Source organism: Topomyia yanbarensis, chromosome 3, assembly GCF_030247195.1.
Source record: "Topomyia yanbarensis strain Yona2022 chromosome 3, ASM3024719v1, whole genome shotgun sequence".
NCBI lineage: Eukaryota > Metazoa > Arthropoda > Insecta > Diptera > Culicidae > Topomyia > Topomyia yanbarensis.
Genome location: NC_080672.1, coordinates 23,447,778 through 23,519,866, shown reverse-complemented (window position 1 = coordinate 23,519,866; position 72,089 = coordinate 23,447,778). Strand labels below are relative to the sequence as shown.

Sequence of the window (72,089 nt, the reverse complement as noted above, 5' to 3'; positions counted from 1 at the left end):
TCAGAATGACGGTCCGCGTGACCATCTAACCACACGCGCGAATGTGTGAATGGCCAAATGGTTATTTACGCAGTCACATATACGCGAGCACATGCAACAAACACGTTAACATACGAACGCTCAAACCTTTCGCGATCATCCACGCACCCGCGATTGCGCAAACTTTATAACACCCCTGTAACGTTTTAGTTGCGAAGTTACAAACACTGTCTCAAAGCTCATATCCACTAGACAACACGTTCCATGGCGAAAAGACCGGGAACTCTAGCGATATGGAAGAACCTACTTTCCTCTAGCATCTGAACCGTACACCGAAAATTAGGTATCGGATTCACAGTCCGTGCGCGATCATCCAAGAACACACGCGAATATGCGAAAGCACACACAGTCATAAAATAGAATTTATACACCCGAAGCTAGATACAGGTTAGTACAGGCGACATACAAACACACGCGATCGAATACGTTAAAGTACAAACGCCCGAGACCTTCGCGATCGCGAAGCCCCTTCGCGATCGCGAAGCCCCTTCGCCTGCACAAATCTGAACCGTACAATGAATATCACATTCAGAATCACGCTTTAGTGCGTGACACTTCCCGTCTCATCTGCAATTGTAGTGAGTGATTCTGACGGGGAGCCCTTCCGAGACCCTACAGCTGTAGTGGGGCAACTCCCTAAAAAATATTTTTTCAAGTTAAAAATCAAAAATTCGGAATTTTGCTTCTAGTAAGGAATGTAATAAATTTTCATCTAGCAGTAATGTACTAATAAAAACTGTATCTTTGACAAGACAGTTTATCAAAATATAGGCAATCGAAACAAATTCTAAAATTAGTCCTTCTTTAGTTTCTAAAAAATCTAAAAAAATCTCATCAAGTTCATTGCCAGCAGTTAAAAAAGAACTTAGAATTTTTTCTTTGTTTTTCAAGATGCTTCAATTTGGAATATTTTGTAAGAAATGCTATCCCAATTGCATCATACCCAAGATATTGAAATTTTATTTGAATTTTCTAATAATTTTTTATCGAAATAATATTTGTTTGAATCATCGGTCCTGATCAAAAGCGGGCCCCATTCTCGGCGGCTCTGCGTCGACTTTGGGGCAAACCCCGCACTAACTGGCTGATGCACGTGCGACTGGCGTTTAAAGAGACTGAAGACCAATGGTTTTTTTTTTGATCTAATGATTTATTTGAAACGGCTCAATGCGTTAGCACAACTGAGCCGTGGGTCTTTTAATTTTTTTTTACAATAAGTAAAAATAAGTCTCCCAGATCTTGTTGACGCAGTTTGCTACTGCGTGTTGAGATCCTTTTCCTTGGTGGTGAAGTCGCTTGGGGGTCATTCAGTCTGCCTTCTCTCGTGTTGTCGTTCCCGTCCATGTCATCATCGGTACTGCTTTCTTGCTGTTCACGATCAGAGGTTCTTATTTGTTTCTTGTTCTTACGGGTAGCTGTTGTAAATCCGTCTTCATCGGTATTTTCTTTTTTGTTGGCGATGCTAGTTGTTGGTTTGGGAGCGGTTGTTGTGGTCGATGTACCTGCAATATTGGTTAATTGGATCGTTGTTTTTGGTTTATCTGAAGGTGTCGGTGGCTGCTTGTTAGAGTTGGCTGTAGTAGATGAGTTTTGACTAGATGCTTCGGCGCATGTTTTTCCGTAGTGGGCTGTATGGTTACAGAATTGGCGTATTGGGGTCTGCCTGGGATATGTGATAAGTGTTGTTTGCTTATAGGTCACCCCATCCTTCGGTGATTTGCATTCGATAGTCATGTAAGAAGGTATTGGTTTAGTCACTCGCATCCTCACAATACGAACGCCGTTGGAAATACCGGTGAAAAGTGTCTCCAGGTGTCATTTGTAATAGATTCTTCTTCTCCATATTGCGACATGATTCGTTTGTTGTAATCTTCCCTATTGCGTGGGGCCAAATCATGGATACGCACGTCCACCATGTCGTTTTCCATATGCACGAGGATCTTGATTCTGGTGTTATTAAATTCGACCTCGTTTTGCATGTTGTTCTTTGCAATGAAGTTTTCGGTCTGTGCTAAGCTTCTAAACGTGATCAAAACACAGTTTTTTTTACGTAATGTAGCTGAATGTACATAACTTCAGCGAGATTAAGCTCCATTTTCACTTTAACTAATTGTTCCACTTCCTGAACTGTAGGTCTAACACGAGTTTTATTAAAATCGATCGAAATCGTGTTATCCAGTAGCATTGGCACTTTTGTTTCATTTGGCAAACTCATTTCACTCCGCAGCCGGGGGCAACGATACAATTTGTTTAAGGACTGATATAGAACAAAAGCTGGCTTGATTCACTGGTGCCTATAGCCTGCTATAGCGTAGCGATTTTTTTTTGCCTCTGCTTTGTGCGAGGTCAGAAGATAGACTGTAGACCCAGGGTTGTCTGGCCACGATGATAATGATGATGACTGGTATAAAGCATCGTCTCTGTTAATACCGTAGCAATGATTTGTCATTTTCGTAAAGGTTAAAGGGAATTTACCTTAAACGATGTCCACCTGTTTCCAATACAATCTTTCGGAAGATAGTAAAAATTAATGAATTTTAATTAATAGCCTACAATGTATTCTACTTCACTTCAGGTTTGTCTCTGACATTACTCGCCCATCGTTTTTAGAAACTGTAGCAAAACACTTTAACCAACCAATTCCAAAATAAGAACTGGTTCTTTGCGTTCGGATTTTGATTGAAATGCCCTTCAACATTTCTTACGAAACGTACAAATTATGTTTTCTCAAATTTTGTCATTCAGTATGATGGCATTCGAGCAATCGGTATGACCAAATGGTTTTCAACCAATTAAACGTACTAAGTTATATTTTTTTTAAATATAGCCCAGCTGACCATCGCAATTTGTCCAGGTGTTTGTTCTCGGAGCTAAATAAACATTGGATATGAAAAAGTTAACAAAGTTGTATATTTCACAAGAACAAAAAACACACATAATTCGCTCGGCCAAAGATCATTGCTTTGCGGACCATAAAAGCATAAAAACACATTTACGTTACGATACTTTCTTACGGCCTCCACAAGCCTCGTGCAACGCAGCAGAGAGATATAGTATAACAATTAAGCTTCAACTGTTCCTCTATTTGTATACCATAAATCAGATCCGAATTATCTCGTGCTCCTGTATCCCGGGAGAACAGCAAAAAAGTAACGACGAGAACTACGGCTATCTTATCATCATCATATTTTCATTAGTTATCTCAGACAGGCGGATGGATGCGTGAACGAGTGTATGTGCTGCTTTTGTGTACTCATCGATTTACTGTCAATCCCTTCTTTTGGGTGCTGGCTTTCGTCGGGGAGTTTCTTATCACTGGCCGTCTAGATTGGGGATATGTTTGCATAAATTTTGCTGCGATAAGCCCAGCCCTAAGTTTATAAAGCGCCCCAAGTCGCGAGGCAAACGATCACTAGCTTGATTGGCGCGTACCCAGCAGGATGGTGCTGCTTTGGATTGTCATTAGAATAGGTCTTGCGAGCAATTTGTTACTGTATACAGTCGACAAATAATTATTATTATGTTACAATTTCAGATTTCAATTACAAAATGCGTAAGGAGTTTGAACAATCGCTGGACGTCTGTCGATTGGAGCTGAATAGCCTTCGACACTACAAACGACCCAAAAGGATAGACGATGATGTTGAGGAGTATATTGACATAACTGGGGACTACCCATCAGAACCGGAGTCAATCGACCGGTTTCAGCCGAAAAATCTTTCCTACCTCAAGCAACCGCCTTCGAAGATATACTATGATTCCATAGAAAAGGAATCCAGCGATGGAGGATTTTTCGATCGGGATGATTTGGATGACGAGGACGAAAAAAATGATCTGGTCATCGATTGCAAACTCAACGGCGATGTTGGTGAGAAGAAGACTGACAACGGAATCTCTCATGACAGCAAGGGCAGGCTTTCAACCCTGACCGAATCAGACATCGTATTAAATTTTACCTTGGTTGATACGGAGCTGGTTTACAATGCACCGACAATCGTACAAAAACTGCCCTATGCTAGTGAAACTAACATAAAGCCGCCGGTGACATTTGAGATAGTACCAACGAGCATACCGAGCAACACGCAGGACATTAGATTACATCCAGTTCAGCGAAGGAAGAATTCTTTGCCATATAGCACTGTCAATCGTGCAGGTCAAACACGGGTACCAACGGTAGATCATCACTCGCTCACAAATGTGCCATCAACCGAACCCATCGGAAGTAGACTTAGGTAAGTTATGTGCCAGAAATTACCTAATCATACCATAACCAGAAGTCGAATCCACTCGGTTTAAGACTTTGTGTTGTGAGTTTTTCAAGATACAAACATTGGTCGATCCGTTCCATGTGAGTTGTGGTATATTTGTGTTTTGTGAGTGTTCTGAAACTATCAAAAGATGCTGAAGAAATATTTCAGAGGTGTCATATCGCTTACTGGTACTATGCTTCCAATTATCTGAAAAGTAAAGTGTATTTAAAGCCAATTAATCATTTATGCTAAAGCTAGAGAATAGTTTGCTTCCCGATACTACATCCCATTTCATTATAATTTTTCGTAAAAGAAAAATCCAGACTATTTTCTCCAAGTAGGAATTTCAGAATACAACCCTAATTATACTACTTTCCTTTATTGTTCCAGGCCATCTGCATTCTCACCTCCAGTGAAATCTCAACTCCAACCGCAAACTCAAACCGTTCCCTTGAAGCCTACCATCGGACCTACACATCCAGCATATTACAAGAGTCTAAAGTACACCTCACTCAAAGCACCACAGCAACGCAAATCTGTAACGATGCCCCAACAACACTCATCATTCCCATCGATCGGGCATTATGCAAAGCTTCCGAGCGACTGGAGAAAACCGAGACAGAACGGTCGAGTTCGAGACGCTTTGGAAAATAACAAATCAAGTGGAACATCAAGCTGCCTCCCGCCACAGTTCGGCTTCGGTTCGTCTATGTTAAGCAATCTGTACGATGCCAGCCAACCTTTGGACTTTTCGAAAGATTCCCCACTGAGTCAGTATGAAGCAATGCTGAAACGATCCCCGCAGGATCAGCATCTGTACGGTTACTCCATTCTACGTTCATTGCCTATTCCAGAACCGCCGAAGCCACCGTCTTCGGCACTTCGACCCAAACTGGTTTCGATAAGGCACCATCCGACCATCTCCAAAATTCACCGTCCTCACCGGTTGCGTGATATTCTAAAAACCAAACCGAACATCCCAATAAAGCCACCACCGAGCCAGATGGTTAGCGAATCGTTTCGAGTGCATGTTCGACAGGAAATCAACGCATTCTTCAACCGGCGCCAGAATGAAATATGTTCCGCCCTTAGACTGTTCACCACCGAGAGTATAGACATATCTGAACTGTTTCGACGATTAGATCACTTTCAAATCCGTGTCAGTCGGGATTATATGGGTATCGCTTGGACCATGATACAAAGGTACGGCTACCGGTTTCAGTCGGAAGTGCCTCCTGTTAAGCTGGACTATAGATGGCCGGAACGTCCTCAAGAGATTGTTGAATATTTCATGAAGGTGCGAGGCACCCTACGGCCTCATGCGTCAGAGGAAACCTTAAACATCTATCGGATGGTTGTTGGGGGACTTTTGGAGCAGTTTCGCGACTCGATCGAATATTTTCTGTCCAGAAATCTGCAAAGATAGTAGTGATACAATGTAGGTTGTAAATCGCAGTATCTAGGGTGCCATAATAGTGCAGTAGATGAAATCCAACTGTGTTCGATGAAAAACCGAACGGTGCTCGAATTCAGAATTTGTGTGCCTCATTATTAGGAGGTAGCATTCTATGTTATAAGCTATACAAAGATTTAGTTTGTTTCTCATCTAATAGCTTTTACCAGTGCAATGCTAGATGTGATATAGTGCGTAAGTATAAGTTCTTTTACATGTGAATGTATTAGCAGTCAAGCAAATGAGTTTAATTTAAACTTTTCGAATACTTTTCTAAATTTTCTACAAAATATATTTTTGGTAACTTTGGTTTGGTCTTTCGGTTGTTAAAAGAAATAATGTCCTTTTTAAGGTATATAATCTAGTTGATGTAAAAGCTATGGATTTCGGACCTTCGATTAGCACAACTCGTGTTTGCTTTTGAACAAGAGTTAGCTTTTAAGCTGTAAATATTTTTAATTTATTAGGTGTTAGTTCAATTTCCAATAATTCGATTTACATCTTACATGTCTAGTCCAAAGTCCAACGAGATTAGCTAGAGTTTACAATTTTTATAAGTTTAATAATTTTTGTATAACGTCCTAGCTGTAAGAAATTTTAACCTGTTGTGTTCGTGTGCAAGTAGGTATAATTCATCTGTATAACACTTATCGTATTTAAACTTGTGTGTATTAGCACTCCTGATAAACGATGGTTCATTTTCTACTGCGCGTCGCTCGGGTAACCATTTCGCGACCCGATACTGGTTGGTCATCGTTCGAAACATCCCCCGATCCGTATGGCGTGAAGTCCACTTCCGCTGTACCGCCAACGTCCAGAACCGCTAGCCTCGCTACCGACGTATCCAGTACTTCACCAATGGCCGTTGCGACTTATGCACTAGGCAGTCGGCCGTCACGACCCGGGAACACTCGTAGAAATCGTCCATTCCGAATTCGACTTTCCACCACCACTACTAGATCGCCAACTTGAATTGGTTTGCTGTCAACAAACCAATTAATGCGTTTGGTGATCGTCGGGAGGTATTCCTTATTCCAGTGGCTCCAGAATTGATTCAGCAACTGCTGACACGAGGCCTAATTGCAGTGAGCCACATACTTACCGTCGACTAGCTCCCTAACCGGTTGGTTCACTTCACTGGTGCTTAAAATCAACAGTTCGGTGTGAGAGCTTCTTGTGCCTCCATTGGCGAGTACGTCAGAGGCTTCGAGTTGACAATAGATTCCGCCTCGATGAGCAACGTGTTTAGGGTCTCGTCGTCTGGCCTACGCACGACGGACGGTGATGCCAGCGCGCTTCTAACCGACCGGATAATGCGCTCCCAAGATCCTCCCACATGCGGCGTAGAGGTAGGATTGAAACACCACTGAGTATCTGCGTTAGTGAACGTACCAGCCAGATTGTTGTTTATTCTGCGAAGTTCTTCTTTGAGATCGCGACTAGCAACAAGATTTGTGGGGGGGGGGGGGCTCCTCTCCGTGCGATGAACCATCCAACCACCACTTTACAAGACTCCGTAGTGAGGCTGTACGCCACTCCGACATGCACTGCACGTATGGTCAAGCAGGTGAAAAGCGCTACCCAGCGCTTTACTTCACCGCGACCTTGCATAATCAGTATAGGCCCGAAATAGTCTACGCCGACATAGGTAAAAGAGCGAACGTGTAGTTTTATTCTAGCTCGAGGAAGTGGGACCAATCTGGGAATAGCTGGGGAAGCTTTGTAAACTTTACACCACCTAGCTTGTTTGAAGGTAACTCTCATCTCCGACCAATCAACGATAAGCTTCGTAACGCAATGTTGTTTTGGAAGGATGATAGGAAACTTAAAGCCAAAACACACTTGTTGAGCGTTCGCGATTCTGCTGTCCATCCGCAAGATGCCTTGGTCGTCCAAAAATAGCGAAAATTTTATGATTTTGCTGGTCTTTTCGATTCTCGACTGCTAGATCTCGATTTCTGGCGAGAATAACAATTTCATCTCCAGAGGCCTCGTGTTGAATAAATTTCCAAATTGTTGACTCGGCTCTCTTCAACTCGTTCCGGTTCAACCAGTCTCTCTTAGAAGGAGCTTTACTTTTAGTTCTGCAGCGAAGAATATCCACAAACCTGTGCACGTACGCCGTAGCTCGCAAAAGGCGCTCCCATTTCGAAAATCTTCCAAACTGCACAAGCTATTGCACGACAATATGGTAATGAAGATGAATTGGACGTAGTTCTTCAGCAGTAAAGGGCGAACACGAAATTATTGCGACACATTCAAAACGGCATAACTTTTTTTACCATTGGGTAAAAATCAACCAAATTTTGCACACTTTCTCATTGATGTGTATTGTTTACATGCTGTCAAACTCGAAGTCGTGTTTTTCGATTCAACGAAAATGGAGGTGAACCAACGCGAGTCAAGAGAACAAACTCTTTCCAAACACCTGGAATTTCCTGACCTGTCGCACCGGCAGTTGGGGAAAATGTTGAACATCCACCATTCAACCGTCTCCAGAGTGTTGAAGCGGTTCCAGGAGCGGTTGACGTTGGACCACGGCAAAGGAGCTGGAAGAAAACCGGGACCGGCGAACAAAAAGACGGAGGGAAAGGTGAAGCGGATGATTAAAGCAAATCCCAACGTCTCAAGCCGTGATTTGGCTAAAAAGATCGGCATGTCGCAGAGCTACGTCCAGAATGCAAAGAAGAGATCTGGACTACATACATACAAGGTACAGAACTTCCCAAACCGCGATGAGCGGCAACAATCGACGGCTAAAACTCGGGCACGGAAGTTCTACGAGAAGATGCTGACAAAATATAGCTGCTGTGTGATGGATGACGAAACGTATATAAAAGCCGATTTTAAGCAAATTCCGGGGTTGAAGTTTTTCACCAGCAAGAGCAAGTTCTATGTGGACGACAAAATTAAGAAGAAGAAAATGTCGAAGTTCGCCTCCAAATATCTCATTTGGCAGGCCATCTGCTCTTGCGGACTGAGGAGTGAGCCTTTCGTGACAAAGGACACAGTAAATGGCGAGATCTACAAATCTGTGTGCCTCGAGAAGCGCCTTTTGCCGTTCTTGCTGCAGCACGACGAAGCTCCGCTATTTTGGTCAGATTTGGCATCATGCCACTATTCTAAAAGTGTCCTGGAGTGGTATGAGGCCAATTCTGTCCATTTTGTTCCAAAAGACATGAATCCGCCAAACCGTCCGGAGCTGCGCCCGGTGGAGCAGTACTGGGTAATGATGAAGCGGGAGCTTCGGAAGAGCAAGATGACAGTCAAAGACGAGAAGGACATGTTAAGAAAATGGAAAAAAACTGAGAAACTGGTACCGGATGACACCGTAAAGACTTTGATGGAGGGCATCAAGCGAAAATGCGTTCAATTTTACACTCAAGGCTCCATCGATTAACTTTTCTTTTGATTTTTGAAGTAAATATATGTATAAAACTACCCTAAAATTTTGGTTTGATTTTAAACATTATAAGAAAATTGGCATGACATTTTCGGTGTCGCAATAATTTCGTGTTCGCCCTTTATCCACTGTTTTCACTTTCTGCTGAGGCCAAATATCGGTGTGTTGACGCAGGAGTGTTGGAGCTTAAAACCAGCGACTGTCGCAGATAATATTTGGTCCCTTACCCCACTTCGTTGCCTCGTCTGTCACGTTCAAACGGGATGGGATCCCAACGACATTCATCAACTTGGCTCAGATCAAGAAATTCCGTCACTCTGAAGGCAACGAACTGGCGATATTTTTTTGGGATCCGACCGCAACCAGGAAAGGCAGGTACTAGAGTCGCTCCAGAGTACTTTACGAGTTATCGTCAGTGTATGCTTATCGATAACAGACTTAGACAACCTCGCACCGAGAACAGCCGCTGATAGTTCCAGTCTGCGAATAGATAAGAGCTTTGATGGAGCCACTTTCGTTTTTGCCGATACCAAGGAACAGCGAACTCTCGAACCTTCGACAATGCGAAAATATGCTACTGCTGCAAAGGCTTCCTCGCTGACGTCGGCGAATATGTGCAATTCCAAAGAACGATAGTCATCGGGTCTGTAACCAGGGAAGTACAACGCGGAATTTTCACTTTCTCGAGCTCCTGAAATAATTGAACCCACCGCCTCCATTAGCCAAGCATTTCGTCGAATATTTTTTCATCCCAGCTCAGCCCAGACCGCCATATGTATTGTACGAGTACCTTCCCATGGAAGACGAAAACAACTACTAAGCTAATAGGGTCAAAGATACTCATGACAAACCGTAGGACTTCCCTTTTCGTCGCGATAACTTCATTCAGAAAAATTGCTTGTATGTCTTGTATGGAACACGCCTTGAAAGATGAAAACATCCGCTTCTGGGTTCCAAATCATTCCAAGAACTCGTTCGTACCCTGCCGATTTGTCCACCATCAATTTCAAAGGACGATTGCATGCTCCTCCCCAACCCGTGTTAGAACGCTGTGTGAGTTTGACAGCCAATTACGGATATTGAAACCCGCCTTCGAATGCACCAGCTTAAAGTTCGATGCCAACAGTACTGCTTCCTCCTCAGTATGGACAAGAAATCGTCCACGCAGTGGTGTTTAATGATTGCAGCAGCTGCCTGTGGGTACTGCTGCGCGAATTCCTCTGCATTCCATTTTTTTCGAACTGCGCTGCTGATGGAGCCGAAAGTCGTCGCGTCCATTATGAACACTTCGATAGGCATGGAAGGATCGTCTCTCCATAGAAATAACAGAGCTGATCGATCTTCCGGGCGAATGAGAAGCTGATGGAACATCTCACATATATCGGCGCTTATAGCCACTCCAAACTGGCGAAATGGACATAGCACTGATGGAAGTGGTGAACGTAGGTCTGGACCAGCAAGTAGAGCTGAGTAGAACAAATGCCCTTGGACCTTCGCTGCTGCATCCCACACTAATCGTACCTTGTTCGGTTTCCGTGGGTTCGTGACTACGTTAAGGGGTAGATACCGGGTTCGTTTAGGATCGAAACTGGCCAACTCCTGCAGAGCCGCCTGGTGCGCGTATCCCTTTACTTGATATTCTTTCAACTGGTGTCTGACGTTGCCGTACAACTCGGGCTTCAATGCTAGACTACGTTCGAGGAAGCGGAATCTTTTCTCTGCCATTGGTTTGCTGTTCGGAAAATCCATACAATATCATATTTCCATAGCAAACCCGTTTGGAACTTTCCTGGAGTGGTCCGGAGAGTAGTGCTTTCAAGAATTTCCCGTGCACGTTTATCATCATCGCTTTCAATCACGGTTGATGGCTGTCCCACACTTTCCACTGCGAAAAATTGTTTGACCAAGTCATGAAGTTCTTGGTCGGGTGAATGAGCGCTTCTGTGGAACAGATGGTGAACTGATGGCTCGATTCTAGCGGGCCTAGTTCCGTGAACTGCCTAACCAAGCCTAGTTTTGGCCTGGCTCCTTCTTTGATTTTAAACGGTGCCATCACGAACGAGTTGTCCAAACCTATCAAAATTGTGGGAGCAACGCCTGAGTAACTGTGGATTGGTAAACCTCCAAGATGCGAAAACTGTTCGCACAGTTCACCGTAGTTCAGCGATTGATCAGGAAGATTCGGACTCTTTACTGTGTGCAGCTTTTTCAGAATAAGCCACTTTGCTTTCTCTGTTCCTGCAATTTCCAAATCAATCAACTGGGATTCTTTTTCCACCCGCTCAATACCACTTGTCCACTGTAGGCAAAATGGGTGTACGTCACCAGTCACTCTAAGTTATTCAGCAATCGTCGATTCCACCAGCGTCTTGGCTGAGTCATCATCGAGAAAGGCATACGTTTGGATTGTTTTGCCATTCCCGTGTAAAGACACTGGGATAATCCGGAATAAAGTCGTCTGCTGGAGCTGCCGATGAATCGTAACTGTACTTGTTTTCCTTGGAGTTTCGGTTCATTGGCGTATTTCAGGTTTTTCAGGATGTTTTTGGTTTGTGGTGTCTGTCCTCACATCCGTTCTCCCCACAGAGTGTCGCTTTACAGGGGAATCTTCTGTGAAAAAATAAGCAGCGACGACAAAGACATGGCAATCCTTTATCTTTTGTGTTTTTTTTGGGTTTATTATCCTTGCGTTCGACTCTGTTGAAGTTTTCCACCCTGCAGTGTGGGCGTTAACGTACATTTTCTCCTTTGGCCTTTGCTTTTCCTGCTTGTTGCCACGGTGTCCGTCGGTTTCGTTCGTGAACGTCACCTCACTAGCTGCTGTCACAATTTGATCCATACACTGCGACTATTTACTATACCCGCACCCACATTTTTGCTGTATTTCGAAAGCCAGTATACAAAGAAGATATGAACGGCCCTATTCTGCGCGGCGTGTGACGTGAGACGACTAATCTCACCTCACTCTACGTGACTTTTCTCACCCAATTCTGAAGAGTCACTTCGGGTGACGTGAGACGCCCATTTAACCGCAATGGAGAATCTCACCTCACCCGACTAGACTCTCAGAATCCGGTGAGAAAAGTCACATAAAGTGAGGTGAGTTTAGTCGTCTCACCTCATACGCCGCGCAGAATAAGGCCGGAAAGCTTTTTTTTCAATAGGTCCAATCTGCAAAAGAGAGCCTCTCTTTGTTTACTTTCTCTTCCGCGAATTACTCGGCCACCTTTCTGATTTCCCGTCATCTGTATGCGTAATAAGCTAGTAAAAACCTTGGTCTTTCGAAACATACTGATAAATGTTTAAAAAGTTTTATAGTTTCGTGGTAATAATCGAAAGAGAAAGCGAAAAAAGGGCTCTCATTTGCAGATTGGAGCTAATGAAAAAAGTCTTCATATGTGTAGTTAGGCACATTGACAAGAATACAAGGATGCATGACTCGCTCGCTCATTAATATGGAAAATCCCTTTTGGCATACTTCCCACCAAATTCTTTAATATTTCCATTTCAAAATTCTCCCATGCTTCGGAAACCGCCAGTTTTAGCTCAGCAATATTGTTGTTTTGCTTTTTGTCGGCGTAGATCCGTCGTACGATGATGCCTCAGATATTATCCACTGGATTTAAATCCGGGCTACGAGCTGGCCACCCCAACAGTTTTATGGCTGTTGAACCAGGATTTTGTAACCGAACTAATGTGAATGCTTGCATTATCTTGCTGAAATATAAATTTCTTGTGACGATGCTTTGCTTTAAACGGGACTAAGCAGCTATTCAACACCTCTACATAATCTGACGAGTTCATCTTGCAAGACGCAAACGCCAAATTAACTTTTCCTGTAGCACAAAATCCAAGCCATACCATTTAAAGATCCTCCTGCCAAGTTACGAGTCGAAAAGTACTGTGGTTCCTTCCGTAGATCTCGCCATCTCGCCTGTGAAATCATCGGGACCATCCAAATTAAATTTCTTTTCATCGTCAAAAATCGCCTGTAGATGAAAAACAAATATTAAAATAATTGTTTGTTGGAAATGAAACTTTTGCTTTCATCTGTCTAAAAATAGAAAGAATGAATAGTTTTACCATGTCCCAATGACGTGCCATGTTCATTTTAGCGAATTCCAAATGTTTCTGTTTGTGCATGGGAGTTTGATTCGGTGCCTTGTTAATCTTGGATCTGAATATATTGGGACTAGTGCGCAAAACCTTGGTGGAAGTTGAAGCCAATTTTATGATGCTTCGCTTATCTCTCGTCGACAGCTTTGATTTTTCCGGATTTCGTTTAGTCGTAGCGTATTTCTCTGGTTCCTCTAAATAATTTCGTACCACTTTATCCGATCTACCCAACCTACGCCCGATTTCACGCATTTACTTCGCTAGATGTACAAAATTGAGGTGCGGCTATAGAAAGTGGTCAGTGTGTATAACAGCCTAACGTGGTGACGTTTGTATAGCGACCAGTTGAGCTTGATGGTGGCTGGTAGCTTGTTTACATACACCTGTAGCAGCAGGGTATTCGCCAAAGGAACTTGGAGACCTGCGGCTTGGAAGAGGCTAAAAAAATTTTTGCAAGCCAATCCGAAGCTGATCACCGAACCGAACCGCTTCCAATAGGTTTCCTTTGAGGCAGCGCTGCAACCACATAAAATTTTCCCCCTGCGAATAACTGCACATGTTGGTTGTAGTCTGGTAGCAGCTCATAAACAATGGCCACTCGACTGGATCTCCGGAGAAAGCCGGCAGCTCTCCGGGAACGACTTGTAGTGAGTTGGCATTGGAGACAAACAGGATGACACTGTATGCACGGAGAGAAATATTGATGGGGCTTGACTGCCCATAACAGCATAAGAGTCCCATGTTGAAAAACAGCAAGCCGAGAAAAACGCTGTTCAAGATTGTCCCATCCATTGAGCCAAATGAATGGGACAACCATGTTTTGGTATTTTTTTGATATTTTCTGAACAAACCCGGTAATCTTATTTGTGCAGTGTGATTCAGTGGTGATACAGAATACAATCCAACGGATAACTGATTTTCGACAAAAATCCACATGGGACTCTTATGCGTTTATGGGCAGTTGAGGTGTACTCATATGCGCCGGTACAAATGGCAAAATCTGGTAAGGTAACCCTATTCCTGTGGAATGCGGGGTCGTTTTATTGATTACATCAAATGATCGCGTGGATGGCGGCGAGTCGAACAAAGACAGACTTGTGATAATTATTTGAGCGGTGGTAGTAACGATGGTGTTGGAACATGCTTGACTTACCGAGTTCGTGACCTTCACATTGTTGTTAATTGCCGGAAACTCATAGGCAGAATTGCACACTGACATTCGCTGATTTCGTTGGGCCGGGCGTAGCTGGCTGGGATTGCCCAACCTGTTGGATTGCGTAGGTTGCTTTCGCCAACAACTGTTGCTGCAGAGTGTCCACTCGTTGCTGAATATCAAACAACTGCTTCGTTATGCGGTCCGGCGTACGAGTCAGTGAAATGGAGAAATTAATCACTGTCGGTATGGCGTGATAATCCGGCGAAATAGTGCTAAGACCGCCTCCTGGTCCACTGCCAACGGTTGCACTAGTTGTCACCGCATCACTTTGCAAGCCATAACAATTAGTATGGGATGTTGAACACGAAGTATACACACAACGATGGTTCTTCTGGTAGTCTAAGCCCGATGTAGATTTGAGCAACTCCGACCGCTGTTGATCGACCCGATCCGTTTGATTGGGCCTTGATTGTTCATCAAGCACAGCGATTTCGGTTGAGGTTATCACCGGTAGCACTGGAACTGTCCTGGGAATGGTGCTGGTTCGGGAGTGAGTACCCACGGGAATCTAATATGATTCGGCGCTCACACTCGAGTTTAATTAAGTAATGAAGTTGCTGAAAATACCGAATGCATAACATTGATGGTTATCAAATTATATATCATGTTGTGAGGAAGACCTATCAAAATTAGTTATTTATGATAATTTTTCCTACATTTCCTAACATGTGTTATATCTTCTACAAAGATATTTGTGGTGTTATTGGGCGCATTTTGGGACTGCAGCCCAGTAACCGAACACCCAGTTAAAAAGTGTCCTGTTATCGTCGGACCAAATTTTTGAGTACTTGTTATAAAAAAATTAAGAGTCAAACATTTTAAATAATCATTTTAAAAAGTATCGAAATGTAACAAACAATTTGAACTTAACATCCTCGACGATTTACGAGCTTGTAACTCTTCTCGCTACACGATCCAAAAATTGTTTTACCTATACAGTCAGGTTTTTATACGCGGTATTTTTGCGTGGCATTTTTTACGCGATTTTTACGCGAATTTTGAAATTTACGCGGTTTTTGAAATTCACACGGTTTTCATTTACGCGGATTTTTTAGTGTACGCGGTATCCATTAACGAGGTTCCCATTAACGCAGATTCTTAAATTTACACGGTCTCCATTTACGCCGATTTTGAAATTTACGCGGTTTTCATTTACGCGGCCTGTATCCCCCGCGTAAAAAAACCTGAGTGTATATGTTCTTTCAGTCACCAGTTCACCATTCAAAATGTTGCCCAATACAAGGTCTGACTTGTTCCAATATCAGACTTACTGGGTACACCCTAAGCCTAGAGATTTCTCTATTTTTTTCAAGCCTAAACATGTCTTCTACAGGTTTTATTTTAAATATTTATTCATCCTCAATCGGTTGTGTTAAAACTCTACGTACACGTATTTCTGAATATAAATTTGCCCTCGAATCTTATGGAACAATCAGCAAATATATCCAGTTGATCTAACTTGAACAACTAAGACTTACTCTGAGCTAGGTTAGATTAGTATTGTTTCATCTTGCTTACAATAATGCTATTAGAGATGATTGAACTTTCCGATCATCTTATTTCTACTAGTATATACAATAAAACCACATTATTTCTGGTTACCCAAATCGATACAGTAATGCTTGCTAATTTGTTCATTTGAAATGTTCTTTCCCAATCGGTTTGATTCTGTTCTGTTAAACGGTTCGCCAACGAACGGTAATATTGACATCTTGGCCCTAAGTTGCGACATTTTCACTCAAAATGCCTTCATGAATTACACATTTTCGAAAAAAAAACAAAATTTTAAACGGTGCATAAACACTGATTACACAATCGAACTTTATGGTATTGATCTACTACTGTTTGTGGGGTTAGGTATACGCTTCATCTATGCACTTAACATTCTGTGCTTTGCAACGCAGTTATCTTCAAATAAATTGATTCTATTCAGGATTTAACACAAAGTAGTGTCATTATAAAGTTTCAACTTTGTACTAAAAAGATTTCGTAAATAAAGAATCGCTATAGGAAATACGTTATCATTTCTAACATCGTAAATATTAAAATAGATTTAGCATTTATTTGAACACTGCAGATTTTTTCTCCAGTGAAAAATATAATCCACAGCAAATGTTTTTTTTTCAAATTCGTAGTGTCGAACGAGCTAGCATGTTTTTCATAGTGGCCATAGTGTAAAGGCTGTGACCCATAGTGATGCATTCGAATCAGATTAGTCAGATTGGTTTTCTGCCACCTACATATATTACGATGATCGATCATTTATTGGGGAACAATAAAAAAAAACTAGCATTTCATAAAAATTACGCAAATTTGATTTTTGAAATGCACAAAAAATCACAATCTATAAAGATACAACTATTATGAAAACTAAAATTTGGCATCTCAAAAAAGAAGCGAGGGCAAACTTAACGCACATAAATTTGATTTGCATGTTCGAAACAATAGCTTGAAATGAAGTATCTTAGTTTTAGTCTAATCTCTTTACATCGAGATTTAATTTCTGTAATTATACTATCTAGTAGTTTTGTTTTGTTGTTGCTATTTTTGTAATTTCTAGTAAAACGTAGAAAATAAACAATACACGAAAAAGCGTAGTCAAAACAAAGTTTCTGTCTCGACTCTGAAAATATTACGCCTTCGGTGCCCCCTATTAATCGATCTGTTTGCATCAACTGACACTAAACTTTACATGGACATCTTTCGTTTGCTTTTGATCCCAACGACGGGAGCAACGGGTTCATTACAAGGCGTAATCAGATCGTTCTGTCCCATAGGAACCGCCATAGTGGGTGGCATCCCACTGCTACTAAGATAGGTTGGAAGCGCATACATCGAGACATTTGCGAGCGGTAGAGGATCTAGTTTTTTGAACATTTTGATCTTCTGTTTCTCCGCCAGCACCGGAGACATCTGTTGATGCTTCGGCGTCGTTGGCAGGCTAATATAGTTAGACTGGCTGTTTTCGTTCGGAGACACTATGCTGGGACCACGAATTGAGCACTCTCTCAACATCATCAAGTGATCTAACTTGTCCACGGTAGCATTTAGTTCATGTTCCCAAACATCTTGCTCTTGTTGCTGGCCGTCACCTCCCTCAACCGGGCGTACGGCCAATGTTTTGACCTTCTGCCGCAGTAGCTCCAAGTTAAGATCCGCATCATTCATGTAATCATCGCTAGGATCCTTTTCGCTAACTGCGGAGCTCGTAGCTAGCGATGTACTTTCCACCGAATGGATCTCACATTTATCCAGCTCAGTCGATATGTCGGGCATATTACTGCTGTAATTGATGTAATTGCTACTACTGGCACAGGATGAACTCAATTTGATCGACAAGGTTGACGGGGGCAAATTGGACAGCTCAGCACCTACGCCCGGTTCTCGGGGTCCAGATGGTGCTGCCATGCTGAGATCGCCACGCTGTTTGTGAATCTCCTCGCTGATCTGCTCCAGGTTACGAAGAGCAGTTCCATAAGCGGTTTTAGCCGCACATATTTGATCCTCCAGCTGTTGGATGCGACCTTTTTGAGCCTCTAACTGCTCCTGGCACAGTTGTTTCTCATCAAAATATGGCCGTGATTTTTGGATGCTGCGCCGATTGCGCTCTTCTAATTGTTGTACCTAAAACAAAGAAGAATTTTGTTTAATACATTCACATAATGACGTGCCACTTCTACCGCTCAAAGCTTAAAAGCTAATATCAATTGAAGAGACCTACATTAGAGCCCACATTACGTATTCCAGCTGACCTACAAATTAGCCTCTAATTGCAAACCGGACGTAACATCGCGAGGGGCACTCGACGATTAGCATTGTTGATGCGGGTCTTCTCCCCTGCCGGGCGGTATGTCGGCGACTGCGATGATGCGTTTTCGCATTCACTGTGCCTAATTATATACTTATAGAGGAAGATGGGGTAAAACGCACATCCCGGGGCAAAATACACCGCTTGCGTAAATCGAAAATCACTGAAAAATTCTAGAAAAAGTAAACACCAGCCTGAAGTACGCCATAGTAAATATAAAGTTGTCAAAATTTGGTAACTGTGTATCCACTATATATGAAAAATCTACTTAATAATTCACATTTTTCTTCTTGGATCTTGCTGATCGTAATCGACAGCAGAAAAATCGTTCTGAAAACCTAATAATTGCCTAAAGCTATTTAACAGTTATGTGTCAAACAAAAAAAACACCTTAAACAGGCCAACGAGGGTACCCGGGTACCCACAAATTGAAATGCTCATAACTATGGCTTCCTTTAACCGATTTGGACATTTTTAGATATTTTGGATTCAGGAACTCGTCCGCTTTTTGATTTTGTACAATAGAACCGGAACAATGGGTCTGGTTTTTGGTAATCCGGATTTTCCGGAGTAATGTTTCAGTACTAGGATATGATTTGTAAATTTTAATAATGTCCTAGCAATATGAGTATCAAAACTTTTCAAATTGTCTCGGAAGTCTGTTTTTTTATTGTTACCGGACCCTATGACAATTTGAAAAATGGAATTGGAATGGAATGGCCACTCACGGCCCCACGGGAACCTGCTCCGGAATATCCGTTCCGGGGTCAAATCACCAAATGGTTCCAAAACCACGAGATACAGCCTACTGATGCAATTCCAAGAATTTTGATACCCATATTGCTAGTATTCCATTGAAGTTCGCAAATAGTACCCAGCACTGGAACCTGCTTCCGGAAACTCGGATTCCCGGGAACCGAATGAAGTAAACCGATTCATTTTTACCAAGTCTAAAAGTGGATGAGTTCTTGAATCCAAAACGGCCAAAAGTATCGAAATCGGTTGGATATTACCTTAGTTACGGGCATTTTAGTTTTGTGGGTACCCACGTCGGCCTGGAGCCCCTCCTCACTCCCACCCTTACTATATCAACAATATTATTAACCCAAAAGCTTAACTTAGTGAAGTTCTAAGATGTCACAAAGTTTCAATTTCCAGCTATGGATAAAACATAGGAATTTAATTAATTGAAACTTAAAAAGGTACCCGGGTACCGCGTCGGACACACAACGGTTAATGGCACACTTTTGTGAAATCCCGACAGAAAACAAAGCTAGCTACAACTCACCGAGCATTCTGCCCCGTTATTGCGGAGCGTTCTGCATCATTTGTGTAGTGCCCCGTTGTTGTGGACCATTTTCCCCCCGCACAGGTGAGTTTTTCTCCGCTTATTTTTCAAAGAGTATTTTTTACTGATTTTGAAAAATTGAATATTTTTCATGTTTTCTAATATTTTGCAAAGCATTATGATTGTGATTGCAGATGAAAATGTTGGTTAAGCGATATCATTAACTAAATTCTCCCAACTAATGTTCTACAGCTAAGTTATGATCATATTTCCTTAGGGGGTACGTTTTACTTCATCTTCCCCTACCCCTCCACCGCAGCATCATCGGTGATGATGATGATGATGAGCTTCGAAGCAAAACAATACCAACAAACAGTTCTTTCGATTTCTATGATGTTTTCGCTGAGCGCTACAATACCCATTACCGTGGTAACGAGCATGCCAATACGGTGGACCATTGTGAATTGAGTTATACGTTTGGGTAGGTGAGCCAAGTGGAATGTATCAAAGTGAAGTTTAAAAGAGATTTGAGCTTTTTGCAGCGGACTTGTGCAATGATCTAACGATCCACAATTCAATCGCCGATGAAATGAAAACTCTGTGTAGCCAATTTGTAACCCAGTTTTCACTGGAATTTCGTTTCGTCTATGATGCTTTTGAGTGATTCCAATTAAGTTGTTTTGCATATTGATGGATTGCACATTTATGATATTCTTTTGTTACACTTATTTCATAACAATTCATTGATATGAGCACTTATCGGTGCATACCCACTAATTTTCTCTAAGAAACTTAAGATCCCGTTTGCCGTACCTAATTTACTTGATCGATTATTACAGCTAGGATAAGCAGTACTGTTCAAGGACATTTTCACTAGTTCAAAAATAATATATATGGCGAAATCTGCCATTTATTGATGGCCACAAATCGAAACGTTGGCCATTATGCACAAACGGTTTTTACCAAATTCCCTTTTAGAGAGAAAAAAAAAATAAAGTGCGCTTGCTAAGCTAAACCAAAGTTATGATTCCAATATAAGTTCTCAGTGTCAAAATTTCTGTTCTATCGTGACGACAACCGTTTGCCGTTAGAATAAAACAAATAATTCATTTTTCTGGTCTTTGACGTAAGTGACAATACCTTATTTAAGGTGGTACCTCTGTCTCCCGTCATAACTCTGTTAACTGGCAAGCGACCACAAATCGACACCCTCCATCAGCTCTGTCACCCACCGAAGTGCGATGAGTAATGAGCTAATATTAAACACTAGACGATAATGAAAACCCGGGCCTTGGTATCTAGTGGGGAAGTTAAATAGATCAAATGTGTTGGGTGGCAGCTGCGATTATGTGTGATCTCGCTTTAGACGCAGCGTCGCCAATCCGATAATCATGTGTTCTTTCTGGGACGTCATCATTGCCCAGAGTTTTGTGCAGAGGACCGGAGTCCCAAGGGTTGTAGGTTCGAATTCTGCCTTTGAGGTGATTCGTTTTTCGATCTGTTTTCCCCGTTAGATACCACCAAAAAAGTCTTAAATAAAGCATTGGCAATTAAGTCAAAAGAATTGTTTGTGTACAACGACTGTTATAGAACCAATCCGGTCAGGACAGGTCGGGAGTGTTGCAACAAATGCAGAAATCGCCCAATACAACTGCAATACTGGCTACCAAGACAACACAGTACACACCTATACATTTGTTGATTCCGGGTCTCTCATCCCGAGCAAATTCTCATGGGTTCAAAACACCATATAACCACGTAGAAATACCATGAATACGGTCCGTGCCAAATTTTACTACCATCAGAACACCATAAAATGGGCTCGAAAACCCATGAATAAACCCGAATATGATTTTTATATGGAATCTTCCGGACCATGCTGATGGTGTTTTCATGGGTTGAACCCATTTCAAACACTATCAAAACACCATGCAGGCATGGGGATGAATTTGGACCATGAGCATAGGGGAGTTATGGGCTTTTCGTTTGCTCGAGATAACGTTGTTCGAAGAGAATTTGGCAGCCGAGTTGAACATGGAGTGACATACCCCTTGTGCATTACCCGTTGAATCATATGACAGCGTTCGTCCCTGTGTGATCATCAGCATGAGCAAAATTCGGCTAGTTCACATCTAGGACAGCGGTGATTGCTGCGAAGACGCGGTTCGGCTGGACAATCTTTGACGTTTCACTTTTGCTGTTGCACTCAAAAGCCCGACAAGGACATGCATACTGCATGGAGAGCTACTTCGCCCTTGACAGCCTGGGTATCACAGAACCTTCGAAAAAACTATTGTCCGCTAGTGACGAACGTGCACTGAAGATTCTACGGTCAAATAAGATAGTAAGCTATGGGCGATACACTACCAGTCTTTTGTGGATAAACGACGATATACGATTACAATAAGGCCATGGCTATCAGACGTTATCACTGACACGTGAACCTACTTTAGGTGAGACGTGAAAAAGGAAGAACGCTGCTTCCGTTTAGAAGGGCTGCATTCTAAGGCTAAAGGCTTCAGACCGGTGGAAACCTTTGCCGTCTGTGTTGTATAGGATTCGGGAACGTACAGTGAAGTTGAGGAAATGTTTCACCAGGTGAGGTCGAGGTGAACGAGGATGATCAACAAAGTCAAGGTTTTTTTTTCTTTCCACAATAAAGAAGCGGCCGAACCAAATGAATATGTTTTGAAGGTTCGGCGCATCTCGTTTGCGAAGTACCCAAACAAGAAGAATGCAGAACATGTTACTTTAAGGGGCTATCATGAAACGCTGCCTATAACCCCCACGGAAATTCATGTCGTGTAGCGACGCCACTGGAAATGTACCCTGACATACTAAAAATTATCGTAGAAAGGCCCATCCCAAGGACGATCCAACGCATCCTGAGGATACTTCGTCGTAAAGAAGCTCTGAGAATTACACTCAACAGGATTATCTTCTCCAACATTCAGGGAGAGTGATTACGGTTTGCCAAAGAACCCGCTCGGATTCCAGAAAGGGAAATCTACAGTGGACATTATTCGATCAACGACCGAGAAGCAGAAGACAAAGAAAAATCGATAATTTTCCGTAATAACGATAGACATCAAGAACGCGTGTCGCGTAATAGCGCGAGCTGGGAAACCATTGCATTGAATTCGGCCTGACCGTGACAATTCTTACGCAACATCCCACCTCTGCTGGTCAACACGTTCATCTCTCCAATTCGGTTTCACTGCAAGAGCTCGTCGAAAAACTTCCAGCAAATATAAAGATACAGTAGGCCCAACACCCATTCCTCTCCCACCCTGCAGATATTAAGTGATTGCATGACAGCTGTGGTAGCGTCTGTCAGCAAGGTAGCGTTATATTTGGGGAATCACGGTATGTCGAAGAAAAACAAGTTGAGAGAAACAGGATTTCTACATGTCCACACCGAAAAGATAGCACCCATGAGCGAAGTAAAAAAACAGATAAGATTTCTCTAAAACGTGTTTGGTATGCAGGAAAGCAGATCATCGAAAAAGTAAAAAAAGTGTGTAAAGTTTGCGCACTGTTGCATCGATTATTGCTGAAAAATCGTTTATTCTTTGAAGCTGTGTCGAATTTGTCTTTTGAGCGAGTAAAGACGCTATATAAAATACCCTTGTCCCATCCCAGGAGCTTAGGAGTGACATTAACTCTCTTAGTCAAGTCACTCCCAACAATTTACCAAACCCCCCTCAATGTGAAGCAGTCGGTACGGTTGTCCATGTTTCTTCCTTATTCAAAGTTCAAAATGATTCGCTGATTAAATTCTTCATTAGATGAATAGTTTGATTGCCGTATAATTTTGAATCAACTTCATTTTGTACGCTGCACAGTTGGCCTAGCCGCTTTAATGATTGCGTCACGTACCATATGTGCCACAAACTTTAATACTGACAAGAACAATTGTAGTCGAACGTTTGCAATTTTCTGAGATCCCTACATGTTTTGGCTGTATATGTGTAGACTAGATTAGATGCTGTGTCAAATTTGTCTTAATCCACATAGTCGTCGAGCATGTCGTTGTACAAATCGATGCGAGATAAACGGATGTCGATTCCGGCATCATCCATTACTACATACCGAAACATAGAGGGCGAAGAAGCCTACTGCGAATTTGTCTACCGAAAATCACAAATATCATCACTGTGAACAATCAATATTATTTCGGATTGTGCCGATTACCTTCCATGGAATGGCACAAACTGTAAATACTTTCACATTTATAGACGAAGGGTTGTCCACAACATTGATCTAGAAAAGTCTGATCGAGCAATTGGGCTTGAAAGGTCCAACGATTCCCTTGTATTTGAAATAGGACGGGCAGCATGTCTCTCTCGAAAGAAGATTCGCAGCTAGTTATACTAGAAGTGTCGGAGATCGATGGATAGAAACGAAACTCCCTGAAAAACGCCCGAACAATAAGTTGCCTCGAAGAGGCCAAGCTGAAACTGTTGATAGGTGTTCGAGACTTTTCGCTGGTTATTTCGAAGACTTTCGAGACTTTTCGCTGGTTATTGCTGCAAAATCGCGGCTTGGCTGGTCCGTTTACCGAAGTCTTTTCAATGCGCACGAGTCTTCCAAACTGTTTAACTTCCACGTTTGCGAGTGCGAGAGAATATCTTCGGAGGACAGCGGTGTGAAATCAATTATTGCATTGGAACCCGAAAGTGAAAGAGGGTTCCAAAACGACGGTTCGAGTGGGTAACCAGTTCAATACCGGGTTGCTATAAAAGCATGATCACATCGAGCTACCAGACAGTTACTTGATAGCTCTGTGCGACGGATAAACTGCGTAAACTGCCGATCCCAGGCGGATTTGGTATCTTCCGTTAGAAGCAGTTACTAATCTCAACCAACCGGGAAAAGTAAGACAAATATGGGGCGCGGCTGCCAAGATAGACGGCATTTCTCTAAACTCGGTCCTCCTGCCCGGGCCCGATCTATTGACGCTTTTGCCAACTGTTTTTTTTCGATTTCGACAATCCTCGATGGCAATACCCAGTGCTATCAAGATGTTCCAATTCCACGATTCCAACAAGCATTCTCAACGCTTTCTGTGGTGTAAAAATCTAGGTAAGAATCCCGACAATTTTTCTGATGGATGTCGTAACCTTCGGAGCAACCAGTTCGCCAGCTTCAGCACAGTTTGTTAAAAACAAAAATGCGATGGACTTCTTCGACAAATTCCCGCGGGCAATGCAAGGAATTTTTAAAGGCTACTACGTGGATGATCGCCTGGGTAGCTTAAGACGAAATCTGTTGCCAACGAGATGTGTCTGATCCGTGCTAAGGGAGCGTTTGCCATCCAAAACTGGGTCTCGACCAGCAGTTTTAGACCACCTTGGTGAAGTGCCAAATATAGAAGCAAGATACCTAGCGTCGGGGAAAGTTTCCGTTACTGAACGCATACTAGGCATGCTTTGTCACCCGATTGAGGATGCATTTTCTACCTCCTTCAATTATGGCAACAGAGCGATAGTGGAAGCAGACATGAGTCCAACAAAGAGACAATAACTGTGATGGGCCTATTGGATACTCTGGACAACAAAAATGAGTGAAGATGGGGAGAAGAATTACGCCCTTATTTCCTTCATCAAGAGGAGCTACCGTCCGCTTTAATAGATTTTGGACATTTTTCTAGTTGGAATCGTCTTTTATGAACAGTTACCTATGTGGCACGAGCGCTAACTGGTGGGTGGTACATAAAAAGTGAGAAGACTACATGAAATCGAACTTACTCATGAAAAGTTACGGGACGGATAAAATTTGGTATGGAAGTTGGTGCAAACGGAGGTCTATGAGCTAGTACTTTTGGCCAAAAACGAGCTTTTGCCCAAGGACGACCGGGTAGAAAAAAATTGAAATCAAGTGACCTTTACACATTGACCCTAAGATTAGATGGAGATGGTATCATACGTTTAGACGGGCGCATAGAAGCGGCTAAAGGGGAATCGTGGAATGTTAAGTATCCAGTGATTCTTCCAAAATCTCAAATCTGTGACAAGACCAAGACTGTTATCAAAAAGGTAGCAAATGGATGTCAATGGTGTCAGGTTCAGAAAGCACGTCCAGCTATTCCACGAATGGCACAATTGCCTGCATCTCGATTATCGCCCTGGATACGCCCATTTAGTTTCGTCGGCCTGGACAATTTTGGACCAATCCTGATAAAAGTCGCAAGGTCTAACGCAAAAAGATGGGTCTCATCAATCACATGCCTCGCCATTCGTGCGGTGCATTTAGAAGTTGCCTATGAATTGTCTAGACAGTTCTGCATTTGATGTATCCGACGCTCTGTGCGTTGTTGGGGGCCCCCGCCCTTCGAATCCCATTCCGACAATGGACGAAGCTTTACTGGAGCCGATCGTATCCTAAAATTTTAGATTTAATACTTCGAGACTGCTTCAGCAGAAACCTTTACTAATGCTTGCAAGAAGTGGGTGTTCATTCCCCCTTCTGCGCCTCGTATGGGGGGCTCGTGGGAACGTAAGGTAAAATCCGTCAAAATAGCCCTGATTAACCTTCCGTAGGATCGCTAATACAGCAATGACGCGTTCCATACGATGCTGGTTGAGGCCGAATATATTGTGAACAGTCATCCGTTGACATATTTGCCTCTCGATTCTGTAGAGCAGGGAGCTTTAAACGCAAACCACTTTCTGCTTGACAGTTCAAATGGCATCAAAATACTTGTGCTAACAGTGAATGAACGCAGTATTCGTAACGCTTGGAATCTGATCCAAAGACGTTTAAATTGTTTTTGGACACGAGAGATACGCGAATATCTTCCAACGCTTACGAAACGTACAAAGTGGCTTGGATAAGTAAAACCTATTAAGCCTAGAACCTTAGTAGTGATCGTTGATGATGCCCGGAGAAACGGTTGGGTACGTGGTCGAATTCTGGAGGTAGTCGGTGGAACATACGGTAGGGTACGGCAGGCAGTAGTCCAGACGTCCGGAGGGCTTATCCGTCGCCCAGTATCTTAACCAGTTGTGTTAGATGTAAGCAATGACAGTAAACCTGAGTCTACCATTCACCGTTACGAGATGGAGAATGTTGCTACAGGAACAACACAACCGGCAGCACTGCTTGACGAATCCGGCAGACAGTGACCTGTGTCTTTTGGTACGTCATATGAAAACGAAATGCCGGTAGAACATAGAGAAGCGTAGTGTCTACTGTATAGAGACAACTGTACCAAAAGATAAAGCCACAGTGAATTTACAACTAATTTCTTAGCTGCTGTTTAGCTTTTCAACGGTAGGATTAATTTATAAGAATCCTATTGAATTATAATCTAATAAGCATCCTAGCAGATGAAAACGAAATAATCGATTACTGATGGCCAAAGAAACCACATGGTTTATTGAAATTGAACACTATTTCGTACATTAACTTATTTATATTATTTAAAACCATTTTCCTAATCAAACCTGTTTTTATACCTTGAAGCTTTTTGAATGAATAATTGTTTTCAAAATAGTGTGCTTTGTTCTACCCGAACACGAGCGAAGTCACGCAGTACCTTCAGGCTCATGGGCATACGAGTCTTGGTCGCGTACAGAACCACCGCATCGGAAGCTGTCTGCGTTATCGCTGGAATGTTTCTATATACAATTTACAATAAGGTACAACCGGAAGGTGACCAGGAGAATTCGGAAATTGCTAAGAGCTAACTCGATAATCAAGAGGTAGTAGAATTGAGATTTGAGAGAAGCTAAATAGCTCAAGAAAGAAAACAAGATATTAATTTACTGAATTCAGATCATCAGTTGCAAGAAAAAATTGCCGCCCGATAAATACAGTAATGCAGTGCATATACGACAACAAGCTAGCAACACTTCTATGTTGAGGAAGCAGCCTTGCGAGGATAGTAGTGAAGAAATGTGATTTGATCGAGTTGATCGGCATTTTCGTAGATTTGGGAAAAAATACAAACGGCTAATACAAAAGACGAACCGCAAAAGTCGAACTACTCCCGAGACAACGTGAACATGGGAGGAAGAGGATATGATGAAACAAAGTATTGCAGTAAGAATCCGACACTACCATGTGTCTGTGGTGTGTGGTGTCATTTGAAAATCTCCTCTTTATAAAAAAATACAGTTATTGTTCAAATTTGTCGGACTGAGTCGATTGGTACACAAGACTTGGCCCTCCGAGCCTTGGAAATTTTATTCGATATTTGAGCTGTGTGTATATCTTTTATCTATATGGAAGGAAAAAACAACCCCATCCCCATGATCCAATTCTACGTACGAGCCTGAATCTGCGAATTTTTTTACAATTCCATTGTACGGTAACATACGGTTTATACGAAATGATTCGCCATACATCATTGTAGTCAACCACAGAATTGCTTCGATACAAGTAAATATATTCAGTAGGTGGTGGTTTACTAGTGATTCTCTCTCAAATTAGAATTTTCTCTGTTTCCATACACACAATCGACATAACCTGCTCAATTTATTTATCTTGATACCTACTAGTGACCTTCGTCATATGATCATTATATGTATGCGGCTTCGCCAGAACGCACAACAATGTGACATCAATTTAAACAACCAAGCTGCTTCATAAAATGTGTGTGTGTGTTCTCTTATGTCGGTTTACAAACATTAAATCCCGTCACATTGTTCTAAACCACCAGCCGAACAAACGTAACTGGAGCGTAAAAAGAATGATATACGGACGTGTTAACTGTTCATAAATATGTTGACTGTAGTCAACGGTACAGTTTCGAGTCTTGAAAGTATACCTAATCCTGTTAGCCGGTCAGGCAGTGCGGAATTAGAACTAAGGCACTGTTAATATTGCTTCATTACCACCTGGGACATTTGAAGAGTTTTAAAGATCACTTTTAAATTTAACAAACGAGCTGATAAAAAGCTTCAAATGGCTTCGTTCGGAGCAAAGCAGAAAGCCCAGAAGCATTAGTGCGCATTTTTTGATTCATGACGTTATTGAATACGTATGCATTATTGGTCAAAATTTCGTTTCATATTCAGTGGCTCGTATGACAGTCATTGAGAGGTTTCACACATTTATTGCATAATTTGATATGTGTAATTATAGACTGTCTTTTTTCCACACTTCCATTTAACCAGCTGTTTCCTGCAACACCAACGAGGATACCTCTTTTCAAAGCGTGAGAATATCTGATACCTTTCGCCGCCGCAATCCTTAGTAGTGCAGAGTGCCCTTTTTTCGGCAGTATCGAATAACAGCAAAACGTGCCTGGCGAACAAAAAAAACTGCATATCAGGTTCCTATATGGTTACAGCTCGATGCACGTGAGCAAGCAGCTGATCAAGCATCTGTAGGCCTGTATGCAAACATGTTGCTACATTTTTGTAGCCAGGAGAGCTCGAATTCTCCTGCTGGTGAAATTACGCACTGTGTGGTCGGTTTCGCCGAGTACCTGACTCTGCCTGGAAATAAGTATCTGCAAACAAAATACCGATACCACATGGTACAAAATTCCACAACCAATTGCATAAATAGTTAGCAGTTGTCTCAGTTGCACATAGGTACCGCTGCAACCCTGTACACGCCTCACAACACCAAACATACACTGGCCATAACACTCAAGCGGCAGAGAAGTGCTACAGAGTGAAAGTAAATTTGCGCTACGCGTGACTGGGGAAGAAATGGTTTAAAACTACATAACCTACGTTAAGTTTCGATCTATGCCCTAGTCAGTTTCGATCATTCGAAATGGGAGTGGATTTGGTCACGAACTGCAGGAATATTGCAATTATTCAATTAGCATTGAATCAATATCTAGGAAGTGCTATATGACCAATATACATTGTATAGGATAACCGTTTCATTTCGGGTGACTATTCAGTACAAAGGCCTCTCAATTGCACAAGTGTTTGCATATTGATTTTTTTCTGCAGGTAAAAAAAATACCTGTTCTAAAAAGCATGCTTTGCTGTCCCCGAAACATAGCACATACACAAAGCGTAATAAGTTCAGCACACAAAAACCATTTGCGTCATGCACCGGCGACTTTTGGAGCTGGTTTCGGTAGGGACAGCAGCTCGATCAAAGCGAAATAACAAAATTTCCAACAGAACGTCATTTTCGTAATAAGTCGTGTTACGACAAAATAAGGAAAAGTATTAACAAGATATAATTTCGGTAACATGTTCTTATGATCTTCTGAGCGGAAAAGTATGCAACCGATAATAATTTATTTAAAAGAAGTACAACAAGGGACTAACAATTCATCAATTAATTATCAGCTCGATTTTTGAAAGTTTGCTGGCAAAATAAATGAAACACCGCTACAAATGTCGGCTTCAGCGCGTAGAGGAAAGAAAACCTATTACAGCCAACAACATAACCTGCCGCGATTTTACTTTCGTTGAACTTTACTGCTTGCCTATCTGTAACCTCGGTTAGTGCCCTTACGGTATCCACTCCTATCTCTTACGTGTTCCACATTGTATACAACATATTAATTGAAACAAATTCACAGAGCGTGATAGCAAATTATGTACAATTCACAAACAATGAAAATGCAATAATGTTATCAATAATTCTTGTCCAAATTAGTTTCCTAACAAACTTAATAATAATCCATTCCGACAGGTATAACCCATACTGTTTCATACTGTTTGTTGAAAGTTTGCAGAGAGGCTAATCTGATTGGCTAGATAGTCGTTAGAAAGATATCATAACTCACTTTCAGTTCTGCTTCTTGGAAAATTTTCGCTTTCTTCTGATGTTCGGTACCACTTTCCGTCTTCTGCTTTTCAGCGTCCGTCACCTGAAAAAAGAGAGTTTGATATTTATTTATGTGATTATTTAACAGCGAGAAAGGGTTTTTTATTAGGCTGGTTGATGATTAAGAGAATAACGTTGTTACTCAAGGTACCCGAGAAAATGTGTTATATTCACGTAAATTTTATCTTGCGTTTCGTTTATAGTATGTGCAGTGCACATGATCGCAAATCAGTCCCATAAAGCTAGTAAATCTCATAGAAAAAGAGACAAATATGCGATAATGGGCAGTATACATATTATCTAATCACAAAATTTAAAAAAGAAGATCTAAAGTAATACTGACCACAGTTTGAGAATAACTACCCTACATTATTAATTGCCAAGTTAAGCACATTTCATTACGTGCATAATCATATTGTAGCATGTTTCACTGGATTTTCGGCTTTTGCGTTCGATTGCGAAACGATTTTGTTCACCCACATACAAAATCCTTTTGCATTATTCGACCTTCTCAAAGATCCATTAAAGATTCCAGACACGGAAGCCAGGAGCCATTTGTTTTCAAAAGAAACGTAAAACTTTAAGTATCCAATAATCCTGATTAAAGTTATTTAAAACATTCAATTAGCTCAGCTTAGTTGACCGCCCGTGAGTTTCCCGTGATTGATCAAGACCTGTTGAAATTGTATATTGAACCAATTGTATGGTACTTGGTAGTAGTACATCATACTCAACGTGCAACCTTAAGAGACTAAGATTATTGTATGATCAATAACAAGGTCAATTTTGGGATGGAAAGCAATATTAGTTCAACATTTGTGGTTATTAGTTAGAGTTTATCGAAGTGTTTCTGAAAAGTCGGTTCCTACATCTGGAGTTCCTGCCTGCCTCTACTGGACCACCTCCCGGTCAAAGTAGATTTGTCGGTAGACGGTTCCAGAGTTTTTTTTTATTACTGGTTTATTTTTACACACCTACAGACCGCTTGCCACACAAAAAACTTTTTGTGTAATTCGACAGCTTCATCTTGGGCCAATTCAAAAAAAATCCTACTTGAAAGTATTCTTTTTTAAAATACGGTTTTAAAAACCAAGCCTTTGAGAGTTATACCTTGGCGTGGAAGAGCCAGTATATTAATATATGATGTTAGTTAGTGTAGAAATAGAATTCATCATTTAGGGCTGTAGTGCATCCGCCAGAAGAAACCTAAAACGTTGGTACACAATCGGGAATAGCGAATCAGAAAAGGTCTATATGTCAGTGATTCACTCAAAATAGAATGGGTAGAGGCTGTGAAATCTTAAGGTCCGTCCAGGTTAAGTCTTCGGTACGGATATTGATCCTTGACCTAGCACGTTGTAAGTCGATAAAGTTATTTAACACATTCAATTAACGAAAAAATAACAATATTTTGAATCAAGGTGTGTTTTAATTTTCGTTTCCCTAAATTTGATCTCCGCCCCTCCTCTTGCTTTGTTGTTTCGCTCCGGTGCTCCCATACACAATTTCACGAATTCTATCATGCTACAAATTTACAGAATAGGTAATAGAGAAAAGATTAGACAAATCCAGGTTATATTTATAATAACCAAGTGTTGAAAAAATAATACGTTAACTTATTGGCGCTTGTACTTATAGCTCTATTCACGGTTTTCGCTAGAAAATAGCTCATTTTTCAAGGTCAACAATTCTAAAATGGGCAAAAACTAACAAGCCATTCGTTATCTAAATGAAATTACTAGAAAAATGCTCTAAAGGCAAGAAAAATCAGGACACCCCAAGGATTCCCTCTATCAAAATAGTTACAGTTAAGATTGTCTGATTCTACCATCAAATGCATTAGAATTTTTTTCGGATTTGCACGCGAGATTAAAAACTTATTTACTTACGGTTTTGCAAACTTATTGAAATACATACAGGTAACAATAGCGGATGTTCGTTGACATGTATTCCTGCAATGCTCAAAATCATTACTAGCGAATATTCTAACGCTCAGTCACAAAATCTATATTTTTCCCAACGATAAAAACTCATCACCATTTTTAGTTTTAGGTGCTCTACAGGTATGACACTATTTACGATTAAAAATACGTTATGAAATATTATTTAAATTTAATCGTCTCAGTTTGTTTTTCTATATTTGTCAAAAAATGTTAAGATTGTAAAGCAGATAGAATTATGTGTAATTGTTGTACAGGGTGGGCCGGGGACTTGGCGCAAAGTTTGGGGAAGGGGCGAAGAATAATACTTCTACCCTACTTGAAGCTCGGAATAGTCCAAATCATTATATTACACTTAATTTCAAGCATTGCGGAATACAAAATATCATTTATAATGTTGGTGACTGTTTCCTCAACGTTAATCGCGAACTTGCTGGATACAATTATGTATTGTTTCGTGAAGTTTTGAGCTAATCTAATATCTACGTGTTTTGCTAACTGCCGTTACACACATATTTGTCCCATTTCCTATATAGGTAGGAGTGCCCTAATTCATCCTAGCTCCTGTGTTCATCCCACCCATTTGAATACATTTGTTAGACCAGGATCTGCTATCTCTATCCTACACACTAGATCAAATAGTAGGATGAATAAGGGTACGTTATACTCAAATTTTTGTTTCGCTCAAACGCGAGTATTTTACATTTTCCAAGCCAAATTTTTTAGGTTACTCCTTCTTAGGAACGAAGTATGGATGCTGATACCTATTTAAGCGCAATCCTATTACTGTAAGCTGAGTTACAATCGAAATAGTATGACAGCCTGACTAATGAGCTCAATAAGGGCTCGTCTACCCTACGTGAAACAATTATGTGTTTAATGGTAACGCTAAAACACAAACAATAGTACACATCCAAATCCAGAACTTTACTTATTTGCATGAAACAGTTGAATGTCGTATCTGCTGCGATCGAATGATTCATCGAAACATTCTGATTTAAATGGAAGCAAAGGAGCTTTTCCACGCATTGAGAGTGAACGGTGATCCCCCAGATCAATGAGTGCTAAAAAGAATTGAAATGAAAACACAAACGTCTGTTAATTATCATAAACACAAACCGCCTTTCAGGCACGGCTCAGTGCTATATAAGACGGAGAGAACAAACAACAGCTGGAAAGCCCTGTTCTGATCCGCGTCATGAAATTGTAATGCAAATAACCACATCACTGCACTCAGCCCGACTTCAATAACGGTTGATGTCAGAAGTCATCGGCGTTGGAGCAAATGCTGGTACATAAATAAGCCGGCAGTCGCCAAGCGTAACCGAAACAAGGTGCTGGAATACAATAAACTATCACTTTAAACAAGGGTGGTACAACTGACGAAATTCCACTGGTTGAACATGAATATGCTCGCACCAGTACGTTTGATTTCAGTGATGGCATTTCACAGCTTGTATTAACACTTTTCTTTCAACTGAACATAGAACCGGCTGGATAATTTGCAACGGGGTGGAACACGTATACGTTTCCGGTGTAGAGCGTGAAGTAACAAAAAAGGCAAGCTTTGCGCGTACACTGGGAAATAACCTTATTGGTATGAAAGTGACTTGTACTTACTTGCGCTTCCATACTTGTCATGGGGTACAGTTCAATTCGTGATAAGAATAATTTGTGTCAAATATACATATTCAAAACATATCAGTACAAACAATGACAGTACTTTTTCAGTTCAAAGCGGTGAAACGAAACTATACAAAAGTAAAGGAAAGAATCAATACTCTAATTATGGCCTCAACAACACTAAAAAAATTGAAGCCCCGCTGTTTGTTTATAGTTTTATTTTAAGTTCGATAGTAAAAACTAACGACCATACCTTTATCGTGGCGTGATTCAGCATTTCCTGCCACGCGTTATCGAACTGCCACTCCTGTGAGTTGCTGAGGAAGCGCTGTTCCGCCAGGGCAACTGTTTCCTTGGCTGCCGCGTGGATCTCGTTTGCCCGCTGGTACTTGATGGCCGCTGCCTGACATTCCAGCTGAGCTGATTTGGCCTTCTCCAGCGCTTCGAAGTATGGCCGTGCCCTGTCGATGCAGCTGCCGAGTTTCTTGGAAGACAGTTTCAGTCGCCGGGTGGATTCGTTCATCAGTATTCGGAAGGTTGACTTCGCTTCCTGGAATTGGAGATTGAAAGGGCGGTGGTTAGTGGGTGTTTTTAATAGGAATGGATCTGTAAACAGTAATGTCCCAACTGTCCACTGCTGATTTCAAAAAGCAATTTTAAAATGTGTTTTTCTCTGTTCAGATACATATAAAGAAATATAGAGTTGTAATGTAACAGAATTAAAACAACATCGCTGAGAGCTGCATTGATAATTTGATGATTCACAGACAAGTAGAATACTAATGTACACAAGCTACATTATTATCGTTCTCTTGACACGAGATCTTTTGTATTTAACAATGCTGATCTAAAAACGATGTGGAATGTAAGCTATTGTACTATGACGCAACTCAAATTAACGAGACTTGAGAATACTAAAACGAAATGAATTAACATATAATGGCATTCTCAATGAATGGTCGATTCCAGATATTCCCTCACTGTTCAAGCTAACAAAAAGATTCTCTGTTCATGAAGTTTTTAAACAGAGATTGTGTGAAGAAACTAATCTCTAGTTCAGAAAAAGTTATCTTTCCGCATACTTATATTATTATAAATGTTTTTTTCACGTTACTCGCAATATATCAAAGCCTAATTTTAGGTGTACATAATACTAGTGCAATTAGTGAAACTCAAAGTAGAAGTATATTACGAAATTCATCAAGGATTTAGTGAATGGATAACCTTCTCTTTCCCTACCCATCGACCAATTTGTTTTCTTACAACGCAACAACGCTAGTCTCACTTCTTTCGTGAACACAAAAATGCTTCATCATTTGCATGCTTCAATCGTTTAGGGATGGAAACTTGTCATAGCTCAACCACCATCGTAATTATCACTCAAACGAAAAAAATGTCTTGACCTTTACCCTACACCTTGGTAATAGAATTCAATGAAACTTCGTCTGATTAAATAAATTTGTTTACTTATAGCTTTTTGAAATTAATACGAATTGTTATTAGAGAAGACCTGATATTGATATGTTCGTGTCATTTTCATTAAATCAATAAAGCGATCTGAGTCAATTCGGACCTAATAAGGGTTTATGAGCTATAGAACTAAAATGTGCCAACACTGTCAAAAATTAATTGAAAATTCCAGGAAATTTCTCATGTATTGCGTCTTGTTACTTGAAATATTCCACGCTTTCAGTTATTTTGGAATATTTAGGTAAATTGTTGTATTAACGAATGTAATTTAGATCGAATCTGACACCCGTTTAAATTTTCTGTCGTTATTGAGAATTCAAATCCCTTTCGTTTTAAAAAGCGATCCGTCATAATGTAGAATAGGGCTGAAAAATCATATGCCCAACAATATATGCACGGCGAAAATTCTGATTACCTTCTTCTTACACCGCCGTCTGTCTGCGCATCCACATCCTTCTCAATCGACTAGTGAACAATGAATAAAGCACTTAGCACAAAAATACATGCGGGACATCTACAACCTCCCAATATTCGATTGGATCTGAAATAGACCATCGAATTTCGGGTTTTCCGCGTCACTTTCAAAAGTTTTTGCGTTATTCATAGAGGTCATACAAACATCGAAATTTAATACAAAATTGGTGAATATTTTTCCAACTGATTAGTGCTAATATAATGTAATTCCGTTCAGTACAACGACAGTTATTAACGTTCAAAAGCAATCCTTTCTGAATCGTCCGAAATTTTTAAAAGGGGCCTCTATATTGAAAGATAAGCCGTAGTCGCGACAAAAGAATATGAAAAATTTGTATTAAGAATCCGTGTGGCAGCGTTGCACTAGGATGTTGATAACAGTCTATTATGATTCTCCGGACAAAACCAGCCTAGAGGCCGTGTGGTATCCGGCGTGTTGATGTATCTCAACCAAGAATTGACCCGTTGGGTTCCAGCTCCGCTGTCGTAAGACCCTTACCCTTACTGTGTTACACGAATCTCTGACACAAATCGTGAGATTCAAATGATGGTCGTGTTCCTAATGTCCATTTTGGGTTTCGCTATTGGCGATTATAAGCCAACATGTTTGGTATCTTCCAGTTGTAGTACAACAAGTACTGATGATGAAATGTGTAGTGCTATAACACATATTAATCTTCACGTACAGCAACTGTGAATCTGTCCCGCCTTGTGCAGGAAGGAAAAGCCTCCATAGCCTTGGGTCAAGAACCGTATTTCCAATAAGGAAGTTTCTATGTTCGAAGGCTATTAACCCCGTCTTCGTAGCTTTCAACAAAAACGGTATGACAAAATCCACGTGAAATGCCATACGTGCATATACATTTGCGAATAATATGACCGTTGATAACATAAACCATAAATACGTCTATTGTTCGACATATCTGCCATATAATGGACCATGAATCTCTGAGGATTTCAAAAAGATTGTATCGTACTACGAATGAAATGGGTTTCCTCTCATAATCAGCGGTGATGCAAAGGCCCTCACATAATTTGGGGCAGCTCAGATATCAATTTGAGAGGCACCGAATTGACGGAATACTTAAGTAGTACGAATGTGCACATACTTAATGTCTGAAATCAATACAACATTTACACAAGCGGGCATAGAAGAGATGTTAGATGTAACTCTCTGCTCTGACGGTATTACGCATAAGTTGCCAAACAGGCTCGTGCCAAACGAGCTCGAACCGACGTTATCTGATCATAAGTACATCTTGTTTGATCATTTAAACGTCTCGCTAGATATCATCACATATCGTAATCTCAAATCTACGAACTCTACAAGAAAGGCTTGGTGACTAGGTTTCTTGGGTATTAAATAAGCTACTTTCGAAATCGAAAGACTTTCATGTCAGTTCGATCACGAATACTAATGGTGAATACTCGTCTGACGAAGATGTAGAACTCTGTCTTTTTGACACACACAACTACAAGTTTTTACTTGTAGTTTTGCAACAAGATACATTTCATTAGCGTGGCGGGAAATAACTGTAATATTCATTCCTAATTGTGGTTGCTTATGAGCAGGCAAAGAGTTTTAGACCTATCAGTCTGACCTCCTTCCTTCTCAAATCAGTGGAACATTTAATCGACCACTACATCCGGGATGTTAGCTTGGACGAGCACCCGTGGCATTTAATGCAACATGCATATCAGCGGAGGAAGTCTACAGCCACCCTGTTACACAATGTTGTCTACAAAAATGGAAAAGCTTTATCGCAAAAGAAATCAAGTTTAGGAGTTTTTTTTCTTGATATTAATAGTGCTTGTGACAACGCGTTTTTGAGTTCCATTTTGGAAGCAGCACGAGATCATGGAGTACCGTCATATATCAGGAACTGGATACACGCAATACTTAGCAACCGACATATGTGCTCAACGTTAAGGCTAGTAGAACTGTAGGAAACTGAGTATCTGCAGGTGTCCTCAAGATGGTGTGCTATCACCACTTTTATAGAACCTTGTCGGTGATGGCTTCTTGAAGAAACTTAATGAGCTTGGGTTTCCGAGTTGATTTCGCCGATGATTATCATACATATAATGATCACCGGTATTTGCGTTAACACACTTTTTGATTTGATGCAACAAGCCTTATGGGTTGTTGAGCAACGGTGTCTTCATTCTTAACTGATAGTCAAAAGTTAATCCAAACAAAAAATCAATGGTGCTATACACAACAACGAAGGATTACAACCGGAGCTCGTCCGTTGCAGTTCTTTGACATTGAAATTATTGTCGCAGATCAAGTTAAGTACGTTGGGGTAATCTGGACTCAAAACTTAATTGGACAGTTTACATCGATTTTAAAATCAAGAAAGCTTGCATGGCCTTCGACCAATGTGGACGGGCTTTCGGAAAATCTTGGGGCCTCAAACCCAAGTAAATTGAGAGGATTTACACAATATTTGTTAGACCAATACTGGCATACGGATGCCTTGTGTGGCGGCAGAAGGGAGAAGTCACGACAATCCTATGAAACTTAGACCCTCTTCAGAGGATGGTCTTGATGGTAATGACTGGTACGTTCACAATACATATTGCTGCTCTAGAGGCACTCTTGAACATAAAACCACTATATGTGTGTCTGAAACAATAAGCAGTTTCTTAATATTACCAGGGGGTGTGAAAAAAAAACATTTTTTGCGATTTATTTAGAAATTTGTTTAAATGAAGTGAATTGATCAAAATTTTTGTTCATTATGCTGTATAATTTCCATAACATTGTGTAATTTTTGTATGGAACAATATCGACAAACCCCCTTAATTGAAAAATTATTTCGAAAACTCAACGAAGGGGTTAGCAGCATTAGTTGCATTATTCGTCGCAGCTTGGGGGTCATTCAATCTGTTCTTGTTCTTACGGGTAGCTGCTGCAAATCTGTCTTCTTCGGTATTTGCTTCTTCATTAGTGATGCTAATTGTTGGTTTGTGAGCGGTTTTTGTGGTCGTTATCCCTTCATGTTATTTGCATGTTATTCTTTGCAATAATGTTTTCTGTCTGTGCTAAACTTCCAAACGTAACAAAACACAGTTTTTGACGTGGTGTAGCTGAATGTACGTAACTTCCGCGAGATTAAGCTCCATTTAACTAATTGTTCCACCTCCTGGACTGTGAGTCTAACAGTCCTTACAGTCGATCGAAATTGTGTTATCTCGTAACAGGGGCGCCTTTGTTTCCTTTGACGGGCTCATATCACGCAGCCGGGGGCAACTATGCAATACTGTTTGTGTATTGAATATAGAACAAAACGCTGGCTTACTTTACTTTTGCCTATAGGATGGCGGTTTTTTGCTACTGCTTTGAGCGAGGTCAAAAGATATACTGGAGTGACAACTTGAAGAATACGTAGTTTGTTATACTGACGGCTCTTTGTTGGAGGGCCGAGCCGGTGTCTATCATCGTGAAATGAGAATTAACCAATCTCATTCTCTTGGTAGATACTGTACCGTAGTCTAAGCAGAAATCTTCGCGATTCTGTATGGAGTACAATCGGCACTTCAACAGGGAAATTGCGTTAAAAGAATCTATTTTCTATCGTTAGGCTGCCCTGACAGCACTTAGTTCGGCAGATTCGAGATTGAAATTAATAATCGCATGTCGAACTCTAATGGAAGAACTTTGATTTGAAATACTATCTACCTTCTATGGGCTTGGCTAAAGATGGCGCTGCGACTGACTTCGTTGGTCTCGCATGTACCACTGCCGAAAAGTTGGATAAAGCACAAGATTCGCTCTTGGGCTGCATCCGAATATGTCAACCATTGGCGTAGCTTGAAAACTTGCGTTCAAACAAAAACTTTTCTGCCGGATATAAGTGTGAAAATGTCAATGAATTTGCTGCATTTTCCCAAGCACAATTGCAGTCTTCTAGTCATGGCACTAACTGGACACTGCAAACTCAATTATCACATGGCTACTATTCAGCGTTCTGAGTGCTATTCGTGTGATCTTTGTGAATTCGATTGCGGAACATCAATAATGCAATTGCGTACCCGGATTTTTGGTTCTCCATACATAGATGAACATACGCAAAGATAGCTGAAAATCAAGGATATGCTATTGTTCCTAACTCAGTGTGGTAAAGAGCTATAGTATAAACCTTATTTGAATGACAATATCTCTCCGAGGGTGTTGTAGTTCTGATATCTAAATATCCCCTAGGGGGTGTAGATAAATCCACTCGAGAAGTGTCTTCTATTCCCTTGGGAGTGAAGAATACTTCCATATTGTCTATGATCTCTGTGTCGTTATTTTCATTATCCCTAACATTACCACTTCCTCAATCCTTCCCATCAGGAAATAAGGAAAAGACAAATCACGGCAAAGCAAAAAATCTCCGATCAACATGGGGAACGTATCTTTTGAACCAGTCGCTACTGGTTCCTGATTCCTAATCGTAATTTTTGTTTCATACCGATTTTACACATACCATGCTTGACAACAAAGTGCAACCCTATCAATCAACGCGACGACAGCCCGGTCAAGGACAAAGAGCATACCTTTCGCCATAAATCCGTTGTGTGACTACACATCGTGATAATTTTAAATTTTTCCGGAATGCCATATTTGGATACCTGTTATTTCTGTAGTCTAAAGTAACGGGTTCGAGGCCCGGTCGGTCGTAAATCTTGTCGACGGTCCAAATGGATGTGTAACATGTAGTATTTGAAACTATAATACTGTGAATATGCTTTGTATACATAAATGAAAACAAAACCTCGGTACTGATATGCTGCCTTGAAAATGTAAAAATAGTTCCCGTGGTACAATGTTCCGAACAACGGGTGAAATGTGGTCCGGCACGCACGGTTGGTTAATGCCTTACACCGATGAATGGCTTCAGCTGGCTGCTAGGTAAAGCATGTGAGCTCACCCCATCAAAACAGAATTCAGATTGTAATCTTTAAAATTTTCCTAACTCACATTCAACCAAACGATGGATGGGTTGAAAAATTTCACTAAGGAACTTTGACTGCCGAATGTGTTCCTACAGTTCATGAACTACCCCTACCCCGAACCTGCTACTAAAACAGATAACCAACAGCTAATTAGTTTACCTTAGCCTCTGTCAAATAATGCTACTTTTCCAATTATGCGAACAATGCTTATGTCTTATAAATAGTTAAGCAATAGGAGATTGGATCAAATATTCGCTCAAAAACCATAATCAGTAGTTTGTAAGATTTTTAGCTTTAAACATTCAAACAATTTCATTAAGTAAAATGGCAAGTATTGGGAAAAATCCAATCCATCTCGATATAACACACTAGTATCACAAAAGATTGGATTTAAATATAATATATAGAGAAATGCTTATTCGGGCACTTTCAACTAGAAAGAGATATTCTAGAGATAGGTGCGCAAACGATAGATGCTAGGACCTATATACTACTCAGGAAGGAACACAGACTACGGAAAAGAGTAACAGCAGAACCACAAAATTAGGAGTTTCTTCTGCCACCACAATCAATGCTCGCATGATTATGACATGAGCTCTTCCGTTAAAATATGCTAAATAATTCAAGAACTAGTTTCCAACTGTAGTACCCTTTCAAACAATTGAGATTGCTAATCCACCAGAATCAAGTCACATAGACGCGAACTAAGCTGTGCTTGACATATCTCCTTCACCACGACAGGCCATTTTGAACGGTACATTAGTCTACAAACATAGCAAATGAATCTTCGCGATTCACACATTTTACCCTTAGACACGCTTGAACCGACAACACAACTTGAAAAAAACTGGAAATACATCGCCGCATTTATTCTCACCATTCAACCGAGCTTCAGCCATAATTGCATGGCACAACCCTTGAGCTTGACTATGCCGATGGGCGCACCTTAATTTCATCAATCATCGGCCGCTGCTCTGCTGGCGGTGTAGATTCACAGACAGCTCAGCCTCCGCCCCGATCGCCGCCATCCAGTTGGAATGATGCTGGCGAAGAGTGCGATTATGCCGCAGAAAAGCGCCACCATGAGAACTAGGTTCCGTGTTTTGTGTTTACAGCCAACATTCCACAATGCACAATTAATGTGGCGTCTAGTGTCTTCACTGGTAAGTGGTAAGTTGCAATCATGATACCGTTTCTCATGAATGTTGCAGTTTAGAAACGATTTACGATTGACTGGTGTGCTAATTTTATGGTAAACCATAATTGAATTCGAATGTGTGACGTGAAATAAATTTCAATATACCAAATGAGTGTAAATCAATCGATGTTAATTACATTACACATAAAATCCGACGGGTAAGTTTCTATTACTGTTCAATAATGGGCACATTGGTATAATAATGTTTAATTTTTTGCGGCGTAATTTTGTCAGAGAACAACCAAGATCAGGAAAGCCATATTGATATCTGTTGAGTACAAAAAAACTTTTACCATCTGTAATGCCTAGATAAGATTTGAACAATATCTAATATTTACAAAACCTATAGAAATCTGGGAAATTTTCCCAAATTTTACATAAATCTATCAACGGTGAATTAAAAATTTATACATAATATAATATCGAAAAAACACCTGAGAATGATGTAACCATGGTCATGATTCCGACTGATTTGACTGCTGAAGTACATTTTTCGAAATCGTAAAGATGCATGGTGCACTCAAAACTAGGATCTTTACAATAAGACAAAATCCCTCCAATAGCAAAACGGTTAATCCGTTAAACCCTGGAACGTCAATAGCTACCACATTAATATCAACCCTGTGTCGCATCCATGTAAAACATGGAGTTCTCTCCGTTTTATCATGCATACGGATGCTTTGGATTTGTCTAAAAGTGAGCAGCATTTGTCACTGTATTGCGCAACAGGCAATGCGAAAAAAAGATTGAGGAAGATGGGTATCAACTTTCACTACACTAGACGAGGACATTTTCGTATTCGTAGATCAGTTGACGCCCGGACAGTTTAAATTAAAAATAGTCAGACGAAAGCCGTGTCAAGCGAAATGCTACTACCTTTTAGCAGATCGGGAGCGTTAACATGTATTGTATATGAATTGATGAAACGCGGAGGATCCCATATTCCACATGAGTGCGACATAAAGAATTGAATTTGATATTGTCGTTTAGAGAATTTTTCTTCTCGCATGCAATTTGTATGGGATACGCGGAAAAGATCTGTTCATAAATTCTTGAACAACAAATCACGATTTCGTGAACTGAACGTTTAACGAAAATCGTGAAAGAGTTCTTTAAAATTATGGATAGAGGGATTCCATGAGAAACCGGCAGACCACAAAATATGACCATCGTCGATTCGAACGAAACTTTGAAGTTGTGTTCGGTTTATGAACTTCCATTAATTTCTCTGACAATCGCAATATTTTAAAAAAAGAGCAATTTTTCAAAAGGGCGTAAACATTTGTACGTGCAATAATTTCAATTTTGTTTACACTTTTTCAGTGTATTTGGATCATGGAGAAGCTTTCAATAAAAAAGTTTTTCTAACAACAATTTTAGACATATTTTGATAATTCATACTATTTGCAGTAAAAATACAATTTTCTTTTTGAATATGATTCTAAAAGCTTATTCGCGTCATTCGCGAAACCAACCAAAATATGATCGAACTATTTAGTTTAATCATAAGACCCTTTGGTTGAATAGTATTTTGATTGTTTTCGTATAGCTTTCAAATGGTTTACAATATCACCTTGATGCCACTGAGAAAGTTACAGGATATGTTGTGGGCCTTTTGAAAAAGTTATTATTGTTGATGGAGAAATGCGAATAACTTCTGAAAAGGTCGTAATAAAACAAAAGAATTATGTTGTTAAAACAAAATTTGAAATATCTCGAGAACCACTACGTTTCAGAAAATTTTCGTTATTAGCATTTTGATTTAAAATAGCGTTTAGAATCATATTCAAAAAGAAAATTGTATTTTTGACTGCAAATAGTAAGAATTATAAAAATATGTCAAAAGTTATTGTCAATTTTTTGTTGAAAGCTTCTCCATGATCCAAATACACTGAACAAGTTTTTTACGTCTTTAAAAAGATAAACATTAGATTTTTGACATTTTATAACTGGGTAACGCGAATAGCTTTTGAAAAGAGCATAATCACACGAAATAACTGTTTTTTTGGGTCAAAATTCCAAATATTTCGAAACATTTTGGAAGATTTTTGTTAAATACATTTTGATTTAAAATGAGAGTTAGAATTATATTCTGTGGTAAAATTACAGTTTTGTATGTCAATTAGCATGAAATTTAAAAGTTATTGTTAGAAAAACTATTTTATTGATGATCTCCATCATACAATCACATTCAAAATGTTTCTTTTCTCTTGAGGTTTTTATTGACAAAATATAAAAATTTAGAAAAAATGGGTTTTTTTTACAATTTAAATTTTGAACACAAATTTTAGTTTTTGTGAAAAATGCCACAAAGTTTTTATCAGCGCATATTTTTTTCGCAAAAAAATATTCATTCTCACAAAGTTTTGCTGTATAAAATACAGTAATCGAACAACAAAAAAATTGAAATTAACGCACGAAGAAATGTTTACACCCTTTTAAAAATTGCTCTTGAGTCAAAATAATCTTTCTGATTGTGGAAAATGTTTAGTCTTCCATGCCGATGAAATGTGTAAAGTTTCATAGGAATCCAAGATGATCGACCAGGATTTTAATTATTTTCGGACGGATCTTCGAAGAATTCCTCGATAGTAAACTTCGTAGTCATGAAACTATTTGTGTTTTCAAAAAACTATTTCGTGCAAAAAATATATATGGTGTTACATTCCAACGCTTGGTTAGGTTACTGTCATTGTTCACTGGACATGTTTAGTTTTTGTTATGATTCTTGTTCATAATTTGGGGATACATTGGCTCATGATTTCAGGAGTTTTATTCATGAGTTAACTATCGGATTATTCTGGCAATGTAGCGCAATTTTCGTTCATGATTTCAGGATCCTTATCACGATTTTCGTATTATGTTCTCGTTATCGTAATATTTGTATGTCATTTATGTTCCTGATTTGAGGATCTTGGTAAGGATTTTCGAAATTTATATGCACATTGCCGTGATATTTTATTCTTCCGGTCACTTTCGAATTTGACACGTGGAATAATGTAACTCATGTTCATTATATCAGCAGTTTTATCGTGATATTTCTAATTTCACTTCGTCTTACCGTGATATGTTATTTTTTAATTACTATGGAATTGCTTACTCGGAGTAAAGTGACAACAACAAGAGTGGATTATGAAAGTGTGACTGATTCGGGATACCTTATTTTGTGAACTATATCACGAACACGATTTGTGGCTCTAGAATGTATTTTTAGTACATAACGTTTTCTGTCCGGACTTGTACCTCATCAAATGAATAACAATGTTCGAGATCTTAATAATTTTCTTACGTTTTCTGCTCGCAACTGTTAACTATATGATATTACATGAAAAAACCAAAATTTGTGAAATATTTTACATTAAAATCTCATAACCCTATGCAGATTTGCATAAAATTGAAAATAAATAGTGACACAATAACACAAGCAGTTAAAGAATCACAATCACGGACCAAGAATCATGAACCAGTACACGAATCCAGGAATATTATTTTCCGATTTTATGTGCTATTTCTCGAGCACGAATAGTCAGTTGCGAATAGTATACTAGGAATTTCTAATCTACATATTTTTGAAAATTATTGATGTCCAAGTTTAATGCATTCTCCCCTATCATTCACAGTAGAACCTCGTCAACCTCTCCCTGTATCTACAATATGACATTGCTTCACGAGGCTTCGATGCATACCCTTCTTGATAACCTTCCACCCAAAACATTATGACACACGTCACAAGAACACCATGACAGCATCGGAGTGCCAATAATCATCAGAAATATCGACCCTCCCCTCGCTTCTGCGATTACAGGCTGGAAAAAACTACAATAAAGTGTGCATATCCACCACAATCATCAACCAGCCAACGACAATGTCAATTTTACAAAATTTTACAACATGTATCCCACTTCCTACCATTTTCCTTTACTAACATAAGAGGAGAGTAAGCCGCCCCTAAATACGGCTTTCTCTTCCCCCACTAACACGTGCCATGTACATTAAAAAAATGAATTATCGGCCTCGTTGAGCTACCGCATATGGGCCTAAATAAACATAGTTATATAAAAAAAAGTATACTAGGAATCATGAACCATTTCACGAATATCTGAATGTTTTATGATTCTGTTAACTATGTCGCATGGTCCAGCGCGATTATTATGCAGGCATCCTGAGCCAGTTCACGTTTCCATGAAGAAAATTTCATGATTTTATGAACTATCACGAACACAAATGGTGAGTGGTGACTAATATACTGGAAACCATGAACCAGTTCACGAATGCCTGAATCATACTGAATGATTTTGTGAACTATTTTAGGAGTACGAATATTGAATCGTGACTAATATATCAGGAATCATGAATAAGCTACTGATGATAGAAAGTATTCGTGAATAACATTCTGAGTTTCGTGAAAAAGTTGACAAGCAAATATATTTTGATTTTGTGAAATAATTCACAACCATGAAAATCAGGCGATGTTTAACATGTAATAAATCATGAATCAGTTTACGACGGATTCTGAATAATGTTCCTAAATCTATGAAGAAAATCACGCGTTAACCTTTGGTTTATGCATAATGTTCATGAATTAGTGAACTAGTTCACGCACAGAAAATCGATTTGGTAATGACATGACGGAAACCGTGACTGAACTTCACAAAACAAAAAAATCTCCACCCAAAAAGAGCGTTATGTAGGCATTGCTAAAGGGAAATTGTACATAATTTTAAAACTCCAATGGTTCAGAATTCATAGCACTTTATTCACGATTTGATAAACAATTTTTTCATGTATATTGTGACAGGAGTGCAAATTGGAAACAAAAATATAAATCAGTTATGGAATTTGCGTTTCGACTTCGTGTCATCAGAATCTGACACTAACTTACTCCTTTTTTTCAGTTTATGCAGCTTCGTGGTGACGCCAAAGGGATAAAATCGGGCATTTTAACACCGAATGTTAAGACAACTTTCAAGATGCGGCCGACTCCGTTAACGGACTGCATTAGTTAGTTCGTGCAGCCCCGTAATAGTATTTGAAGTAATTTGAAAATTTCCCATTCAAACGTGATTCCATTAAATATCATTAGATTTGAATTAACAGGCCGACATGTAGTCAGAACAATCCGGTTTAATGAAAGACATTACCCACCTATCTATTTCTATTTTTTTGGATCTTTTAAATATACAAACGGCGCACGGCTTCATTGAGCTAACGCATTGAACCGTGTCCAATAAACGTAAATGTTTAACAAGCCGAATTGATAGTTTTGAGCAACGTATCACCTATAGATTTTTACCACCTTGATTGACGGTCCAAAGCTAGAGCATTCAATATTCCAAACAATTATGTAGAATCGGCAACAGTGAAATATTTTTGATTTTTCAATATTTTTACGATGAATGAAGTTTTGAGTTGATAATAATGGTTTGAATGCATTATTATATATTATATGACGTTATGCTCGTTCGACTCTGAGTTTTGACGGTTCGTTTGGCTCGATAAATATTCGTTTGCTGAGAACCTAAAATCTGAAATTTCACCCTCATGTCGAAAGTATATTTTTCAGGAAAGCTTATTGAATACGTTTCGATACAAAAAAGAACTTCCTACATAGTGGTTAACAGTAAACTTCTGTATTTTTTATTAGTACAGAAATGGTTTATTTGTAATTCAAGCCATTCAAGTATTTTTCGTATAAAACGACTAATACTTTGTATGAGAACCCTTACCAAATGAGGGCTTTCTTACCAACATTTCCGATTTTCTTTGTCTCACAAAGCGAGGTTTTTTACTATTTTACTGTTTTATAGATGTACTGTAACTACTACAAGTTTATTTATGTACCATTTTACAGCCTGCTGTTTCTCAGGTTTAATATACTACAACTAAATCCCCAGTGCCACCGGCGTCTGTTAAAGCTAACTGAAGATCCACTAGCGTGAAAACCGGATTTTCTGTAACCTTTCCTTCCCACTTCATTCCGAAACGTTGCTGATGCCAACCATCTTCTATTATGCATGCACCACTCTGCGAAAAGAGAGCCCTTGCAAAAATGTCTCAACTCACTACATTTGCAAAGCCGAAGACGGGTCGACCAACGATGGCGCAGCGTGCTGCTTGACGTGTTCTGGGCAGAAGAAATATACAAAATTAATCACAATTTAACATTTTTACGTTCCCACGGTCCATCACATGTGATCCATCGCTCGTCATTGGAATGAATGTGACCACTAACTACTAGCTTCTACCAAAATGACATATTAACTGGACTTTTTTTTCCGACATTTTTATTTTTTAGGTTTGCAATAAAACTTGATTAAAATACTTGCTTCAATATTGATTGGAGTTCAACACAACAGAGAATCAAATTATTTACTTCCAGATAGGAAATCTATATATTGCCCAACATATGGTGTTAAGCCGACATTTAAATTTATAATTTATGTACTTTAAATAAGCTCAAATCAAAACAGATCAAAACTAACCGGCCCTTCCCACTAACGGTTACGTAAAAAGTCCGAGCCATTGAAACTTCCAACCCGAAACGGTGCATGGTGGTAAAAGGTAAAAAACGTTGCATAACTTCCTGAACCACCACAGCTTGCAAAGTACACTCAGTGCTGTGTGATGCACGGGAAGGAAAACTGCAGTGTAAACAAAATTGAAACTAATGTACCTTCCGCTGATTTTGTTGTGTTGGCTATGTTTTGTTATGTTTTTTTGCAGGGGGGATTATGGTGCATAATCGCTAGACGGGGGAAGTTTAAATCTTTTAAAAAGTGAAGTTTCATCTGATGAATTATGCGTCCATCGTTTCATTTTCATATCACATAGTGTGATGTGTGACCTCCAATTTCCTAACTACCCCAAGCGAATGAACTATATGTGAACGTTTGTGCAGACATACATTCAACTACACGTTCCAACACACAACGTGCTCATCTAAAAGAGCGTATCACTGTATGAGGAAGTGTAGGAAGAATGCAGACGGCATTTACTCTGTGACGCTGAATTTATCACGTCGCAATATCGACAACTCGATGTACTCTTGAGTCATGGGAGCTGCTGGGTTATTCGGTACGTGAGGACATGCTTTGAACATTATCTATCTGTCTTCGAGATTGAGATAAATAACGACATTGTTCAACTAGAAGCTACTTCCAATAAAACACGCAGACACCACTTGAACGTCATCATACGATTTTATTGGATGACTTAAACAACAACAGGTTCGGTTCAATATACGGGAGCTGCTGATTCTATGAGACATTCAACTTTAGTTTGACGTGTTTGTTTGAAGAAAATTATTGTACGTTTCGTTTGAAACGCCCCATTCAATCATTTTGAGGCGACGAATTGAATTGGCGCATTTGAAAATAAATGCTGAAAAACGTCGAAAAGTAAGTATTACCCAAGTTTAATATGGTCGGTGTTAAGTCAGACCGGACTAAGTCGCAGAACATCAAAAATGAGACAATGATAGCACTGGATAAAGAATTTCGCCAGCTACATTCGACTTTTGTCAGATATGAAATATGTAACAATAAACAAGAGTTATTGCAAATATTAATTTCCCATCATAGTGTATAGGATGCTGCGATTCAAACTTTAAACTCGTTTTTCTTGAAATCAATATTTTGTCACTTAGTCCGGTCTGACTTAACACCGACCATATGTGCTAATTGTTTACTTTAACTGAATTTGTCAATAAAACTTACTGAAAACTGTGCTTCATAAGTTTCAAGTTTTCGTATGTTTATTTACATTGTTTTTTACGCAAAATTGCACCACCTTTTTTTAAGTGTTATTCATCCCGTAAGAAATACATTGCGACGAATCATGCGCCGAATAGCGCTACGATTCTTACTGCGACGAAAAATAATCGTCGCGTCTCCTTTGGAAAAGAACGGACAATCGTTCACGCGACATGTCGCTATTTGGTTGGCCTACTGTGGTTGTTTCCTGAACATGTTTTGACCATAGTTCAAAATTTGGAGATGCACTTCCATTTTTCCCATATTTTGCAAAATTGTTCACGCGAAAGTTTCACTATTATGAGCGTTAACTTGTAAATGTATGAACTTATTCCCTAGCACGTTAGATCGTGACTAATATACTATGAACCAAAAACCCGAATTGTGAATTGATCAAGAGTTGCCTGAAATATGAACAATAGCATGCAAGTGAAAATAATAGGAGATATCTTCTAGACACGTGAATAATATACCTACTATAATTCAAAAAGCAGTTCACAAAGCAGATGGTGGTGGCGTGCAGATGGAAGACGGAACGTGGCGCTGGCGAATGAAGCATGAGCTGCACTGCCGTTATACGCTTAGTTGTCCCATGTATATAGGGAATCCCATAGATCATGGGACAAATATGCATATAACGGCAGTGCATCAGCTTCTGAAAGAACCATCCATCGCGCATACCGCAAAATAGGACGCTTGCAGTTGGCTGGACACGTCGTAAGAATGTCGGACGACGACCCGATGAAGATGGTTCTTGAGGGCGACCCTACAGGAACAAGATTGGTCTTGAAACACTCCGCGATCGGCGCAACATCTCAAAAGCAATGTTCATAACCGACTTACTTTTGGGCAATATAGACTGTCCCAGCCTCCTTAGCCAACTCAACATTAACATTAGACGCAGGACACTCCGGGCCTACTCTTTTCTCATTACACCCATTGCTAGAACAAATTATGGGTTCAACATACCGATGGCAAGCATGTGCAAAACTTTCAACCAATGTTACACGTCCTTTGACTTTAACTTGTCCCGTGTTTGCCTTCGACGTCTATACAGTGTTATTTTAAAAACATGACCCGTGGTTTAATATATAGTTCGTAACGCTTATTGTTACTATAATATTAGATAATATGTGTTATTTTAGTTATAAGTAATTATGTATCATTTGGATTATGCCATATATGTTGGTACGAAAGGACGAGAAGGTTTTGCGCCCATTTGAGAAAGAGTGCTTATGTTTTCTCATCTCAAGAGGGTTTTTCCCTGCTCCAATAAATAAATAAATAAATAAATAAATAAATAAATAAATAAATAAATAAATAAATAAATAAATAAATAAATAAATAAATAAATAAATAAATAAATAAATAAATAAATAAATAAATAAATAAATAAACAAGAAGACGCACACCGAGCACGATGGATCGACCAGATAGAGGACGACCTGCGGACCCTTCGAAGACTGCGAGGCTGGCGACAAGCAGCAATCGACCGAGTGGGGTGGAGACGGCTTCTGCATACAGCAAGAGACAACAAGGCTCTAGCCTGAACGCATACATGCAAGCAGTTCACAAAGCAAAATGGTTACTTAAATAATGTTCTAAGTTCCGTGAAATTCTTTTTTTGAGTTGTCCTACTGGAACTCTAGAGCTAGGGTTCCCCATCAGAATCACTCACTACAATTGCAGACGAGACGGGAAATGTCACCCACTAAAACATTGCTTTAGACCAATTGCAGCGGGCCGTGATCCTGAGTGTGATATTCTTTACACGGTTCAAATATGTGCGGGTATAGGAACTTCACGGTTGCGTGTATTATCGCGAAGAGTTCGAGCGTTTGTACGTTAACGTGCTCGATCGCGTGGGTGTTTGTATGTCGCGTGTGACAGTGTGTATGTAACTTCGCGTGCATTAATTCTATTTTATAACAGTGTGCAGAGCTTAAAAAAATTGACATCTGCGTGAACTTGAAAGTGAAAGGAAAATTCAATTCATGCTCGCTGCGATGAATGAAATGTTTGATACGTTTTCCTCGACATTCGTTCACCCTCGTGGTTGGTGAAGGAATCAATATTTCCTCTGCACTCAAGCATTCGATTCCGCATGAAATTTCAGTCAGTTTGAAAGTTAATGAATGAGGGAGGCGTTGAATCTGAATGTTGGTTTCGGATTTACCGAAAGATGACTGATTTTGACCTTGTGTTTATTCGCATATTTGCGTGATTTTTTGGATAATCGCGGACCGTGAATTTGATACCTAATTTTCGGTGTACGATAGATAGTTACTAGAATAGAGTGAATTCCTCCATATCACTAGAGCTCCCGGTCACGTCACCACGGAACATGTGGTCTAGTGCAGTGATTCTCAACCTGGGGTCCGCGGACCCCTAGGGGGCCGCGAAGTCATTGCTGGGGGTCCACGAAGAAAAATATATTCGAGCGCAGATTAGAATTTCAAGACTTGTTTCCTAACAAACTGAAAATAGCATATTAATAGCATGCAAAATCGATGTTTATCCGTGGGGTCCGCAGCAACCCAGGGCAATTTCTAAGGGGTCTGTGGTACGAAAAAGGTTGACGCTGGTCTAGTGGATACGAGCATCATTTTTTATTGGTCCACCTGCAGGCATGGACCTAGGCTGCTAGGGCCGAGAGTAGGGACTTCCGGACGTAATTGATTCACGACCGTACGAACACAAGCGTTTGCAGGCTCTCTCATAAAATCGCGTTTGTAAATTTATAAGTACTAAAACGTTCACTTGGTCATCCGGGCACTATCCTGTTCATGCGATCGCGGGCGCAAGTGTGCCTGAATGATCGCGAAGGTCTCAAACGTTTGTATGTCAACGTGTTTGTCGCATCTGCTAGCGTGTTTGCGTGCATAAATTCGATTTTATAACTGCGTGGCCAATCGCATATTTGCAAGTATTCTTGAATGATCGCGTGCGAACCATGATCTGATACTGACACTTAATTTTTAATGTATGGTTCAGATGCCAGAAGAGAGTAATTTTCCCATAACGCTAGAGTTCCCGATCATGTCGCCATGGAACATGTTGCCTAGTGAATATGTGAGTCATTTTTTTGGTCCATCTGAAGGCATGGACCTAGGCTGGTAGAGGTTTCCAGACGATAGAGGTTTCCAGACGGGACCGAAGCATTATCGCACGAACATGGGCAATTATAGGTTCCCGCTTGAGACCGCGTTTATAAGTTTATTAGTGCTAAAACATTCACTTAATCATCGGGGTGTTATTTTATTGATTGGTCGAACTGACGGTAGATTCTTCTCGGACATCATAAACGTCCGCACTTATCGCAGTGCGAATATAGATTCGGACCACCACCTGGTTGCAGTATGCTTGCGCTCAAAACTTTCGACAGTGCATAGCTCTCGTCGAAGCCGAACGCCGCGGCTAAACATCGAGCGGCTACAAGATGGCAGAGTGGCTCAAGAATACGCGCAGCAGTTGGAAGTGGCACTACCAACGGAAGAGCAGAGTTGCCCTTGAAGATGGCTGGAGAGATATCCGATCCGCCATAGGTAGCACCGCAGCCACTGCACTAGGTACGGTGGGCCCGGACCAAAGAAGCGACTGGTACGACGGCGAATGCGAGCAGTTAGTCGAAGAGAAGAATGCAGCATGGGCGAGAATGCTGCAACACCGCACGAGGGCGAACGAGGCGCGATATAAACAGGCACGGAACAGGCAGAACTCGGTTTTCCGGACCAAAAAGCGCCAGCAAGAAGACCGAGATCGCGAAGCGATGGAGCAGCTGTACCGCGCTAAAGACACACGGAAATTCTACGAGAAGTTGAACCGCTCGCGCAGGAGCCACGTACCACAGGCCGACATGTGCAGAGATACAAACGGGAATCTTCTCACGGACCAGTGTGAGGTGATCCAGAGGTGGCGGCAGCACTACGAAGAACACCTGAACGGCGATGCAGCAGACGACGAGGATGGCACGGTAACGCACCTGGGAGCACGCGCGGAAGACATTACACTACCGGCTCCGGATCTCCAAGAAATCCAGGAGGAGATTAGCCGGCTCAAAAATAATAAAGCCACTGGGGTTGACCAAATACCAAGCGAGCTACTAAAACACGGTGGCGAGCCACTGGCTAAAGCGCTGCACTGGGTGATTACCAAGATTTGGGAGGAGGAGCTTTTACCGGAGGAGTGGATGGAAGGTGTCGTGTGTCCTATCTACAAAAAGGGCGACAAGCTGGATTGCTGTAATTACCGAGCAATCACCCTGCTGAACGCCGCCTACAAGGTACTCTCCCAAATACTATGCCGTCGACTATCTCCAATTGCAAGAGAGTTCGTGGGGCAGTACCAGGCGGGTTTTATGAGCGAACGATCTACCACGGACCAGGTGTTCGCTCTTCGTCAAGTACTGCAGAAATGCCGCGAGTACAATGTGCCCACACATCATTTGTTCATCGACTTCAAAGCCGCATACGACACTACCGATCGAGATCAGCTATGGCAGATTATGCACGTGGGGGGGTCATGTTTGAGACCGCGTTTGTAAATTTATAGATGCTAAAACGTCCAGCTTATTATCGTGGTTTTTTAATATTGGTGATATCGTGGACGCAAGTATGTGTGGATTATTTCAATTACATGTTCGCGTTTGTGACCAGGTTTGTGTTATCACGAAGGCCACGAGCGCTTGTACGTTTTGAATGAGATTTTGAGTGTATATGAGAGAATATGTAATTGATTGTGTTAGTGAGTTTTAGTATGAATCTAATTTAAGATAAAGTAATAAAAGGAAAAATAACATGCCCAAAAAAGAAAGAAAATCTTCAAAGAAATTAAGTTGAAGCGTATAAATGGACCGATATTATGCAAAATTTATTCCTAAAAGGGAAAATTGGATTAAACCAATTTGGGCACTAAGGGCACAAAGCTTAACTTAAATTAAGTTTATTTTTTTAATTTTTTTGGATGCATCTCGTCAGTAACTAGCATTATCTGGGTGTCTGGTTAGACAACGTATCTAAACTAGTACAAAATTAGCACTAGTTAGACACAAAAAATCCAAACAGTTCACACGACACATGTGAAGCTCAAAAGCAACTGACTTGTCCCAAGTGATGTCCCAGGAAGTAAATACAGAATCTCTGGCTGTTTTTTTTGTGAATAGGTGTAATATCTACACGGATACTGAAAGCTCTTTTTATGCATTATAGAAAAATACAATTATTCGTGGAATAGATTCAAAAATTACCTTAAATAACATTATCACCCGCAACTTCTACAGAACAAAATATTTTGCAACAAAAACACATTGGATAATTTTTTGCACATTACTTGAGGTACACAACAAGAGGCAGTGCTATACGTCTAATAGAAACAAAGAAAAGGGGACTCCGCCAAATTATTCCAACCGCCAACTAGCCCCAGGCTCCCGTATCCACTAATCTATCATATACGCTAGTTCTGCATCCATTTTTTAACCTAGCTATCACAAATACTTAGGCAAACATATACACAGATAGGCTTACGACTACCACATAACAATTGTACACTAGTACTAAATACTATAATTATCACTGCACTAACAGTAATAGGCTTCTACTTCTGCATTTCTTTAAGGTTCAACTATGAAAGCACCGAAAAGCGGTCACTCCTGAAAATGAAAAAAGCAGTCTCCCTGCACATTGCTCAGAATCTTGACAAAAGTCAACCACTACTAGTATTCTAACAATGCCTCAAATACAACGATGGGAGGCCCCTTCGAGGCCCCCTCAGCTGAACTCATTGGTAGATTAGTAGAGTGGGGTCAAGTAGGTCATTGTTTTTGGCGAGCTCGTACATCTGGAAACGTTTTGGCAATAATGATTTTATGCCTGGTTAAACATTTTTCAAGCTAAATCCAATAAGGCGTAGCCACTTTTTTCGATGTTTTCAAAATCTGGGGGTACGATATTTGAGGTTAACTACAACAATGTACACGCCTAGAAAATAAGTGGCTCAACTTTTATTTAAAGAGCATGAATACTGCAGATGATTTAAAAATTAATAACACAAATAATACATCCAATCCATTGATGTCATTGAGGTAAGAAATTGAGGAAGTGGCAAATGATGTGAAAAATCATGAAACCGGGGAAGGAAATGTTGAAAAAATATGTTTTGTCAGCAGCTGTGTCTGGCTTTGTACTTGCGAATGACTTCTTTGGTGTCGTCGTCGTCGCCAGAGTGTGGAATTGAAGTTGTGCATTCCGGCTGACGTGTTTGCTTAGCTGTGCAACAATCACGTTTGCGCTTCGTAGCATTTTTTTATTCCTTTTCTTTCTCTTTTTCGATCATGTTTTTCCTATTATCAATTTAACAGCACCTTAAATCATTTTATTAAATATCTGAACGGAACCTTGAATTGTTTAGAGGCTGATACTGGCGTCATATTGAACAAATGCAATTGTGTTCTTCACTTCGTTTTGGCGTTATTAGCACGAAATTATACACAACTTCTTGTCAAAATAATTCTAATTTACATTGTGGTAGTGACCTATAGTTTCCCCAAACGTCTAATTTCCAAGCGTATGTTTCATGTTGATGCCCGTATTTTTTCAAAAATGATAATATCGTAAAACCAACACAAAACTCGTATACAGCATTAGTTTGCACGTAAGAAAAAACTCACTTGACATTTTTTACACTGATTATCTTTTGTCCTCAGTACAGTACATACTGAGGACAAAAGATAATGCGTTTTCGCAGAACACATGAAAACATAAACGACGCCGTAACTAATACAGCTGATCCACAGTAACAGCCGAAATGACAGTCGCCAACTATATAATCTATCGTGTATCTAATTCACGTAACATGAGCAACCTCTACAAGAACATAGCCAAAATAATTCTCTATACTTATTGTATACCCATGTATACCCATACCCATTTGACTTTATTTTGCACTAAGGCTGGTACAGAGTATGAAAAAACGCAAAACTTACAAAGGCCCATAAGCCCTCTCGGTCTCCTCGACACACCACTATCGAGGCGTAATTCAATAACCATCTTAAAGCAATTGTCTGTCAGAGGTTTTTTAAAACTGATGTACGAAATATGCTTGATGATGTTTGCAATACCGTAAAACCCATCAACCTAGGGGAGGGAATAATATTCTAAGTTCTGTGCAATTCTTTTCGTGAAAATAAAAGGACCAAATTTGCACACTTTGTGAACTTTATCATGAAAGTGAAAACCAGTTTTATAGTTGTGCGAAATATTTTACATGCATGAACCGTTACCAATTTTGTGAAATTAAGTTCAAGACTGTTTGATTCTGTGTACTAATGTTTATAGAGTTGTGGACTAGTTCATGGACAGTAAAAACAAATGCCGGCCCCAATGACGACCACGTTCTTATTCCAGTGAGTCTGGGTTCGATCCCAGCCGAAGTCGTTGAGATTTTACAAAAAAATTGTGGTGACGTCTTCCTACGGAAGAGAAGTAAAGCTGTTGGTCCCGGTTCATGTGTTAAGCGGCCGATATCTTAAGTCCAGATAGAGGAGTAACCTCTCTGGCGTCGGTACTCAGTGTGGACAGAGACCGACGGAAAATGCGCATGAGAAAAGAAAAAAGTGGGGAATTGGTGATATAGCGGGAACCATGAATGAAGTGAGAAATGATCACTTAAAAATTTATTCTAAGCTGGTTTTAAATTGGTGAGCTAAACATCCCATTTCAAATAGATGCTGCAAAAAAAGTATGCGAACATATAAATAAAAATCATTTAAATTACCTCTAGTTCAATTTCCAGTTTGTTAATATCATCCGTTGCCGTGTTGAGATTTTCCAGTTCAACCTGTAAGTAAACAATAATTTGATTAGCCAGTTTACGATTTCAATTAAAATGGAAATATTAAAATAATACATCACAAATTATTTCAATGCAATAAAAATCTCAAAATTCTTATCGTCAAAATACAAATAATATAAAAAAAAGCGCTACACAATACATTATACTTAGAAATATCTCAAAATAATCAAATAAATACTCATTAAAACATTTTAAGTTAACATATAAATTACGTATCACTTGTCAACACCGCAGTTGCTGATGCAATATTTGGCGTACACTGTTTTCAAATATACGAAAACTTGATGTAAATTGTTTTGACCGCGAAAATTCGATTTTCGTACTATAGTGCTTTTAGCAATGTTGAGTCTTTAAATCAATATTTGTTATTAGTTTGGCAATAAATTCACTTGGAGGTAAGAAATGGGCTTTTGTTTGCATAATTAAATTAATCTCATTGTGTAGAGAATATAAAAAACTTTGAAGATAGCAAATGTCGGGGTGCTAAAGAGTGATATATTTCGTTTGAGCTTGAGGAAACAACAAATCCCAAATGATGCCACACTATGCTATATTTGCAATTTGCCAGCAACTTTTAATCCGTTCCTTATTTCATTGGTAAGGTGAACGCATTTCCACTGGGGTACTGACACTGAACCGCCATTTAAAGATCGACAAGATTACCTATGTATGTCCATTATTTCATCTACTGATGCCCATTCTTCGTTTATTGTCACGCATACTAACCCGATGTAAGTGCCCACCCACTGTGCGATACTTTTCCAGCAGACAATCTTTTTTCCATGTCAACAGCAGCATCCTATAGTTGATGTAAGGTGCCCGAGGAAACGCTTTGTTACATACCCTAATGGAGCCCGTGTTTAGCTTATACCACTGCTGACAAACTGACATGAACTGGTCGATCAGCAGAACTTCCGCCGCCGATGACGACGTTGATGACGAATCCATTACTCAACTCACAAAAGGTATTTAGTTTTGTTTTACACTTTTCTGAAAACAACGTCGTTCGAAAACAAAGCTTCTCTCTACTTCCTCAAAGTGAAAAAAAAATATAATAGCACAATACACCAGCAAAGAGGAACACATCTGCTCAAAATCGGTCACGACGTTCCAGTCAGTCTTTCAGCACCAAACGTAGAGAACTGTATAATACTGTTAGGAGACTCAGAATCGATTATCACCAACCGACCGAAGTTGTTTGTTGGGAATAGGGGCCATCGTATGAACACTGTGTGGGTACCTGCATATGATGAGTCAGAGCTACACAATCCACGATTCAACGGGGGCTCAAGTCTAGTGCGCAAAAAAAAACATTGATAAGATAAATCGTCCACCAGTACACCTAGCGAGGAAAGTTTCTGGTTAGACCAGAGATAGTACAAAATAACCACGATGAAAGGTTGTATTCATTCGGATGTAATCACAAAGTGTAGGTTTCATCGTAAAGAAATTGAGAAAGATCGGCCATAGGAAATTGGATTAAAATTGTTTTTATTTTGCTGACAAGGAGTTGTGCGTGTACGAGGTGGTGAGTCTAACATGGTCAAGATCTCGATTGACGCAAATAAAGTATGAATGATTTGCCAAACAGTGCAATTATGCTAGTTTGGTGACGGAGTGATTCAATTCATTTTTTTTTGTTTTTAAACCTACACAAAACTTTCTGGTGCATGATAGTAGATTGATTGTTATCTTATCGAATTGATCTACTCAACTGATTAATGGTTATTCACCCTAATGACGCATGCGCAACTGTTGTAAGATAACAGAATAAAATATTTTATCATTGTGTAGCGCATTGGTGTTAGCATGGTATTAAATGCTAACACAACGCGCTGAAGACAATGCGTTTGAATCCCAAATAATAGAGGTATGGTTTTTTGTATATAAATACTATTATTCATATGCAAAAACTATACCTCACTTGAAAATAATAAAAAATTACTTTATCCTAACTTAATAAAGTTATGAGTTTGCTTTTCAACTTCGTCTTATATGAATCCGACTTTAATTGAAAGGATTTTGCCGCGCAAACGGGATTATTATTCATTGCAAGCGGTGTGAAGAAATGCGTCGCTGCATCGCGGAGGGAAGGTTGATGTTGATCTTAAAATCCCGCAAATGGAATGAAAAGAACACAGAAAAAAGGATCACTCTTAGGGTGACCATACGTCCTGGTTTCCCAGGACATTTCCTGATTTTTCACTGATTGTCCTGGTGTCCGGGGAAGTCGAGGAAAAAGCTTGATTTGTGCTTGTCCTGTTTCAGCGAATTCAGTATTGTTTATTAAAAACATAATGTTTATTCTTCAAAAAAAACCGTTAATGAATATTGGAGAAGGGCTCCTGGTCAGCCGTATGACGCAACTTAGTCGCGATGATTTCACAAGAGCGCTGGACGGCACTGACGTCCACCTTCCGGATACAATTCCGGGACCTGGTGGTCAACTGTTTCGTATCCTTATCCCGCAAATTATTTTTGTACACAAAGCTCTGAGGAAGCCAAAAAAAATTCACCATGGGACGGCACTGGGGCAAGTTGGTCGAATTCGTTTCTTTCGTCACGTACGGTATCTTTTTCTGCTCAATATACTCCAGAGTTTTTTTGGCGTAATGGGAAGACGCCTTGTCCGGCCAGAAGATGTACTTGCCATCCGCATGATGCTTACTTAAGAACGATAGAAGAATTTTCTCAAGACACTCCTCTTGGTACACTTGTTGATTGATGACCAGACCGCTCGGCTTTGAAATCCCTCTGTCCGATATAGCGATGCACAGCATAACTTTTTCTTTTTCAAATTTATGCCTAAACTTATATTTTACTTCGCGGAGTGTGACCGACTTATCTCTGGCATAGTAGCTGTAATTTCCTGCAATGTGGTTCTTTGAGAGCGAAAAGTAACTTTCGTCGTCCAGCACGGTCGACGTTCCGCGGTAGTTCCTCGTCATCTACCGGCATCGCGATTTCACGATCGCTATCTGTTCGTCCGTATATTCAGGGGACCGGGTCTTCTTCCGACAGATGACATCCTCCATCTTGAGGGTTCAGTGAATCAAGGTATGGGAGCAGTGATATTAAGGGGTCCCAGGTGAACAGATTTATCTGTGTTTCACAGATTTTTAATATACTGCACAGATTGCAAAACTGCACAGATTTTCACAGCTTTCTTCTAGATTGCACAGATTAGCACAGATTTCTCAATTTTTTACCTTGCGCTTAATTTTTGACTCGCGCAAAAACCAAAAACAGGGTCACCACATCTTGTTTTTAGACAATTTTGTACGTTTTCCGTGACACAGATAGACACAGATTTTTGAATGGGCCGCGAATAAATTTTTCAAAATATCCCCTGGCACCCCTGGTGATATTTTTGACCGGCGTCGCGCATACTCGTTCAGTCATTGTTGTCGAACAGCTTTTTCAACGCTTCCTTCTTCTTCGTCATTATCTACGCTGGACGGCCGCTACCGGCGGCTCCACGCTCAGGGATGCCAGGATCCGGTAACTCACGGGCACGTTTTCGTCTCGAAAATGGTTTTCCACGATGACCACGCGTTTCGTAAATCCGCGCAACACGCTCGCGGAGTGCTTGCTGTTTCGACGCCATCATCGATTGAACTGACAGCACACGAACGGAAAGAAACATGCAACCCACTTCTAGGGAATCCAGAGAGCAATTCTCTTGGAGAGAAAAAAATGTATGCTCTTTACTTTAATTACAGAAAGATATTGAAATCATACACATTTTTTTTGAACACCCGTTAGATCTAATAAACGGCAGTATCTATTTCAAGGACCCATTGTTCCAGCGAGCGAAGACTTTGAATGACAATTGTACTGGACGGAACTGAATTATGTGTCACTTCAAAGTCGTATCGGCTGGCCTTTGACAGGAACGCTTTGTGTTTGTTTGTCTTCTTTCACAAGGGTCGCCTACCTGTTTGTACCGCGCATCATGCATTGCGTAATAGAACTAATTATAAGCAAATGGGCATTGTAGCAATATAGTTCGGTATGGCAATTGCGCAGAGTTATGACCATGACTCTTGCATTAGGAATGCTGAAAAGTATGGATAGTCCCCATGATCTATTGCCAAGCCCCGCGTACAAGCAGCTACTTCAGGCAGATAAGATTCCTTGGAAGGGCCAACCGCACGATACACACCTACACCCTGCTTGGTAATGCTGTGTCATCGTGCAGAAAAAATAGCCATTCTCGTCTGATACAGAATCCCTATCCTTTAGCTCCCTACAGTACCAACTGAGATACGAGCAACCTAGTGGAGATCAGGTAACCAACCCTGGTAGAATCTCTGGTCATAGACTGACAGGGAATAATTAACCCGAATCCGAGCCCTTCAAAACAGTATCTGATCAAGAACTGGCGGAGGAAGAAGAAGTGAATTTCCTCGACAGCTGCCATATACTGCCATAATTCGCATAATTGTCCCATCTTCTATGAGATTCCCTATATACATGGGACAACTATGCGTAGAACAGCAGTACCCTAGATAGCAACCCAATCATGATGCTATGTATGGCAGCCATGGTAAGGCAGTATACGGATTCTCCAACCAGCATACCGAAAAATTTAAATGATGCTAATGGTTCGAATGAGCGCAAAGGACACGACGATGATGAGACAGGGTAACAGGCTAGAATGGAAAAAAATGAGTAATTCGCAAACTTTGCAAATGGCAACTACTACTCCAAGTATGAGAAAGATTCGTGCCTATCAAAAGGTTGCTAATCAGCGCGGTGCCATGATTACCAGGTGCCGGGATATGTGGCGGTTTGCTAAATGACGATGGATATTAGTAGACTACTAAAGAGCACACACATCAGCTAAGTTCAATTAATTTAGTAAATCATTTTCATTTTCATTTTGCAGCGTTTGGTGGGGCAATGAGAGCGCAAGTCAGTCCAAGGCCGATGATAGGAGGGGTAATGGCAGAATAGTCTATGCGGACCACCAAAACGCCATGGGAGAGGAACAGGGTGTGGGTTGGGGTAGGGTTAATGGATTGATGTATACTTGACGAATAATTGCGCTGCAGAATGTGATGAAAAGGTGCATTGCACAGTACTACTGTTGGCTGTTCAGAAATAAATACAATATATTTCTCCATAAGGTTTGATAGCTAATGTATGTATTTTGTGATTAGGTGATGCCAATATATAAGTATTAAAAAGTTCATTTTATCCCGTAGTTTTATCAAGTTTGTGAGAACGCAACCGTAGATGTGCGTGGAAGATGGCGAAAAGCTCAAGCGCTTGTATGTTCACGTGTTTATCGCGTATGCCAGAACGTATGTGATTTCGCGTGTATAAATTCGATTTTGTAACTGTGTGGCCATATGCACATTCGCGTCTGTTTTTGAATGATCGCGCGGACCGTGAGTTTGTTGCTTAGTTTTTAGTGTACGGTTCAGGTACTAGAAGATAATTCCCCCATAACACTAGAGTTCCCTGTCACGTTTCCATGGAATGTATTGTCTAATGAATATGAGCCTCATTTTTCATTGGTCCAACTGAAGACTTGAATCTAGGCTGTTAAGAACGAGGGATGGGACATCCTAACGTGACCGACTCATGATCGCGCGAGCGGTGGGTTGTTGGCGAGATCGCGAGTATGTGTGGATGATTACAATTGCATGTTCGCGATTTTGATCCGGTTTGTGTTATCGCGAAGGCTAGTGGCGTTTGTACGTTTTGAATGAGATATTATAAGTGTATATGAGAGAATATGCAATTGATTGTGTTAGTGAGTGTTATAATGAATCTAAATTAAGATATAGAGATAAAAGGAAAAAGAACATGCCGAATTAAAAGAAGAAGCAAAAATGAAGACATTAAGTAGAAGCGTATAAATTGACTGATTTTTTGGTTTACATGAGTAGTGGAAAAGCAAACTAATAGAAGAAAAACAAAAACAGACAAATAAGGTAGAAGAAAAGAACGGGACGGACGTATTCTAAGTTGCTTATATTTGGGAACATTGACGGTTTGTTTCGCGTGGATGATTGTTCTTCAAAATTACTAGGCACATTTTGAACATTTGACTTGATATGATCCCAATACTTTGGATAGTTCACTTAAATTTTAAATTCAATACATTGTGCAATTGAATGATGTTTACTTTAGATTTTAGTTTAAATTGGTATGATTCGAGTACTTTAGCTAATTACCTTAAGTTTTAATGCATTGTGCAAATTGAATGATATTTAATTTAGATTATATGTAATGAACCATCCAGACCATGCAGTATCCTATCTGCATCGGTCTGGATCTAGTTGAATAGATAGCAAAAATAATTCAATCTTCCAGTCGTCAGGGTATTCCTTCGCTTCTATTCACCAACTGAATCACGACAATTGCATTTCGTTAGAAGTTTCTCATGCTATGCTGACCGGGAATGGATGATTGACGTGCGTCGGTAAATTAATCGTACCTTCATTTATCCAATCCGAATGAATCGAATCGAATGCACGAATTGAACACCGGTAAAAAGTGATCCCAAGAAGGATTACCCTCTATTCTATTATATAAGCCAGTTCTGCATCCATTTCCTGACCCATATGTCACAAATACTCAGTCGAACACATACACAGATAGACATACGACTAGCACATAACAATTTTACACTAGTACTAAAAACTACAATTCTTACAACACAACACAACACAACACAACTAATAGGCTTCAACTTTAATTTTTTTTAATGCGCCTGTGCACGTTGACGAGGTCGACCAAAAAATCGACACATAATGACTCCCACTGCGAACTGTGCTCAAAAAGACAGCCGTTAAGCTGTTGAACAATATCTGCAAACACAGCCCACAGAAAAAGTCAATCCATGGCGACTCGCCAATCGGCCACGCCAGTGTGCACAGGCTCTTAGCTGACTGTTAGTTTGGGCTGGTGCAGAGTATGAAATAACAACAAAACATAAAAAAGACCCATAAGTCCTCTCGGTCTCCTCAATGCACCACTATCGAGGCGTAATGCAATAACCATCTTAAAGCAGTTGTCTGCTCAAATATGCTTGAAGATGTTTGCAGTACCGTCAAACCCGTCAACCTAGGAGAGGGAATTAATTTAGAAAATCACGGCGTAAAGGTGTTTGACACGACCATCTCTTAATAATTACCCTATCCGTCATTTACTTCAGGTAGGGGAAAGTGAGGCAATATCGCCATGTGGGGCGAGTTGAGCACCCCCGTTTTCAAAGAATCTATGAACAATTTTCGACTTTTTTGTTTGCACGAATGCTCCGTCAATCACTATCAGATGATGTAATACTTCAATTGCAACGTAAAACAAATCTTAAACAACAAAAAATACAAAAATCTGACGGGATGTCAAAGAACTGAAAATGTTATAAGATTCAAGCTATATGAAATAAGCATTCGCATGACGTATGTGCGCGGTAATTGAAAAATGCATGCATCTCCGTATTATTTAACGTCTATCTAGCTATTTCAAACATAAAAATAATTTAAAGGAACTTTATAGTTTCCACAAAAAATCTGCGAAAATGGCTCTATAGTATGAGGCAAAACGAGCATCACGCGAATCTCATATGAGTTTATGCATTAAATCCCGAAAAGTTATCCCTATGTAAACGTTTTATACCTGAAGTAACCGCGAACGATAAATAATATTTTGCTCGAGAAAATTACTCACAAAGTTATGATTAAAACAAAATGGACATTTGTATCTCACAGTTCCGAAAATACTGTTAAAAAACTATAAGATGAATTTCATTGCCAACTAAATGTCACTAAATAAATGGAAATTATGATTCTTGTTAAGTATAAGTGAAATAAATTTTGGAATTTTGTCATAAAATGCCGTTTTTTGCGACATGATCATATTGCCCCTTAATATTGCTCATATTGCCCCGCAACGTTTTTAACAAGCCAAAAAATCTACCATCGCAAACAACTATTATTTTCAAAGATTTTGATTTTTTTTCAGCACGTTTAATAACCACATGTGAAGAATATGTTGTATTCTACCAATAGAGGGCAATTTGGGATTATTTGTATGTTTTGCTGCAGATATATTTGCCTTCAACCTTAGGGTGCTCATATTGCCTCACTTTCCCCTACAGTTTTTCTACCATTTCAACGGTGTAGTGATAGATCCTATATTTTTGAAGCAGTTCCAGGTGAATTGACCTTTCAACTAAATGAGAATGATGATAGCGATTGGGAACCGTCATGTCCACCTGGCTCTACAGATGGGAAAGTTACCAATGTTACCATTAAACACAAAAATATAAAATAGAACATCAATTTAGATCTAGCGGTGGAGATGCCCTAAGTATAGCTATTATAATATGATATAATGATATGATGGTCGAAAGGATAGATAAAAAACGTCCTCAAAAACAAATGATCTATAGAACCCCATAACCTAAATCTCAGGTAAATCTGCTAGTTTTTAAGTAAATATTTATGCTCAATAACAAAATGTTAAATTAAGATAAGTTGCACGAAAAGTTGATAGCGAATCTGAAATATACACTTTACTAGAAATTGTAAGTAACGAGGTACTAAGGTGAACGTTACATAAACAGACATCAGGGATTTGCTAAATATACCACCCCATAAAGTCGCATACAGCAATCCTCAATCAACCTATATGATTGGCACAGCGACTATTAGTATCTGTCAAGGAAGCAGCATGATTGATTGACTGTTGTAGATGAACATAAATCAGGTTTCTATGGTCATACCTATTCTCGAACTAAGCCTTAAGCTAGGTGTGAATCTTTTTTATGCGCTGCTTTTGAAACCGGTTTCTGCGTTGTTTCGGCGCAGTATATTCCAGCGGTATGAACCGATGATGAGCAAAAGGCATCATGGGATCTTATTAGTTGGTATGGTCGTGTGTAAGTGTGTATGTGCGGTTGTATTTCATTATGCTTTAGTTTTTCCATTCGGTCAAAAAAGGTCAAAGGGGCTAGGTTTCTGTGGTACGAGATAACGGTTGAAGTTTCGAGCTCATGGGAAGCATGGTTTTTTTAGCTCTCGGTTTATTATATCTAAATTAAGGAAACAGAAAAGTCTTTTTTCTAATAACGCATCGAATGCTAAATAAACGTCGTTCCTTTAAATACAATCGCTCGATAGAAGTCTCCCAGCGTTCCTAAGAAAACCACTGTACGACTGTTTCACCATATACTTTATCAACAAATCTAATAAAAAAATTTCAATTCAACAGAAGCCGCAAATATATCGTTATAAATTACGATTCTGCAAACCTACATTGGACACACGCAACAAAATAAATGGGCCGATTATGTAAGGTCTGTATTTCTGCTCATATTTTCGGCACGTTGATGTGAAGGTTGCCGGTAGTGGGTAGTGTCGCTAGCTTCAAATTTATCGTGGTACGCTGACTTATTTGCGCCCGCCAGCATCAGGTGATATAGTGCACCTCACACGTGACCTAGCAGAAGTCCCTATATCCGTTAATACGAATGTTTGATTTTGCCTACCACCAGACGACCTAAATATTATAAGAGCAAAATGTGTGTGGTAAAAAACTAGAAAGTCCTGGTTACCACCGAGGTTGTTTGAATTTCCTGTGGCAATTACGGTTTGCTACCTATAGTCAGTTTTATACACTAGAGACAAATCTCAAAATTTATCACTTCTAGCGATTTGATGGTAAATCATGGTAGGTAAGCCCCGATTAGAAATTTATTAGGAAACAATTTACAGCAGCATTATCTTGGTTTCTTTTGGAATCCCGAATAATTGTGCGAAAATTGGGATCGATTAGTTATGACCTTCCTATATTGCATTTGAAATTTAATATGGAAAAGCTAATTTTTGAAATTACACATTTGAGAGGAGACTGTGAATCCAAGCAATGAGTAGGTCTTTAAAAATTAATTTCGACGCAAGATTATGGGTCAAAATAAATCATAATAAATTGAACCCAAATATTACTGTTTTTTGGGATACTAAATGGAACTAAAAATATTTCGTTCTTGCTTGATGGGGCTAAGTATACTCTACCCTAATATCCACCTTTATAAAGTTTCCGTATTGTATGAAACCAACGATGTGCATCCTGGACAATAAGGAAAACAAATTGACGTGCAGTGCAATAGCATTTTACAAAGGCTTCTTCCTAGGCCCAAACATCAATCGTACCATACGAAAGAATCATATTATGTATACATGGTACTTAACCCTCCCGTTATGCTCAATTGAATACGTGAAACGAGTTTATTTCCATGCGATTCCGTCCCATCACGATGCTTTTGTGCTGAGATCATTCCAACTGATCACTGTGGCGGAATAAGATGAAAATAGAAGCACTTTATGTACTGACGAGCCGGATGAAACTATGCATAATAAGCAACAATGAAACGATGTGCGTTTAGATATTTATCTATCCTATGCGGATGGCGACGGTAGCTTCTCATGAGCAATTTGCGTCGTATTTTTAAAGTATCAAGAGTTATAAATCTTTTTATTATGCAGCAAATGTGAAACTTCCATGCAAAAAGAGATTTTGATTGAGTTTAACATTATAACTACCTGGATTCTCGGATCCAGATCCTGATTTTCGTCCATTTCCGCATCTTTCGATGAAGTATCCATTGGTATTCAGTGTGCTTTGCTGGCTGCTGATCACGTATTTCACCAACACGACGTAAATTCTGATAGGTTTCTATCTCTCCGTAATTCCTATTTTGTTACAATCTTTCGTTTCTGCTTCCTCGTCGATTTTTTGCTTGTACATCTACCAGAGAAATATTTCCATCCTCCATCTACTCTTTGTCGAACAAAAGCAAACGGCTCGGTTATAATGGTAATTGACTGCTATGACAAACACAAAAACTTTGCACTGGCTTGTCGATAATATGGACTACCATAAAAATAGCACTGTTTTCACTCAGGTAGACAGATATGCAACAAAGGTAAGGAATTTATTGATCACTATGTGTAGGAACTTTTCTTCTACTAGCAGCTTCCCTTCTAAACAGATCAATTATGATACCCCACGCGCGCCGCAATTTCACGACGTAACCGTAATCTCCGGAAAGAACGTTTTTCAGCGAAGGAAAAAGCGACGACGCGGAGGGCGATGTGAAAAAAAAATTAATCGCGAATAATGCACCACTCTTCCGCCATACAATTCGAACAGCGACAAAAATGCACGACCGTCACGATTGAAAATAAGCTTACGAATGACAGTTGTGTGGCTGAACTCGAGAAAAGAAAAAGGAGAAACGATTTGAAAGCGTTCATGACTGACATTTGGAAAAGCACAACGGAATTGTCGAAAGCGCCGTTTAGAGTTACACCGATTTTTGTTGATACGATCATTTCGTTTCAAGACTAGAAATAAAAAGGTTCAAACATTTGTCATTTGGACTTGATTTCTACAAATTTTCAAAAGTTTTAAACTCCAATCTGAGAGTATCTATAGGGGTTCACCGAATTTATAATGAGATGTGACGAAGAGGAGGGTAGTAGTTGTACGACGTAGCATTAAGCTTAGTTTTTTGATGCATGCCTCAAAATTCATTGATGGGAATAAACAATTCTTTGGGAGACGAACATCTGTGACCAGTAATTATATTTACAGTCGAGATTCGTTGGTTGGGCCTATATCCAACTAACGAATTCAATTCGGTAGTTGAACGGACTGACAAATGTCAAAAACTCTCCAAAGAAGATATTAGTAGTATAAAAGATTGTTAGATAAATTGTCAACGTCAATTTGACATGAGATTTTGACGTTCAGATCCAACCAGCGAATCACGACTGTATTGTGGTAATACATTTATGCTATACTTTGGAAAGCTACACTGAGAAACAAAAAATATGCATAGTTAGCATACATACTAATCCCGTCTCTTTTCTTCTGCTGTAATTTTTATGAATTTTCATGCATATACTTCTAGTAAGCATTCAATGAGTGGATAGACCGAATATGTCCAATGCATAAAATTTACAGCAGAAGAAACGAGCGGCAGATAGAAAAGTATGCTATCGATGCATAAATAAAATTCTGAGTGTAGTTTTTGGACTTACTGAATTTCAAATTCGCAACAAACTTAAGGATTGTTGATCCGTTTTAATTTTTTTCAATATTTGATTCTATTCGACGAGTTCTTCCCTAAAATGAGAATTGTCAGTTTTCGTTGCGCCAATTCCGTTAATAGTATGGTTTTAGAGTCATTGTTAGTAATACCAAGTACAAATATGTATTTGGTAATACTGCAGCAACCGCAGGACAGCGTACTAAAACATATGCAGTAGGGTGGGACAAAAATTAGATTCCAGCTCCGAGCAACTTTTTAGTTACCATTTGGGTCCTAGAACAACTGTGTAAACTCTTAGCTCGATCGGTGAAACTATATTTTTGCGCCCACTCTTTAAAGTTTACATGAGATTTTGTATGGCAGAATTAACTTTTACAAAATAATTCGTCCAGGAGTCACCCATTACTTCCTAAAAATAAATCGTTATGTGGCTTTTATAGGAAATTTTATAAAGAAACAAAGTCTCGAAAACCACGAAATGATCTGACGCTTGAGAAAAAAGTTATTAAGCAGAAACCGATTGAAGCTCTGACGATTGATGAAATATTCACTTTTTCTAGCACCACTGCTGTTGGTTGTCCAATTATACGCAATTTTGTTTTAATCCTCTCTTAATGTGTCTAAATCGTTTATCTATACTTTTTGGCCACTTCGCAAGGTTTTAAGGGATAGATTGAGGCTTCTTTTGTACATAATAAGAGAAAGTTAAAAAATTTGTATGCAAATAGACCATCAGAAGCAGTGATGCTATGAAAAGTGAAATTTTCATCAATCTTCAGGGCATCAATCGGTTTTTGCTTAATAACTTTTTCCACAATCATCAGATCGTTTTGCAGTCTTCTAGACTTTGTTTCCTTGAGAAATTTTCTATAAAAATCAGACATCCACTTATTTTTAAGAGATAACAGGTGACTCTTGGAAGAATTAATTTGCAAAAGACAATTTTCCCATACGAAATCCCATGTAAACTTTAAACCGTGGGCGCAAAAATATAGTTTCACCGATCGAGCTAAAAATTTGCAGAGTTATTCTGCAAGCTAAATGGGACCCAAAAAGTTACTCGGAGCCAAATTTTATTTTTTTCATATAACCATGTCCCACTCTAATATGCAGCATAAGATATAAGAAGAATTTCGTGCTAAATCGTATTCAGAGTTGGCAGCACCCTCTCAGATTTTAATAAAACTTCGTGTACACGAAGACTTTATCACAAAAGGTCACTTTGCATACTTTGTTTTTTTCAAAAGTGATGTAGACTGTCTTTTGAAAAGGGTTAAACTTTTTTTATCAATTTTTTTCAAATGTCCATAGTCTAAAAATGACAAATCCTGTGTGTATTTTTTATCGAAAACTAAACCAATAAAAGTCATAATAATCTCAGAATCCAACAAAACTCAGTTTGTGAGATATTAAGATATTGTCTGATGTAGCAACTAAGTATATTTTTTAAAATTAAAAATCCCATTAAAGAGAGTTTGTGTCGTTAAACAAATATTCCTTTATTACTTCTTTATTTTCTTGATTAGTTCTGAGGAAGGATCACGTGACAAACCCGTGAACGTGCAAATGCTTGAGCCCTTTGCGACCATCCACGGCACCTACACGCGATCTCGCAAACATGATAATATCCCGTTGATCAGGTGAATATCTCAGCGCTTACAAATTTTTAAACGCGGTTTCAAGCGTGAACCTAACATTTCCCGCGCTCGCACGATCATAAATCGATCACTTCCGGAAGTTTCTGTCTTTGGTAACAGCAGACTAGGCCCATGCCTTCAATTAAACCAATTAAAAAAAGAAAGCTCACATATACACTGGACAACACATTCCATGGCGACATGACCGGGAACTCACTCCCTGTTAGAATGTACACCGTAAACTAAATATCAGAAGGACGGTCCGAATCGAGTTTTGTACACGCAGTCACATCGAGTTTTGTACACGCAAAGTCACATGCACACGAGCACACGTGACAAACACGTTAACATACGTTCGCGATCAACCATGCGAACCTACACCCGCGATCGCGCAAACTTGATAATTTGAATTGATTTTTGTTGTGAGCCGTGTTTGCAAATATTATTCCACAGCTTAATGGTGGGATTGTTGGACACGGCTCGCAGTGGAGGTCATTGTGTGTCGATTTATCGGTAGACTTCGTCATCGTGCAAATTATTTAAAAAAATGTAAAAGTAGAAGCCTATTAGTGTTAATTAACTATTGTGCTCATTTGAAAGTTTACATTCAAGTTTGTTATGAATATATACGAAATTCGTTACTGATACTTTTTGCATGTATTAGGTAACTAGCAGTTGGGAAATTGGGATATTTTTTTAAATAACTTTTTTTCCTTGAAAGTGCCTAACTTGGATTTTTGACGGTGGGCAGGGAACATACCTACCTATTTTGGAACAAAATTTCATCCAAATCGAAGATGGGATTT

The 72,089-nt window shown here is 39.8% G+C and overlaps 2 protein-coding genes across 3 annotated transcripts in view; one reads left to right on the top strand and one right to left on the bottom strand.

Moving 5' to 3' along the window:
* LOC131689149 (uncharacterized) overlaps positions 1-6,049 on the top strand; it is an 11,864-nt gene extending 5,815 nt beyond the window's left edge. The window contains exons 1-3 of one of the 2 annotated variants that reach the window (XM_058974026.1): positions 2,166-3,510; positions 3,575-4,271; positions 4,680-6,049. In XM_058974026.1, coding sequence (XP_058830009.1) covers positions 3,480-3,510; positions 3,575-4,271; positions 4,680-5,715 — 1,764 coding nt within the window. In that variant the 5' untranslated portion in view covers positions 2,166-3,479 and the 3' untranslated portion in view covers positions 5,716-6,049. Of the gene's footprint in view, positions 1-2,165; positions 3,511-3,574; positions 4,272-4,679 lie in introns of those variants that run through there. The other variant, XM_058974027.1, reaches the window with a different exon arrangement.
* A 9,753-nt stretch (positions 6,050-15,802) lies between these two features.
* LOC131689297 (SH3 domain-binding protein 5 homolog) lies at positions 15,803-68,791 on the bottom strand. The gene is made up of 5 exons (XM_058974283.1): positions 68,133-68,791; positions 57,493-57,555; positions 34,139-34,435; positions 30,282-30,365; positions 15,803-18,101 (listed from the first exon to the last, which is right to left on the bottom strand). Exons 1-5 carry the CDS (start codon positions 68,193-68,195, stop codon positions 17,166-17,168), a joined length of 1,443 nt encoding a protein of 480 aa, XP_058830266.1. The 5' UTR covers positions 68,196-68,791; the 3' UTR covers positions 15,803-17,165.
* Positions 68,792-72,089: the final 3,298 nt, after the last annotated feature.

What these genes read in the sequence shown, in the direction of transcription:
- LOC131689297 (XM_058974283.1), bottom strand. Translation starts at nt 68,195, where the DNA reads ATGGATACTTCATCGAAAGATGCGGAAATGGACGAAAATCAGGATCTG. An exon ending in AACTGGAAATTGAACTAGAG is followed by an intron (nt 34,436 to 57,492) that starts GTAATTTAAATG and finishes CTCCAATTCCAG; the next exon opens with GAAGCGAAGTCAACCTTCCG. An exon ending in TCCAAGAAGCAGAACTGAAA is followed by an intron (nt 18,102 to 30,281) that starts GTGAGTTATGAT and finishes TCTTTGTTTTAG; the next exon opens with GTACAACAATTAGAAGAGCG.